The sequence below is a fragment of the Oncorhynchus mykiss genome, chromosome 4 (genome assembly GCF_057628025.1).
Source record: "Oncorhynchus mykiss isolate SJ-2025 chromosome 4, ASM5762802v1, whole genome shotgun sequence".
NCBI classification, from domain to species: domain Eukaryota; kingdom Metazoa; phylum Chordata; class Actinopteri; order Salmoniformes; family Salmonidae; genus Oncorhynchus; species Oncorhynchus mykiss.
Window position 1 is genome coordinate 14,824,346 of NC_143025.1, and position 63,933 is coordinate 14,888,278.

The window sequence follows — 63,933 nt, forward strand, 5'->3', positions numbered from 1 at the left end:
AGATTTGTAAACTGTAGCTAAGAAAGTAACAAAATGTGTAACAGTCGTGGCCAAAAGTTTTGAGAATGACACAAATATTAATTTTCACAGTCTGCTGCCTAAGTTTGTATGATGGCAATTTGCATATACTCCAGAATGTTATGAAGAGTGATCAGATGAATTGCAATGAATTGCAAAGTCCCTCTTTTCCATGCAAATGAACTGAATCCCCCCCCCAAAAAATTCCACTGCATTTCAGCCCTGCCACAAAAGGACCAGCTGACATCATGTCAGTGATTCTCTCGTTAACACAGGTGTGAGTGTTGACGAGGACAAGGCTGGAGATCACTCTGTCATGCTGATTGAGTTCGAATAACAGACTGGAAGCTTCAAAATCAGGGTGGTGCTTGGAATCATTGTTCTTCCTCTGTCAACCATGGTTACCTGCAAGGAAACACGTGCCGTCATCATTGCTTTAAACAAAAAGGGCTTCACAGGGAAGGATATTGCTGCCAGTAAGATTGCATCTAAATCAACCATTTATCAGATCATCAAGAACTTCAAGGAGAGAGGTTCAATTGTTGTGAAGAAGGTTTCAGGGCGCCCAAGAAAATCCAGCAAGCACCAGGACCGTCTCCTAAAGTTGATTGATCGGGGCACCAAGAGTACAGAGCTTGCTCAGGAATGGCAGCAGGCAGGTGTGAGTGCATCTGCACGCACAGTGAGGCAAAGACTTTTGGAGGATGGCCTGGTGTCAAGAGGGGCAGCAAAGAAGTCACTTCTCTCCAGGAAAAACATCAGGGACAGACTGATATTCTGCTAAAGGTACAGGGATTGGACTGCTGAGGACTGGGGTATCATTTTCTCTGATGAATCCCCTTTCCGATTGTTTGGGGCATACAGAAAAAAGCTTGTCCGGAGAAGACAAGGTGAGTGCTACCACCAGTCCTGTGTCATGCCAACAGTAAAGCATTCTGAGACCATTCATGTGTAGGGCTGCTTCTCAGCCAAGTTAGTGGGCTCACTCACAATTTTGCCTAAGAACACAGTCATGAATAAAGAATGGTATCAACACATCCTCGGAGAGCAACTTCTCCCAACCATCCAGGAACAGTTTGGTGATGAACAATGCCTTTTCCAGCATGATGGAGCACCTTGCCTTAAGGCAAAAGTGAGAACTAAGTGGCTCGGGGAACAAAACATCAATATTTTGGGTCCATGGCCAGGAAACTCCCCAGACCTTAATCCCATTGAGAACTTGTGGGCAATCCTCAAAAACCCACAAATTCTGACAAACTCCAAGCATTGATTATGCAAGAATGGGCTGCCATCAGTCAGGATGTGGCCCAGAAGTTAATTGACAGCATACCAGGGCGGATTGCAGAGGTTTTGAAAAAGAAGGGTCAACACTGCAAATATTGACTCTTTGCATAGGCTTCATGAAATTGTCAATAAAAGCCTTTGACATGTATGAAATGCTTGTAATTATACTTCAGTATTCCATAGTAACATCTGACAAAAATATATAAAGACACTGAAGCAGCAAACTTTGTGTAAATAAATATTTGTGTCATTCTCAAAACTTTTGGCCACGACTGTATGTTGTGTAGTAAGCTGTTAGTAGACCATGTGCCTCACCCTAATAACTTGGTCCCTTTCCCCCTCATAACTTAGCCTACTGTTCTGATTTAGTGGTGCACATGTAGCCTATAGCCTGTTTTTAGAGAAATGTCATCATCAAATATTGTAAGAGCTTTAGCTGTCTGCTTATATGCCCCCTTTATTTATCGTACAGTTCTGACTTGGTGGACAGAGAGAATTCTGTAAGAACGGCGCATGTTCTGAATTCTGTCGCTGTACATTTCAAAAGTGCTGAACAAATAGTTATATTGACTACGTCCATCTTAGCTCGCTCATTTATGTCTTCATTTCAATTAGGGATTTTTTTTTAATTACATTTTTTATTTAACCATTATTTAACCTTTATTGCCTCTTATCCGCTCATCATTCCCTTATGCCATAGTTTGTGCATTTCAATTGTCAGTAGAAACCACATCTGTTTAAGCAAGTCACCCATATCAGCTATGTTTTTTAAAAAGGCAATAAATGAGGTTGAATGAACTGTTTTGCTGCCAGACAAGGCTCCACTGATAACCAGGTGTAGCAGTGGTAAGGATTCACTCCATGTTGCTGAAAAGAAAGCTCTGTAGTTGGAACAGCTTTATGTAAGACCTAACAGTTTGTCGGAACCGTTTGTCGCTGTTATAGTGCAATTCATATATTGTTTAGTGTTGTTTTGTGTACTAGCTTGGCTGGCATGCATCAAAAACATGCTAAAATTGCCACTGCATCCATCACTGGACAAAAGTTACTTTCTCGGTGCCAATGTATTACCACGTGAGAAGCTTGTGTTATGTGCAAACATTTTCAACAGTCGTCATTGGGGCGGCAGGGTAGCCTAGTGGTTAGAGCGTTGGACTAGTAACCGGAAGGTTGAAAGTTCAAACCCCCGAGCTGACAAGGTACAAATCTGTCATTCTGCCCCTGAACAGGCAGTTAACCCACTGTTCCTAGGCCGTCATTGAAAATAAGAATTTGTTCTTAACTGACTTGCCTGGTTAAATAAAATAAAATTGACTTTATAAAATGTTCTATAACTTCTCCTCCAATGTCATCTTAGAACATTGTCAAACCAGAAGATAATGCATTCCTTAAAAAAATCATACTATCCAGAAAAGTAAGAAAACTATTTCCCCAGATGTTGCCCTTTAGAATTGGAATTGTAGCAGTGAAAACCGCCATGTCCATTTGTGATATTAGAACAACAAAGATGTTACTTCAAAACAACAAACACAGTTTATTTTTTTTCCTTCCTTTTTTCCTTCATTGCACATTATTCCACGCTCGATAGAACAGCAGAGTATGTGCTACTTTTTGTTTAGCTTGATGCTGGAGCTCCTCTTCGCTGTTTAATAAACAATACATAAACAATAGCAAATGCGCCTTGGGCAGCCAGTGGTACTGTTTTGCCTAATCTCAAATTCAAAAGAACTGGGCCTGGCAGGTCAGTGGAGAGAAACCACCAATGAGTAACCATCTCTACTGATCAATACAGGAAGTGGAGTGGATGACGCAAACTCATTAGGACTTATGGAAATATACATGTGTACAGCAGTATTGGAGAGGATGGTTCATAGATGAATGGTAGGCCTATTGTTAGGACAGCACTAAGCAAACCATAACATGTAGAAATAGAGAAATTATTTAAAAAATATGCAGTACCAGTCAAAAGTTTGGACACATCTACTCATTCAAGGGTTTTTCTTTATTTTTACTATTTTCTACATTGTAGAATAATAGTGAAGACAACAAAATTATGAAATAACACCTATGGAATCATGTAGTACCCCAAAAAGAGAGATTATTCAAAGAAGCCACTGTTTGCCTTGATGACAGCTTTGCACACTCTTGGCATTCTCTCAACCAGCTTCATGCGGTAGTCATCTGGAATGCATTTCAATTAACAGGTATGCTTTGTTAAAAGTTAATTTGTGGAATTTCTTACCTTCCTAATGCATTTGAGTTAATCAGTTGTGTTGTGACAAGGTAGGGGTAGTATACAGAAGATGGTATTTTACCAAATAGGGCTAAGTCCATATCATGGCAAGAACAGCTCAAATAAGAAAATAGAAACAACAGTCCATCATTACTTTAAGACATGAAGGTCAGTCAATCCCGAAAATGTCAAGAACTTTGAAAGTTTCTTCAAGTGCAGTCGCTAAAACCATCAAGCACTATGATGAAACTGGCTCTCAGGAGTACCGCCACAGGAAAGGAAGACCCAGAGTTACATCTGCTGCAGTGGATAAGTTCATTAGAGTTAACTGCACTTCAGATTGCATCCCAAATAAATGCGTCAGTGTTCAAGTAACAGACACATCTCAACGTCAACTGTTTAGAGGAGACTGCGTGAATCAGGCCTTCATGGTCGAATTGCTGCAAAGAAACCACTACTAAAGGACAAAAATAATAAGAAGAGACTTGTTTGGGCCAAGAAACATGAACAATGGACATTAGACCTGTGGAAATCTGCCCTTTGGTCTGATGAGTCCAAATTTGAGATTTTTGGTTCTAACCACCTTGTCTTTGTGAGACGCAGAGTAGATGAACGGATGAACTCTGCATGTGTAGTTCCCACCATGAAGCATGGAGGGGGAGGTGTGATGGTGCTTTGCTGGTGACACTGTCTGTGATTTATTTAGAATTCAAGGCACACTTAACCAGCATGGCTACACCTCCAGGCTGTGTAAGGGATTTTTGACCAATAAGGAGAGTGATGGAGTGCTGCATCAGATGACTTGGCCTCCACAATCACCGGACCTCAACCCAATTGAGATGTTTTGGGATGAGTTGGAACACAGAGCAAAGGAAAGTCAGCCAACAAGTGCTCAGCATATGTGGGAATTCCTTCAAGACTCTTGGAAAAGCATTCCTCATGAATCTGGTTGAGAGAATGCCAAGAGTGTGCAAAGCTGTCATCAAGGCAAAGGGTAGCTACTTTGAAGAATCTAAAATCTAAAATATATTTAGATTTGTTTAAAACTTTTTTTTGTTTTTGGTTACTACATGATTCCATATGTGTTATTTCATTGTTTGATGTCTTCACTATTATTCTACAGTGTAGAAAATGAAAATAAAGAAAACCCATTGAATGAGTAGTTGTGTCCAAACTTTGGACTGGTACTGTATATATTGTTCAGTTTACAGGTCAATACTGCTACCAAACATCCTGTTCAGATGCCTAAGTTCCACCCATGGATAATGTTACATGGGAAAAAGCAACAGGCATAGAAACATATCAACAGCAACAATTCCCCAAGGTGTTTGACTGAGAGTTTTTCAGGACATCAGATAAGCCTCCATTATTGGAAAAATATAATTGTCTAATGCTCATGCTGTATCATTGAATTTCCATGCGATGGAGAGCTGGCCGTCCATATAACATTGCTAAAAAACACTGACAGAAATCGATGATTATTTTACTCCAATGAGTACTTTGAGTTTCTGTTTGTAAAAATGTTGTTCAGTCCAGCTAAAGTAGTAATCCTTAGGATGAGGAAATAAATGTCTACCTTCAAAGGGAGGATGAGAAGAGAGGGGTGGACGAGGGTTGATATTGGGGATGGACCAGTTCCAGAGTCCTCCTGTCCCAGATTCAACTGTCCCACAAACTAAGGGAAATTGGACAAGATCTGAGGCTGCCAGGAAAGGCCTGTCCACAGAAGATGAACTATCTGTGTCCAATCCACTCGCAGGGAGCTTCAACAGCAGCCAATCAACTGACTTCAGGCCAAAAGGGAATTTGAAGCCCCGGATTGACTACTTTGAGATGACTCTTCAAAAGAGGTCAAACCAGAGGTGGAAAATTGATTATCTCTAGTCATTCTTCCATTCTTTTCCCTTAGCACTGAACATAATTATAAGAAATATAGAGGTAGTGCCTCATTTCAAATCCCATTTGACAGCAAGAGAACCAAGGACATGGAATAGAAGGTTGTGGCATATCTACCAAGTAACCCTATTAGTGCCGTTATTTTGTTGTATTCTCGTGTTTTGACAAGACCTACCTTTGTGTGTGTGGCATATTGGAAGTCATAGTTGTTATTGCTACTCTATAAATACTTTGAACTGTAGATGAGTTTGAAAAATAGCATAAATTCCTATTCCTTTTTCTCACTACATGACAGTTCTACACGTTTTTCAATTATCCTCTGGTGTTGCTTTAACGCCACACCCCCCTTAGGGATTAAAGTAATGAGGTCACATTACAAATCACAGAAAGGGTTTAAAGATATCATCCTCCCTCATTTATTTGGTTCACTGCCTTGGCACATGGTTTCCATGACACTAGGGGTTTGTTGAATGACACCAGCAATGTTATCGTCAACCAACTGCCAATAATGTGGGCAGGCAAACCGCACTGATAGTCATCGATCCTCAGTCTGTCACTGTTGATCATGGTAGGAGATGTCAGTGCAGCAGTCTTGGTCCTACCCCATTACCATTCTTCATCACCATTCAGTTCTATGGTTAGGGTTCCAGTGATGTAACCTTGAAGCATTTATTATCAAGTTGTGATTTTAGTTGTTCACTATTTTCCCTCATACATCATGGCCTCAGAAATTACTTTTAAAATATTTTAGCGTGCCTCACAAATGGCGCAGAGGTCTAAGGCACTGCATCGCAGTGCTTGAGGTGTCTGTTTACATTCAAGATGGCGTAGCAGTCAGACATCTTCGTCTTGTCACATGTATATATCTTTTTTCTTTGCATATTTTAAAAATATTTTTCTTAACCTCAACATACAATATGCCTCACCCAATATGGTATGGATCTGCTATTTTTTTTACTTCAGAACCGGAACCCCCAACAGAAGCTAGTCAGCTAACTAGCTACTAGCTACTAGCTAGTAGTCAGCTAGCCACTGCTAGCAGCCATCAGCTAACCTTTAGCCCGGACAACTCTTGCCAGTCTGCTCAGTGCGATTCAAACCAGAGCATATCGGACTTATTTTTCTCCATATCTCCAGATTCCTATCACAAGCTCTGAACTTTTTCACCTAGATCGTCGCAGCTAGCTAGCTGCTATCCGAGTGGCCACTCCTGGCTAACGTCTATGTCCCGAAGCAAGCACCAATTAGCCTTGAGCTAGCCTATGCTAGGCCCATCTCCCGGCTAGCTGAAGAGGTCCATCAGCCACTCTTTAGGCTACAATACCTATTTTGCCAATTGGCCTGGACCCCTTTTACTGCCGATACGGAGCCCCGTCGATACATCACGACTGGACTACCGACGTAATCTGCCCGAGGGGGGTTTTCAATAGGCTCCTCTGTCACGACGTCCCCTGAATACCCATCTGCAAGCCTGCTAGCTGTCTAGAGCATATCGGACTGTTCGCTGAAGAGGCCCATCGGCCAATTTTTTGGGCCACTATACCTATTTTGCCAATTGGCCTGAACCCTTTTATTACACAGAGCCCTGCTGGATCCACCACAACTGGTCAGCCGACATAACTGCACCTGGGGGCTACAACAGACATCTTCCGTCATGACGTCCCTCTAAGGCCCCTCTGCTAGCTTGCTAGCCCCGGCCCGCTAGATGTCTGAATCGCTATGTCTCCATCCCACCTAGCTACTCACTGGACCCCTATGATCACTCGGCTACGCATGCTTCTCCCTAATGTCAATATGCCTTGTCCATTGCTGTTTTGGTTAGTGATTATTGTTTATTTTTGTTATTATTTCACTGTAGAGCCTCTAGCCCTGCTCAATAAGCCTTAGCTAACCCTTTAGTTCCACCTCCCACACATACGGTGACCTCACCTCGTTTAAATCAAGTTTCTAGAGACAATATCTCTCTCATCGTCACTCACTGCCTAGGTTTACCTCCACTGTATTCACATCCTACCATACCTTTGTCTGTATATTATATTATCTATTCTACCGTGCCCAGAAACCTGCTCCTTTTACTCTCTGTTCCGATCGTACTAGACGACCAGTTCTTATAGCCTTTAGCCGTACCCTTATACTACTCCTCCTCTGTTCCTCTGGTGATGTAGAGGTTAATCTAGGCCCTGCAGTGCCTAGCTCCACTCCCATTCCCCAGGCGCTCTCATTTGTTGACTTCTTTAACTGTACAAGCCTTGGTTTCACGCATGTTAACATTAGAAGCCTCCTCCCTAAGTTTGTTTTATTCACTGCTTTAGCACACTCTGTCAACCCGGAGGTCCTAGCCGTGTCTGAATCCTGGCTTAGGAAGACCACCAAAAACCCTGACATTTCCATCCCTAACTATAACATTTTCTGACAAGATAGAACTGCCAAAGGGGGCGGAGTTGCAATCAACTGCAGAGATAGCCTATAGAGTTCTGTCTTACTATCAAGGTCTGTGCCCAAACAATTTGAGCTTCTACTAAAAATCCACCTTTCCAGAAACAGGTCTCTCACCGTTGACGCATGCTATAGACCACCCTCTGCCCCCAGCTGTGCCCTGGACACCATATGTGAATTGATTGCCTGATCTTCAGAGCTCGTGCTGTTAGGTGACCTAAACTTGGACATGCTTAACACTCCGGCCATCCTACAATCTAAGCTTGATGCCCTCAGTCTCACACAAATTATCAATGAACCTACCAGGTACAACCCCAAATGCATAAACGAGGGCACTCTCATAGATATCATCCTCACCAACCTGCCCTCCAAATGCACCTCTGCTGTCTTCAACTAGGATCTCAGCGATCACTGCCTCATTGCCTGTGTCTGTAATGGGTCTGCAGTCAAATGACCACCCCTCATCACTGTGAAACGCTCCCTAAAACATTTCAGCGAGCAGGCCTTTCTAATCGACCTGGGCCGGGTATCCTGGAAGGAAATTGAACACATCACATGAGTAGAGGATGCCTGGTTATTCTTTAAAAGTGCTTTCCTCACCATCTTAAATAAGCATACCCCATTCAAATAAATGTAGAACCAGGAACAAATATAGCCCTTGGTTCACTCCGGACCTGACTGCCCTTGACCAGCAGTAAAACATCCTGTAGCGTACTGCATTAGCATTGAATAGCCCCCGCGATATGCAACTTTTCAGGGAATTTAGGAACCAATATAGACAGGCAGTTAGGAAAGCAAAGGCTAGCTTTTTCAAACAGAAATTTGCATCCTGTAGCACAAATTCAAAAAAGTTCTGGGACATTGAAAAGTCCATGGAGAATAAGAGCACCTCCTCCCAGCTGCCCACTGCACTGAGACTAGGAAACAGTGTCACCACTGATACATCCACAATAATTGAGCATTTCTCTACGGCTGGCCATGCTTTCCAACTGGCTACCCCTACCCCGGGAAACCGCCCTGCACCCCCCACAGCAACTTGCCCAAGCCTCCCCCATTTCTCCTTCACCCAAATCCAGGTAGCTGATGTTCTGAAAGAGCTGCAAAATCTGGACCCCTACAAATCAGCCGGGCTAGACAATCTGGACCCTCTCTTTTTCTAAAATGATCTTCCCAAATTGTTGCAACCCCTATTACTAGCTTGTTCAACCTCTCTTTTGTATCGTCTGAGATACAAACATTGGAAAGCTGCCGCGGTCATCCCCCTCTTCAAAGGGGGAGACACCCTAGACCCAAACTACTACAGACCTATATCTATCCTACCCTGCCTTTCTAAGGTCTTCGAAAGCCAAGTTGACAAACAGATCACCGACCATTTTGAATCCCACCGTACCTTCTCCGCTATGCAATCTGGTTTCCGAGCTGGTCATGGGTGTACTTCAGCCACGCTCAAGGTCCTAAATGATATCATAACCACCATCGATAAGAGACAATACTGTGCAGCTCTTTTCATCAACCTAGCCAAGGCTTTCGACTCTGTCAATCATCACATTCTTATCGGCAGACTCAACAGCCTTGGTTCCTCAAATGACTGCCTCACCTGATTCACCAACTACTTCTTAGGTGAATTTCAGTGTCAAATCGGAGGGCCTGTTGTCCGGACTTCTGGCAATCTCTATGGGGGTGCCACAGGGTTCAATTCTCAGGCCGACTCTTTTCTCTGTATACATCAATGATGTCGCTCTTGCTGCTTGCGATTCTCTGATCCACCTTTATGCAGACGACACCATTCTGTAAACTTCTGGCCCTTCTTTGGACACTGTGTTAACTAACCTCCAGACGAGCTTCAATGCCGTACAACTCTCCTTCCGCGACCTCCAACTGCTTTTAAATGTAAGTAAAACTAAATGCATGCTCTTCAACCGATCGCTGCCCACACCTACCCACCCATCCAGCATCACTACTCGGTTCTGGACGGTTCTGACTTAGAATATGTAGACAACTACAAATACCTAAGTGTTTGGTTAGACCTTAAACTCTCCTTCCAGAATCACATTAACCTGTTTACGATATTGGTTCCCAATTGGGAATCAACCCTCCCACGTGCAGCTGAAACGGTGGCGCATGGAACGCAAAAATATTCTTAAAAATATTTAACCTCCACACATTAACAAGTCCAATAGCTCAAATGAAAGATAAACATCTTGTTCATTTAGCCAGCAAGTCAGATTTCTAAAATGTTTTACGGCGAAAACATAGCACATATATATGTAAAACCACCACCAGACACAGCTCATTTCAATAGCCAAAACATGCAATCAACAAACGCAGGATTAAAAAATAAATCGCTCACTAACCTTTTGAAAATCTTCATCAGATGACAGTAATATGACATATTACACAGTACATATTTTTTTTTTTCAATAATATGCCATTTATATCCATAAATGTCCATTTACAGTGAGTTCACCTTCAGAAATTACTCAAAAATGCCCGCAGGAAATCTATGTAGCGCGGCAAGATAACGTAAATAGACATCATAAACTTTGACTAAATATACATGTTCTACATATAGTTAGAAAGATACACTGCTTCTTTATGCAACCGCTGTGTTAGATTTATTTTTAACGTTACAGAAATCGCACACTATTCCATATTGTGAGACAGCGCTCAGTTCCAAGCTACATTTCCACGTAATGTTGGAGTCAACAGAAACACAGATTTAAGCATAAATATTCCCTTACCTTCGATGGTCTTCGTTCAGAATGTTCTGGAAGGCTTCATACTTACCCAATACATCGTTTGGTTTCAAGTCTTGCGTCTTTGTATTAGCTACTGCTAATAACATCAGCTGAAATGCACCCAAAACGTCCTCTGGTCCGGATAAGTTGCGCATCAAAACTTCAAAATTACACATTATATGTCGACTAAACAGGTCAAACTAAGTGCAGAAGCAAGCTTTATGATGTTTTAGACGTGCAAAACAAACTTCAATTCAATCGGCCATCGTCTGCCCTTCTCTTCAGTGCTGGAAACAAAGGAATGGCTGTGACCAATTCGCGCCCATACGCACAGCCTATTCTCTCGTGGCACGCACTAATTTCACTCCCATAGGGTCAATTCTCGCGCGATTTGAACGGTTTGAAGCTCTAATGAAAGAGGACATCTAGCGGAAGAGATAGAAAGTGTCCGCAGAATCATAGCTGGTTGGGAAGGGTGGGGGCCATGACGTCAAAGTTGCTCCAACTTTCATGGCCACAAAAACTAGTTTGGAAGAATGCCTGCCCTGTGAGTTCTGCTATACTTACAGACATAATTCCAACGGTTTTAGAATCTTTAGAGTGTTTTCTATCCAATAATAATTTTTATTTGCATATATTAACAATTTTTGACAGATTTTTTTTCCAGTTTACTAGGGGTACCCAATCTCTCCAAAGGGGGCGTATGTCTGCCATATCCTCAACAGGTTTTAAGCATCTCCAATCCAAAATTAAATCTAGAATTGGCTTCCTATTTTGATCTGTATGCTCTCATTGGCTGGCCCTCATTTCATATTCAATGCCAAACCCACTGGTTCTAGGTCATCTATAAGTCTTTGATAGGTAAAGCCCCGCCTTATCTCAGCTCACTGGTCACCATAGCAGCACCCACCCGTAGCACATGCTCCAGCAGGTATATTTCACTGGTCACCCCCAAAACCAATTCTTCCTTTGGCCGCCTTTCCTTCCAGTTCTCTGCTGCCAATGGCTGGAACGAACTGCAAAAATCACTGAAGCTGGAGACTCATATCTCCCTCACTAGCTTTAATCACCAGCTGTCAGAGCAGCTCACAGATCACTGTACCTGTGCATAGCCCATCTGTAAATAGCCCATCCAACTACCTCATCTCCATACAGTTATTTATTTTGCTTCTTTGCACCCCAGTATCTCTACTTGCACACTCATCTTTTGCACATCTATAACTCCAGTGTTTAATTGCTATATTGTAATTATTTTGCTACTATGGCCTATTTATTGCCTTACCTCCATTATCTTACCTCATTTGCACACATTGTATATAGACTTTTTCTATTGTATTATTGACTGTATGTTTGTTTATTCCATTTATAACTGTGTTGTTGTTTGTGTCGCACTGCTTTGCTTCATCTTGGCCAGGTCGTAGTTGTAAATGAGAACTTGTTCTCAACTAGCCTACCTGATTAAATAAAGGTGAAATAAAAAATAAAATAAATACAGACCCGGGTTCGATCCCAGGCTGTGTCACAACTAACCATGACCGGGAGTCCCATAGGGAAGCGCACAATTGGCCCAGCGTTGTCTGGTTTAGGGCAGGGTTCATCGCACTCTAGCAACTTCTTGTGGCGGGTCAGATACCTGCAGGCTGACGTCAGTTGAGCGGTTTCCTCTGACACATGGGTGCCGCTGTCTTCCAGGTTAAGTGGGCGGGTGTTAAGGAGAATGCAGAGGGGCAGGTCATGTTTCAGAGGACGCATGACTTGACCTTCACCTCTCCCGAGCCCATTGGGGAGTTGCAGTGATGAGACATTATCATAATTAGATATCACAAAATTATAATACAAAAACAAAAAAAGCTTTTAGCAGTTCAATATGAACAAGCTGAATGTTAACTATGCACATCCCAACATTTTTGCAACTGTTTGTTATGGTAACCTATCCTATCATATTTCCTTTCCAACTTATGTTGGCATATTTTATTTAGTTACACAATTGATCATGTGAATTTGGAATGAATGTTGTGCCTTTCAAGAAACAAACACATTTTAGGCCATGGTAACCATTCAGGTTTTTATGAAGATTAACTGTTATTATGGAGTTCTGTGTGATTGCGAGTGCCTTCTTTCTCCAGGTTAGGTTCAAGGCCTGGGAGCTGTGGCTACAGCAACGAGGAGCTTTCTACATACCACAACAGAACAAAATGCTCCTTCAGTCACTCAAATGGAGAGCTTTAAATCAAAATGGGTTCAGGTCCACCCCCCCCCCCCCCCCCGCCACACACACACACACACAACTGGGTTCCCTGAATATTATCCCAAGAGAAAAGAGTAGGAGGGTACTAAGAGTGCTCTGAACTGAACCTCTCAACCCTGTACAGGGAGAGATGAGGTGTGACACACACACACACACACAATGTGCAAACATACTTTTTTTAGGGCAGACAAGGTCAAGCCACAGATCATATTAATAAAGAGGAATCTGCTGAGGCTCTTCAAATGAGCTGGCATTCAAGTTATTTTTTGCTGTGATGCACGTACACACACACATTTGTGAAAGAGAACAATGTGTGTATATATATATAAACAATGTTTGTGTGTGTGTGTGTGTATGTATATATATTTATACACACATTGTTCTCTTTCACAAAGTCGCAGACCACTCACTTTTTCTACTAATGAGTTGGCATTCAAGTACCCAATTGCAATACACAACATGTTCAATTACACATCTATACAGCATGTCCATGGCCCACAGAACAGTCACATCAACTAAATATATCCTGAAATACAAACAATGTAAATTAGTGGAGAAGAGTATACAGGACTCTGTTTCACATTAAAAAAAATAGGGGACATAAGTGTGTGAAAGATAATGGCGTTCCATTTTCCTGGTTATGAAACAGATTGAAGCTCTAATGATCTTTATGGATCCACCGTAGGCAGTAGGCAAAGCCTGTACACTCCAGCTAATTAGGGAATATTGATTGTTGATCTTTTTCTAGACAGCTACACAGAGGCCAAGTTAATTACAATGGCATGTGGGCCCTATTCAAATATAAGTGTAACCTTAATTTCTGGATTGTCGATATTATATCAAATTTCCTCCGGAGGACTATTGGGTCTTATAACTCACAGTTACAATTGGTAAAGTACTTTATCTTGTATTAGTTCTCTGATAACAAGAACACAGCCAAGTAAAGTAGCAATTCTATCAACATCCGAAACTTTTCTCTTTCCCTCTCAACATGCGCATGTGATTCTGTGAATAATTAAGTGCTTCACAATAAAAGTCTTAATGGAGTACTGTCAGTAATAATGACAATATAGTTTCAGAATAAAAGTATGATACAAACACCTAGGCTACATAAGATAAATATCTAATTCTTCCTCCTCACGGATTTAAGGTTTATGAGGCAGAGGTTGGTCCATTTATGCGGCGAATGCAGGGCTTACTTATGAGCCCTTTCCCAACAATGCAGAGTTAAGATGTATGAGAAGATTAGGAAATATGAAAATAAGTAACAATAATGACGCTATAAACGAGGAGTACCGAGTCTATGTGCAGTGGTACGAGGTTGTTGAGGTAATTAAGGTAATATGTATGCTACCGTTCAAAAGTTTGGGATCACAGTTTGGGATCACTTAGAAATGTCATTGTTTTTGAAAGAAAAGCTATTTTTGTGTCTATTAAAATAACATCAAATTGAACATAAATACAGTGTAGACATTGTTGTAAACGACTATTGTAGCTGTTGTAGCTGTTGTAGATGGAAACTAATGGAAAATCTACATAGCTGTACACAGGCTCATTATCAGCAACCTTCACTCTTGTGTCCAATGGCACGTTGTGTTAGCTAATCCAAGTTTATCAGTTTAAAAGGCTAATTTATCATTGGAAAAGGATGCTGGTCTTCTAGGCAGAGTTCCTCTGTCTGTGTTCTTTTTGCCCATCTTAATCTTTTCTTTTTATTGGCCAGTCTGAGATATGGCTTTTTCTTTGCAATTCTGCCTAGACTTTTGAACGGTAGTGTACATGTAGGTAGGGATAAAAGTGATTAGGCAATCAGGATAGATAATAAACAGAGTAGCAGCATTGTATGTGGCAAGTGTGTGTGTGTGTGTGTGTGTGTGTGTGTGTGTGTGTGTGTGTGTGTGTGTGTGTGTGTGTGTGTGTGTGTGTGTGTGTGTGTGTGTGTGTGTGTGTGTGTGTGTGTGTGTGTGTGTGCGTGTGTGTGTGTGTGTGTGTGTGTCGTCAATATGCGTGTGTTTTGTAAGTGTGGGTAGGAGTGTCAGTGTAGTATTTGTGAGTGTGTGGGTAGAGTTCAGTGAGTGTGCATAGAGTCAGTGCAATAATGTCAGTGCCCTCTCCAAAAAAGGGGGTCAATGCAAATAGTCTGGGTAGCCATTTGATTAACTGTTGGGGGTAGAAGCTGTTCAAGAGCCCTTTGGTCTCAGACTTGGTGCTCTGGTACCACTTGTCGCCTATGACTTAGGTGGTTGGAGACTTTGACAATTTTTAGGGCCTTCACTTATGGAAAAAACACATGGATTTCATATGTGATCATGTGATTTAATGTGAGGTTAATGTGACAACATGTGAAGCAACATTTGACAACATGTGAGAACATGATTTCATGTGAAATGAATGTGACAACATGGGGATACAAATGTCAACATGTGAGAACATGAAACTGCACGTGACATGTGAACACCTGTGAAAAAACAATCTCATGTGAAATAAATGTGACAAAATTGCCCGATGGTCACTCTGACAGAGCTCCAAAGTTCCTCTGTGGAGATGGGAGAACCTTCCAGAAGGACAACCATCTCCACCAATCAGGCCTTTGTGGTAGAGTGGCCAAATGGAAGCCACTCCTCAGTAAAAGGCACATGACAGCCCGCTTGGAGTTTGCCAAAAGGCACCTAAAGGACTCTCAGATCATGAGAAACAAGATTCTCTGGTCTGATGAAACCAAGATTGAACTCTTTGGCCTGAATACCAAGCGTCACATCTCGATGAAATCTGGCGCCGTCTCTACGGTGCAGCATGGTGGTGGCAGCATCATGCTGTGGGGATGTTTTTCAGCAGCAGGGACTGAGAGACTAGTCAGGGAGGGAGAGAGGAACAGAGCAAAGTAAAGAGTAATCCTGGATGAAAACCTGCGCCTGTAACGGCTCTCGTTGGTAGAAGGAGACCAAGGTGCAGCGTGGTAGGCGTACATCATATTTTATTGATGACACCAAACAAAATAACAAAGACAAAAACGAAAGCGAACAGTTCTGTCAGGCACAGACACTAAACAGAAAACAATATCCCACAAAACAGCAAAAGGATATATCCCCAATCAGAGACAACGATAGACAGCTGCCTCTGATTGGGAACCAGATTCAGCCAAAAACAAAGAAATAGAAAACATAGACTTTCACAGAGAATAATAAGGATCTCTAAGGTCAGGGCGTGAGAGCTCCAGAGTGAAGATTCACCTTCCACCAGGACAATGACCCTAAGCACATAGCCAAGACAACGCACGAGTGGCTTCGGGACAAGTCTCTGAATGTCCTTGAATGGCCCAGCCAGAGACGGGACTTGAACCCAATCTAACATCTCTGGAGAGACCTGAACATAGCTGTGCAGCAACACTCCCCATCCAACCTGACAGAGCTTGAGAGGATCTGAAGAGAAAAATGTGAGAAACTCCAAGCTTGTAGCATCATAACCAAGAAGACTCAAGGCTGTAATCGCTGCCAAAGGTGCTTTAACAAAGTACCTGATAAAGGGTCTGAATACTTATGTAAATGTGATATTTCCAGGGGTTTTGGTACTTTTACCCCTTTTTCTCCCAAATTGGAATTCACAGTCTTGTCCCATCACTGCAACTCCCCTCCGGACTTAGGAGTGGCGAAGGTTGAGAGCCATGTGTCCTCCGAAATACAACCCTGCCAAGCCGCACTATTTCTTGACACACTGCTCGCTTAACCCGGAAGCCAGCCGCACCAATGTGTCGGAGGAAACACCGTCCAGCTGGGAACCATAGGCCGCTTGCACGCGCCCGGCCCGCCACAAGGAGTCCCTAGAGCGCGATGGGACAAGGAAATCCCGATCGGCCAAACCCTCCCCTAACCCCGATGATGCTGGGCCAATTGTGCGCCGCCTCATGGGTCTCCCGGTCATGGCCGGCTGTGACACATGCTGGGATCAAACCCTGGTCTGTAGTGACTCCTCAAGCACTTAGACCGCTGCACCACATGGGAGGCCTCAGTTTTTTATATTTAATACATTTGCAAAAATTTCTAAAAACCTGTTTTTGGTTTCTCATTATGGGGTATTGTGGGTAGATTGATGAGGAGGAAAAAACATATTTGGGGGCGTGGTTAAATGTATGTGTATTTGTGACAACCGTCAGTGGAAGTGTTGGAGCAGTTTAAGTGTTTGATAGTTATGCCAGTACAAGTAATGCATTTGACACTGTACTGCAAAATTAGCAAGAGATTGTGATAGTAATGAGCTGCACTGTAAAGTGCTTATTGTGCATTTTCCAGTAATATAATGGTAACTTGTTGCTGTGAATTTCTGTGCCTTCACTGATATTTGTGTTGACATGTACATCACTTGATGATTGGCAGCATACTGTAGCAGCCTATCAGAATATTGCAGGAGAGGCTTATTCATTCGGGACATTGCTTTCAGCTAGTTCTTCTGGTCTCCCATGAAAGGTAACGTCATCCCAATTAATGTGTTCTGTTGTATTCTGTTCATAAATATTTAGCTTGTATACTGTCACATCTGCAGCTGTGTTATAGGCTGACATAAGTGCATGTGATACCAAACAGCCATATGATATTTCATTCATAGCTAGTCAGTTGTGAAAGAAGAACCCAATTGTCATTCTTGAGGAACAGTGAAGATACCTTAATAGAATATTAATGAAGTAAAAGTAAAAAAGTCACCCAGTAAATACTACTTGAGTAAAAATCAAAGGTAAATGTAATTGCTAAAATATACTTAAGTATCGGAAGTAAAATTATAAATGCTGTAAAATTCCTTATATGAAGAAAATCAGAAGCCACCATTTTCTTTTCTTTTTTATTTATGAGTAGCCAGGGGCACTTTTACAACACTCAGACATAATTTACAAAAAAGTATTTGTGTTTAGTGAGTACGCCAGATCAGAGGCAGTAAGGATGACCAGGGATCTTCTCCTGATGAGAACATGAATTGGACCATTTTCCTGTACTGCTAAGCATTTAAAAATGTACTTTTGGGTGTCAGGGAAAATGTATGGCGCAAAAAGTAAAAAAAAATATTCAGGAATTAAATAAAAGTTGACAACAATATAAATAGTAAAGTACAGATACTGAAAAAATAAACTTAAATAGTACTTTAAAGTATTTTTACTTAAATACTTTACAATACTGTAGCTAGTTCCCATATTATTGTAACACTCACTTACCTACCAGGTACCAACTAGTTGATAGTAAGTTACTGAAAATTAAACATTAACTTCCTGTGAACCAGCTGCCATTAAGCTTTTGGAAGAAAGACGGTAACTTATTAACAGTGCAGTTCTTGATTGTCACAAGGACTTACAAATAGTGCAGAACTGACAGTGTCAAAAGAGATGCTCGACCTTCAACATAATGATAAAACCACTTAAATTGGTACAAAACTTCTACTGAAGGTTGGCACAAATACAACATATTTCAGAACATGCCCCCAAATGATCTAATGAGCCCCCGACAGCACATTGCCCCTACCTACATTTCAAAGTGCAGTAATGATTGTACCTAATCCTGCATTTGTGGGCAGTGGGAATTTACCACATACGACTGGGAAAAATACACTTGAAGGACCCTCCAACTGGTAAATATTAGTCGGAAATGCATCTACCATCCCTGAGCACTGACTTCCCCCACATGCTGATATGAACTACTAAATTACCTTGAGAACAGCATTTGTCAGTTAAGCCAAAAATGCAAACTATTAATATGGTTTTAAAACTCCATAATTTGTTTACAAGCATGATAGCTGTACTTTTAGTTTATGGTTGATGCACATGAATATATCGAACTGGTATTTATTTACGACTTCACTGGTAAATTCCCACCTCCAACATGGTTACGAATGTCAAGAGTCTCTGAACTACTTTTTCGTTGGTATTGTCAGATAATTGCACGATTATTAACTTGATTCCGAGCAACTTTTAGAAAAGTGCAGAAACGTATTATTGCCAATAAATCTGTGGCCAACCTCTGTTTGGAAATTCAGGTTCCTGGCATCCAAGGGGTTGTGAGTTCAAATCCTAGGTGTGGTTGCATCCCAAGTATGCTGACCAATGTTGAGGTCAATTCAATTTAAGTTTCAGTCAAATCAGAAAGTGAACCAAATTCCAAATGCTCCAGTATTGAAAATGATTGGAATTAGAATTCATTTTTCCCTTCTGAATACAGTTTGTCGTTGTACAGTATATGTAATGTAAAAATACAGTTCAGCTGCAGAAATACATTAAAAGTTGTTTCCACTATTTTCACCGTGACTCAGTAGCCGGTAACTTACGATAAAAGTACAGTTTTAAAAAAATACAGTTTGTGCCATAAAGCACAAGTGAACAAGTATTCTATAAGATTAAAGGAAAAATCCACCCAAAACCACTCATTCAAGTTGTAATGTCACATGCACAAGTACAGTGAAATGCATTTATTGCAAGCTCTAACCCCAACAATGCAGTAATCAATAACAATGTAATACTAAAAATAACAAGGTAAATCAAAAACACACAATATATAAAAATGAGAAAAACACTATAAAGTAAGCAAGCATAATATATACAGGATCAGTTCCAGTACCATATTTACAATGTGAAGGGATACTGGATAGATAGAGGTAGATACAGTGCCTTCAGAATGTATTCATACCACTTGACTAATTCCACATTTTGTTGTGTTACTACCTGAATTCAAATTGGATTAAATAAATACAAATTCTCACCCATCTACCCCATAATTTATTTAACCAGGTAAGTTGACTGAGAACACATTCTCATTTACAGCAATAAATGGGGAATAGTTACAGGTGAGAGTAGGGGGATGAATCAGCCAATTGTAAGCAGGGGATGATTAGGGGGCCATGATATTACAAAGGATAGATGGGGAATTTAGCCAGGACACTGGGGTTAACACCCCTACTCTTACAATAAGTGCCATGGGATCTTTAGTGACCACTGAGTGTAAGGACACCCGTTTAACGTCCCATCCAAAAGACAGCACCCTACACAGGGCAATGTCCCCAATTTCTGCCATTTTTAGACCAGAAGAAAGCATGCCTCCTACTGGCCCTCCAACACCACTTCCTGCAGAACCTGGTCTCCCATCCAAAGACTGACAAGGACCAACCCTGCTTAGCTTCAGAAGCAAGCAAGCAGTGGTATGCAGGGTAGTATGATGCTGTCTAATGACAAAGTGAAAACATATTCTTAGAAATGTTTGAAAATATCTAATTTACATTCAGTAAGTATTCACACTTTTGAGTCAATACATGTTAGAATCATCTTTGGCAATGATAACAGCTGGGTAAGTCTCGGAGCTTTGCACACCAGGATTGTACAATATTTGCCCATTATTCTTTAGGAAATTGTCCAAGCTCTGTCAAATTGGTCGTTGATCATCGCTAGACAACCTTTTTCAAGTCTTGCCATAGATTTGCATGTAGATTTAAGTCAAAAGTGTATCTCGGCCACTCAGGAACATTCACTGTCTTCTTGGTAAGAAACTCCAGTGTAGATTTGGCCTTGTGTTTTAGGTTATTGTCCTGCTGAATGGTGAATTCATGTCCCAGTGTCTGGTGGAAAGCAGACTGAACCAGGTTTTCCTCTACGATTTTGAATGTGGGTAGCTTTCATTCCGTTTATTATTTTATCCTTAAAAACTCCCCAGTCCTTAACGATTACAAGCATACCCATAACATGATGCATCCACCACGATGCTTGAAAATATGGAGTGTGGTAATGTGTTGTATTGGATTTGCCCCAAACATAACATTTTGTACTCAGGACAAAATGTTAATTGCAATTGCCATACTTTTTTTTACTCTGTCAATTAATTTAGTATTGTGGAGTAACTACAATGCTGTTGATCCATCCTCAGTTTTCTCCTATCACAGCCATTAAACTCTGTAACTGTTTTAAAGTCACCATTGGCCTCGTGGAAAATCCCTGAGCAGTTTCCTTCCTCTCCGGCAACTGAGTTAGGAAGGATATTCATTGTCTGTTTTTTGTTTTTTGCCATCTACCAGTAAGTGCCCTTCTTTGTGAGTCATTCGACAACGGAGCTGGTCTTTGTGGTTGAATCTGTGTTTGAAATTCACTGCTCGACTGAGGGACCTTACAGATAATTCTATGTGTAGGGTACAGAGATGAGGTAGTCATTAAAAAATTATGTTAAACCCTATTATTGCACACAGAGTGAGTCCATGCAACTTAAGGTGTACTCCTGAACTTGTTTAGGCTTGCCATAGGTTGAATAATTATTGACTCAAGACCTTTCAGCTGCGACCGGGAGACCCATGGAGCGGTGCACAATTGGCCCAGCGCCCTCCGGGTTAGGGGAGGGTTTGGCTGGCAGGGATGTCCTTGTCACATCGTGCACTAATGACTCCTGTGGCGGGCCAGGCGCAGTGCACGCAGACTAATATTTGAGAACAATATTTTTTGTCATTATAATAAGGTTGGTAACAATGTGAAAATCTGTTGCAGCTTAAATCGACTACAAAACCCACAATGTTACGCTCTCTCTATGGGTTGGCTGGCTACCTAGCTAGCAAACAAACATAGCTCCACACATTAATACCAAAGTCATTATCAGCATTTGAAGTAGCTAGTTAGCTGTAAAATCACCTAAACAAATGCATTTAGGAGTCTACAGTCTCACCATGTTCAACCTGCAGATCGATGTGCCTCACAGAGTGGAGTCTGACATTCGCAAAGTCATGATGCAGTGCACCCTGGAATGAAGACAAATAGGAGAAATGTGTTAGACCCTCTCTTAAATTACACATTTCTCGAGCTAGGAATATCGCAAAAATATGATCAATGGTTCATTTGTGAGAAGACCACCTTCCACATCGTCCAGTATTGAAATCTTACATGTATGAAAGACGTTTTACCGATCTAGAAGTCATATTTCTATTAACTTACAGTGTAGTGAGAGCGGCTATATCGCAATGCTATGTCATACCGGCTGAATTTCTGCCTGCTTGAACAGCAATAGCTCAGATACACATGAAAATATTAAATGACCAAGGGAATCGATAGAACGTCGCTCAGATATGCACAAAAACAATAAAACATTTCAAATGTGAATCTTTACTTTAAATGTAATTGCATTTGAGGAGTGCCAGTTAAATTTGCAGGACGGGCCAAAAAGCACCCAAGTGCATTGCTATTCACAGTAAATATAAAGCAAAACACTTTTACTGTAGAAATGTACCGTAAAATGACAAAAATGTACCTAAAAATGTACAGCAATGACTAACAGTGTAGTTTCATGTCATCACATGTTGAACCACATGATTTTACATGTGGAAAAATCACATGATTTCACACCACATATGAAAACTTTTTTTTGTAACACATCACGCAAAATCATGTGAAAACACATGTTTTTGGAACACCTCACAGTGATGAGGCCTACCACCCCTGCGTAGTCAGCAAACTTAATGATGGTGTTGGAGTCGTGCGTGGCCACACAGTTGTGGATGAACAGGAGCTACCGGAGGAGACTAATCACGCACCCCTGAGGGGCCCCCGTGTTGAAGGTTAGCGTGGTGTATGTGTTGTTGTCTGCCCTCACCACCTGGGGCGGCCCATCAGGAAGTCGAGGATACAGTTGCAGAGGGAGATGTTTAATGCCAGGCTCCTTAGTTTAGTGATGAGCTTGGACTATGGTGTTAAACGCTGCGCTATAGTCAATGAGTGGTGCGTGACATCAAGGAGCCAAACAATTTGCACTAAAAGGAATAATAAGTATTTCTTAATGAGATTAAATTCCCAATTCAATAAATGTGGATGTTGGCTCTTCTGAAACATTCACAGTAGATGAAAGAGATGTTTGCTTGGTACTTAAGGCACAACAGAACCACAAAACAGTGCTGCCAACTGCTTACACAGTCTTCAGAAAGCTGGTTGGCTGATCATTTTGCTTTTATACATGCTGTCTCCAATTGAGGAAGCTGTGAACGTTAGCCAGGCTAGTCCAGAAAGAAAGCGCCAGTGCAACTTCAAACAGTGTCCCATGGTTTCCTAGCAACACTAAGTGAGAGAGATTCTGGGCTGAGATGAAAATGAACTAAGAAGTTCTGAGTTCAGTTAACTATATTGATTGCGATTCAGAGAGAAGTTTCTTTAAGTGTAAAGTCCTTATTGAACTTCTTCTGAAAAACATTTTGTTACTCTTTGGGCTCTCTTGATGTGGTTTGGCATCCGTGTGATCAAGTGACACACATTTTTATACTCCATAATGTGTAAAGTAATGTTGTGTTTTTCAGTGCTTGTTGTAACATATGTATCCATTATGTTGTTTTTTACTCTCCCTCTCTGTAACCTGTTGAATCTAAAGATAAAAGAACTCACACATCTCTATTTCACCCTCTCTAAAAATGAAACTAAAGAACATATGCATAAATAACACAGTGTAGCTGCATTTTTAATTGTTGTTAATCTTCAAAGATTCCCAGTAGTATTGTCCCATGATTGGGCTGGCTGCTTCCGATGCCATTCCCTCATTCAGAGGGCTAGACCTGAGGAGAAGCACCGGCAGACAACAGCTCCAATACTCTTTCTCAAGTTGTCTGCACTCACAATGGACTTTCTCAGAATCAAACAAAAGAGCCCGGAGCATAAAAAACGTCCAGTTTCAATGACATTCCTTCCCACAATCCATGGCTAGAATATGGGCTTTTCTCTGTTCTCTATCCCCCCTCAGTAATATATATATTTTTTAAAGTAAGACATTTCATAAAACATTTTATTAAAACAAACCGAAAGGTGAGATTGTATGAGGAAATAACTAGAAATGTATGAAAACAACAACAATGATGCAGTAACGCCAGTATCATTCTCATTTCATGGAAGGAAGATTTTACAGTAGCAAACTAGGATGCTGTGATGAATCGTCAAATAAATACCTACCCTGCTTACAAGCAGGGTTTTTGCATACAAGCAAAAATTTAAGCAGGAAGCACCAGTGAATAGATCAATAAAAAAAGTGGTCAGATGAAGCAGATGCTAAGCGACTGGACTGTTTTGCTAGCACAGACTGGAATGCGTTCTGGGATTCCTCCAATGGCATTGGAGTACACCACATCTGTCATTGGCTTCTTCAATAAGTGCATCGATGACGTTGTCCCCATAGTGACCGTACGTACATACCCCAACCAGAAACAATGGATTACAGGCAGCATCCGCACTTAGCTAAAGGCTAGAGCTGCGCTTTCAAGGAGTGGGACTCTAACCCGGAAGCTTATAAGAAATCCCGCTATGCCCTCCGACGAACCATCAAACAGGCAAAGCATCAATACAGGACCAAGATCGAGTCGTAGTACACCGGCTCTGACGCTCGTCGGATTTGGCAGGGCCTGCAAACCATCACAGACTACAAAGGGAAGCACAGCTGAGAGCTGCCCAGTGACACAAGTCTACCAGATGAGCTAAACTACTTCTATGCTCGCTTCGAGGCAAATGACACTGAAACATGCATGAGAGCACCAGCTGTTCCGGAAGACTGTGTGATCACGCTCTCCATAGCCGATGTGAGTAAGACCTTTAGACAGGTCAACATTCACAAGGACGCAGGGCCAGATGGATTACCAGGACGTGTACTGAGAGCATGCGCTGACCAACTAGCACGTGTCTTCACTGACATTTTCAACCTCTCCCTGTCGGAGTCTGTAATACCAACATGTTTTAAGCAGATCACCATAGAGCCTGTGCCCAAGAACACTAAGGTAACCTGCCTAAATGACTACCGACCCGTAGCACTCACGTCTGTAGCCATGAAGTGCTTTGAAAGGCTGGTCATGGCTCACATCAACACCATCATCCCAGAAACCCTAGACCCACTCCAATTTGCATACCACACCAACAGATCCACAGATGATGCAGCCTCTATTGCACTCCACACTGCCCTTTCCCACCTGGACAAAAGGAAAACCTATGTGAGAATGCTATTCATTGACTACAGCTCAGTGTTCAACACCATCGTGCCCTCAAAGCTTATCAATAAGCTAAGGACCCTGGGACTAAACACCTCCCTCTGCAACTGGATCCTGGACTTCCTGACGGACTGCCCCCAGGTGGTAAGGGTAGGTAACAACACATCCGCCACACTGATCCTCAACGCAGGGGGCCCTCAGGGGTGTATGCTCAGCCCCCTCCTCTACTCCCTGTTCACTCATGACTGCACGGCCAGGCACGACTCCAACACCATCATTACATTTTCCGACAACAGTGGTAGGCCTGATCACCGACAACAACGAGACAGCCTATAGGTAGGAGGTCAGAGGCCGGGCCATGTGGTGTCAGGACAACAGCCTCTCCCTCAACGTGATCAAGACAAAGGAGATGATTGTGGACTATAGGAAAAAGAGGACCGAGCACGCCCCCCTTCTCATAGACGGGGCTGTAGTGGAGCAGGTTGAGGGCTTCAAGTTCCTTGGTGTCCACACCACAAACAAACTAACATGGTCCAAGCACACCATGACAGTCGTGAAGCGGGAACAACAAAACCTATTCCCCCCCTCAGGAGACTGAAAAGATTTGGCATGGGTCCTCAGATCCTCAAAAGGTTCTGCAGCTACACCATCGAGAGCATCCTGACTGGTTGCATTACTGCCTGGTATGGCAACTGCTCGGCCTCCAACCGCAAGGCACTACACAGGGAAGTGTGAACGGCCCAGTACATAACTGGGGCCAAGCTTCCTGCCATCCAGGACCTCTATACCAGGCGGTGTCAGAGGAAGGCCCTAAAAATTGTCAAAGACTCCAGCCACCCTAGTCATAGACTGTTCTCTCTGCTACCACACGGCAAGCGGTGCTGGTGCACCAAGGCTAGGTCCAAAAGGCTTCTGAACAGCTTCTACCCCCAAGCCATGAGACTGCTGAACATCGTCACTTTAACGTCACTTTAATTAACTTTAATTAACTCTACCTACATACTACCTCAACTAACCGGTGCCCCCACACATTGACTCTGTACCGGCACCCCCCTGTATATATTGTTATTTTTTACTGCTCCTCTTTAATTATTTGTTACTTTTATCTCTTATTCTTATCTGTATTTTTTGAAACTGCACTGTCGGGTAGGGGCTCGTAAGTAAGCATTTCACTGCCTGTTGTATTCGGCGCATGTGACTATTAACATTTGATTTGATTACCCCTTCCCCTTCACATACAAACACACACACACTCATCCCTCCTACCCACCCCACCCTGTGCCTCGCATGGGGTGACATTAGCTCCCCTATCACATCCTCAGTCTAGGCTGGGGGGTGAACTATTGTCACACTGTACAACGGGCCCCACTGGCAAGCCAGCAGCTTACCAGCCCAAGGCTGCTCGGCAACAATGGGGGGGTTTGGAATGGGTAAAAAGGGGAGTCACATAGTCCTAGGGCCTAATCCCTTTGCCCCGTACATCTGCACAGGGCTGTTTTGCACCAGGAATTAAAAGACACCCCCTTTGAATCAGACCTCTTTTACTTTTATTATATCTCAGAGAACAATACAGGCTGTAGTAGAATAGGGGCCTTTAGTGTAACCAAGACACCAGCGGCAGCCTTTTGCCAAATGGATGGCTCTAGAAGGCTCGTTTTACTCATGTCGTGTTTGAAGTGGACTTATTTTGGGCTTGGTGGTTGTTTTGGAGAGCACGTGAAAAGACTTGATACAAGACACGAATGCTGGCTCTTGAAATTCACACAATTTACTTTAAAAGCAGCCTTCTCTGTGTGTTTGGGTGTGTCTTTGAGCGTGTTGTTGGTGTTGTTCATCTGCATTTCAGATGATAAAGGCATTATTAACATTCCTTGACAGGGGTAGTTGAAAGCCATCAAAAACACTCACTTAAATAAACACTTTGGCTTTGGGTGTTCTGTGTGTTGGAAAGAGCATGATTCTTGCAACACCAAAGTTGTTGGTTCAAGACCTGTAAGGATCACGAGGTAGAATTAGTTGGCTCTCCTTGAAGTGTAACTTTTCAAGAACTGATAATTATAATCAACACACAAACAGCAGTAGGTAGCACATGGTCTTTAATAATTAATAACTTCTTGGAACCAAACTCTTGCATAATTTATACTTTTGGCAAAGGGAAGTGGAAAATTGATAGTTGAGATGTTTCAGTCAATTTTGACCTAGATATAGTTTTTTAGACAATATTTTGAGAGAGAAAAAACTGCAGCGTATTGGCAAAACACTCCAACATTGAATAGACCCACAGGCCAAAAGGCTCAGCTGCCATAATATTTACAAGGAGATATGAAAAATATTCAAAATGGTTGTACATATTTTTGCAAATCTGTCCCACTTTCCCCCAACTCACTCTCCTTGGGGTCCAAGCGTCGAATGATGAGAAGATGTTTTACAGTACAGTACATCAGTTTTAGGGCTGTATCTCTATGTATACAAGTAGTGCCATCTAGTGGTCACTTTACAAAAATACAATTTGAGGCCAATCAAGGCTAACATACTGCATTACTATGGCAATGTTCAAAACTACATTTAGGCCAAAAATAAATATGTATCTAGATATAACACTGGTACATAATCATACATCACTGTGGCATAAAAATTATAATCAATGAGAACTCAATTAGGCTAAACATTTAGTTTTACAAAGATGATATCTTGTATAGCGAATGCATCTTCACTTAAAAATAATTGCTATGAGGTCTTCTGACAGTGACACAGAGTATAACTGAATCCATGGCAACAGAACTTCAGTCCCATTTACTGTCAACTGCCTACATTCAAACACACACAACCACCACCGCTGGGCCCACGGCAACCTTTAAAACAGGTTCTGCTGAGTTAATCTGAGTTTGGGGAGTACTCCTGCTGCGCCCCATTCAGGCCTAGTCAGCACCCCGCTAGATAGACCCTTTTCTCTGGACAGTCTAGTTGGTGGCGGTAATGCAACATTTATTGGATGCCAACTGCCGTTAAACCTCATCGAAGAAGACACCATTGCATTTGACTTCAGGGTCTTCCTAGAACAGCTCTGCATTCACAACCAGTGTTGGGGATTAGTGAACTACATTTAGTTCAACTAGTAATTCAACTAAATTTTGCAGTAGCTTGGTGGTAGTTGAACTATATTAAAATATTGGTAGTGTTTTCAGTAGTTAATTACTTTCTTGCAATGTAGCGGTGTATCTAACTACTGGAACTACACACTACTGTTTTACCATGTAGCAGTGTAGCTAACTACTGGAACTACACACTACTGTTTCTCCATGTAGCGGTGTAGATAACTACACACTACTGTTTCTCCATGTAGCGGCGTAGCTAACTACTGGAACTACACACTACTGTTTCTCCATGTAGCGGTGTAGCTAACTACTGGAACTACACACTACTGTTTCTCCATGTAGCGGTGTAGCTAACTACTGGAACTACACACTACTGTTTCTCCATGTAGCGGTGTAGCTAACTACTGTAACTACACACTACTGTTTTACCATGTAACTACACACTATTTATTTGGCAAAAGTAAAGTAGGTAAGAATTTATTTTTTCAGCATCAGACCTGCATAATACGCACTTCAAACAGTTGTGAATAGGCTACATTACTAATTCTGTTAACATCTGACTCCATAGTGATCTGTTTTTGCAATTTGTACTGTGTTCTATGATATTTAAGATTGACATAATTGTTCACAAAGTAGTTGAGGTAGTGAACTACTTTTTCAAAGTAACTTTAGCTACTTTAAGTTTAGCTACTTTATGTGTAGCTTAACTTATTTCAGTGTGAAGTAATTGGTAGCTTGATAAACAACATTTTCAGAGTAGCTTCCCACAACACTGTTCACAACACGTTCTACCACCAAAGCCAGGCTTACAGGAACACTGGCCACAGCCGTGGACAAAATACAACCGTATTAGAAATGTGTCAGTAATGGGTTCACACACAGTTACATTAAGAACCTTCATGAGTGACTGCAAAACAATGACATTTCAAGGCCTTTTGTCTAAAATACTATCTAGGGTAGACAATATTCTATGCGAGGTAGCTAATATGCTTATTGCATTAACACTCTGATATGTAAGTTACATTCATGTTTAAGAGCAGTGGTGGAAAAAGTACCCAATTGTCACACTTGAGTAAAAGTATAGATACCTTAAGAGAAAGTTACTCAAGTAAAAGTGAAAGTCACCCAGTAAAATACTACTTGAATAAAAGTATTTGCTTCTAAATATACTTAAGTACCAAAAGTAAAAGTAGAAATAATTTCAAATTCCTTATATCAAGCAAAGCAGATGGCACAATTTTATTGATTTTAAAATGTATGGATAGCCAGGGGTACACTCCAACACTCAGACATAATTTACAAACAATGCATTTGTGTTTAGTGAGTTTGCCATATCAGAGGCAGTAGAGATAACCACGCTTTCTCTTGATAAGTGGGTGAATTGGACCATTTTCATGTTCTGTCCTGCTAAGCAACTCAACATGTAACGAGTACTTTTGGGTGTCAGGGAAAATGTAGAGTAAAAAGTACATTATTTTCTTTTGAAATGTAGTGAAGTAAAAGTTGTCAAAAAATAGAAATAGTAAAGTACAGATACCCCCCAAAACTACTTAAGTAATACTTTACAGCTGTTTAAGACACAAATCGGCAACTGTCCAAACACTTAAAAGGCACACCCTATCCCCTCAGCCCTCAAATTAAGTGGACACTTCTGATGAAATATCATGACGTCTGACGAGTATACACTTGGGCAAGGGAGGGCAAGGGAGGAAGGAATCATTATTAAATGGACCGCACTTTCCTGGAAATTCGTCACTCATTCATCCCGAGATGATTGTGTTTTCAGCTACCGGTAGCTTGTGGGTGCTTTAAATGCACTCCAGTCAATTATGATTTCATGTCTACTTATATTGACTATATAATTATTAATATAGGCCTACTGTATGATAGCTAACAAATAAATTAGCCTGCCTAGCTGGAACATCTGAAGAAGGAAAACATTTTATTTCTACAATTTCCAAAAGCTTAAAAAACAAAAACATTTACTTTTATGAGACGTGTTTGTGCCATCAAGTGCATTAGTAGCACAATTTCTAACCTGTTTACATTAGTTTTTACTTACACTTGTATGTTGACATCTCCATTGATGTTGTTTTTAAGTTTTGGCGGACTTTTCTTAGCCGATATAAAATCGTTGCAAAAAAATTTTATACATTTTTTTCCCCCCTTTATTTAACCAGGTAGGCTAGTTGAGAACAAGTTCTCATTTACAACTGCGACCTGGCCAAAGCAGTGCGACACAAACAACAACACAGAGTTACACATGGAATAAACAAACATAGTCAATAATACAATAGAAAAAAGTATATATACAGTGTGTGCAAATGAGGTAGGATAAGGGAATGAATGAAATAGGTCATAGTTGCGAAATAATTACAATATAGCAATTAAACACTGGAGTGATAGATGTGCAGAAGATGAGTGGAGTGTGCAAGTAGAGATACTGGGGTGCAAAGGAGCAAAATAAATAACAGTATGGAGATGTTGGTAGTTGGGTGGGCTATGTCCAGGTGCAGTGATCTGTTCTGACAGCTGGTGCTTAAAGTTAATGAGGGAGATATGAGTCTCCAGCTTCAGTGATTTTTGCAGTTTGTTCCAGTCATTGGCAGCAGAGAACTGGAAGGAAAGGCGGCCAAAGGAGGAATTGGCTTTGGGGGTGACCAGTGAATTACGGGGAGTTTCAGGCCCTGGAGTGAACATAATTGGAGACTCGCAAAATCGACTAAAAACGAGGGCTGAAAAGCTCACATTGCAAACTTCTCTTGCTTGGCTAGTCATTTGGACCGGCCCCCAAGATGGTGACGGGGATTCCCTCAAGGGCCTAAAGCGCGAGTAAGTGGACGAGGGTGTGTCTTTTAGTTGTTTGAACAGCAGCCTGTCTAATTTATTTGTTTTATTCTGTGATATAATGGCGGCCGCTAACCAACGTTAAAGCTGCATCCCGCCACCTACTGTGCTGGAGTGTGTAGTCAATCACGGTTTACAACATTTCTAAATCCTCCTACCTAACTCGGTACTATTTTATTTTTTATGGGTGAAATATTTCTATAACGCTTGTTTAGACGACCGGCAGTATTTGAGTTTCCTGGATTGTTAGTGCGCAAGCGCAATCCCGTGAGTCCTTGGATGATCCGCCTGCTGTAGGTTACGCAGCCTGCAAAGGGACACCGACAAAATGCAGAGCTGGAATCAAGTATATCGCACTCTGGCAACGGTAAGGAAAAAATAATGACATGCCAATTAGTAGTTCAAGTTGTCCGAAATAAATATAACTGAAAGCGACAACTTGTAGAGTTACCTTGGTAGTTTTTCAACGTGATTTATGGAGTCCAGGCCTTGCTAGTTGAACCCCTCCATTACTTCATTAGCTAGCTAGCCTATCCTTAGGAGTACTAGAACTCTAAATTGGCTAGCAGTGTTAGCTCTTTCTAGCCCGCCCAAGCGAGCCTTGGTGTGTGGAATGTGCTTACATTGCTGCTGGTTAGGTTTAAATTGCTTTCATAAGCTAATGGCATTACGAAATCTTACATTTCCAATCAAGCTAACGTTACTGTAACGTTAGCTAGCTACCTAAGTACCATTAGCCAACAAGCATCCCATCGCGAATGTCGAAGGTGTCATCATGCCCGACTGACTGGCTGTCAAGCTCGCGGGCTTGTTTGTGGATGTAAAGAACACCCTCTGCTTTGACTGCATCCAATGGTACATCAGTGACTCAAACTGCGCATTCAACCTGATTTGTAAAGTTATTTGATTCATTATGTAGCTATTCAAATTAGATTTGAGCACTGTTGTTAGCTAACTAACGCAGTACATTTAGCTAGAGTTGAAGTCGGAAGTTTGCAAGCACCTTAGCCAATTACATTTAACCTCAGTTTCACAATTCCTGACATTTTAAGCCTGGATAAAATTCCCTGTCTTTGTCAGTTAGGATCACCACTTTATTTTAAGAATGTGAAATGTCAGAATAATAGTAGATTTATTTCAGCATGTATTTCTTTCAACACATTCCCAGTGGGTCAGAAGTTTACATACACTCAATTAGTATTTGGTAGCATTGCCTTTCAATTGTTTAACTTGGGTCAAACATTTTGGGTAGCTTTCCACAATAAATTGGGTGAATTTTGGCCAATTCCTCCTGACAGAGCTGGTGTAACTGAGTCAGGTTTGTAGGCCTCCTTGCTCGCACACGCTTCTTCAGTTCTGCCCACAAATGTTCTATAGGATTGAGGTCAGGGTTGTGATGGCCACTCCAATACCTTGACTTTGTTGTCCTTAAGGTTTTTTTGCCATAACTTTGGAAGTATGCTTGGGGACATTGTCCATTTGGAAGATACATTTGTGACCAAGTTTTAACTTCCTGACTGATGTCTTGAGATGTTGCTTCAATATATCCACATCATTTTCCTGCCTCATGATTAGAGGTAGACCGATTATGATTTTTCAACACCGATACCGATTATTGGAGGACCAAAAAAGCCGATACCGATTAATCGGCCGATTTTAAAATAAATAAATATTGAAGAAGAAAAAAATGTGTGTGTGTGTGTAATAATGACAATTACAACAATACTGAATGAACACTTGTTTTAACTTAATATAATACATCAATAAAATCAATTTAGCCTCAAATAAATAATGAAACATGTTCAATTTGGTTTAAATAATGCAAAAATAAAGTGTTGGAGAAGAAAGTAAAAGTGCAATATGTGCTATGTAAGAAAGCTAACGTTTCAGTTCCTTGCTCAGAACATGAGAACATATGAAAGCTGGTGGTTCCTTTTAACATGAGTCTTCAATATTCCCAGGTAAGAAGTTTTAGGTTGTAGTTATTATAGGAATTATAGGACTATTTCCCTCTATACCATTTGTATTTCATTAATCTTTGACTATTGGATGTTCTTATAGGCACTTTAGTATTGCCAGTGTAACAGTATTGCTTCCGTCCCTCTCCTCGCTCCTCGCTGGGCTCGAACCAGCAACACAATGACAACAGCCATCATCGAAGCAGCGTTACCCATACAGAACAAGGGGAACAACTACTAGAAGGCTCAGCGCAAGTGACGTTTGAAACGCTATTAGCGCGCGCTAACTAGCTAGCCATTTAACTTCGGTTACACAAGCCTCATCTCGGGAGTTGATAGGCTTGAAGTCATAAACAGCGCAATGTTGATGCACAATGAAGAGCTGCTGGCAAAACGCACAAAATTGCTGTTTGAATGAATGTTTACGTGCCTGCTTCTGCCTACCACTGCTCAGTCAGATACTTAGATACTTGTAGGCTCAGTCAGATTATATGCAACACAGGACACGCTAGATAATATCTGCTAATATTAACAACCATGTGTAGTTAACTAGTGATTATGATTGTTTTTTATAAGATAAGTTTAATGCTAGCTAGCAACTTACCTTGGCTTACTGCATTCGCGTAACAGGCAGTCTCCCTTGTGGAGTGCAACGAGAGAGAGGCAGGTCGTTATTGCTTTGGACTAGTTAACTGTAAGGTTGCTAGATTGTTCACCTTGTCAGCTCGGGGGATTCAATCTGTCGTTTTGCCCCTGAACAAGGCAGATAACCCACCGTTCCTAGGCCGTCAATGAAAATAAGAATGTGTTCATAACTGACTTGCCTAGTTAAATAAAGGTATTTAAAAAAATTGGCGCCCAAAAATAACAATTTACGATTGTTATGAAAACTTGAAATCGGCCCTAATTAATCAGCCATTCTGACTTGTTTGGACGACCTCTACTCATGATGCCATCTATTTTGTGAAGTGCACCAGTCCCTCCTGCAGCAAAGCACCCCCACAACATGATGCTGCCACCCCCGTGCTTCATGGGTGGGATGGTGTTCTTCGGCTTGCAAGCCGCCCCCTTTTTCCTACAAACATAACGATGGTCATTATGGCCAAACAGTTCTATTTTTGTTTCATTAGACCAGAGGACATTTCTCCAAAAAGTACGATCTTTGTGCAGTTGCAAAAAAAGTCAGACTACTGTTATGGCGGTTTTGAAGCAGTGGCTTCTTCCTTGCTGAGTGGCCTTTCAGGTTATGTCGATATAGGACTCGTTTTACTGTGGAGATAGATACTTTTGTACCTGTTTCCTCCAGCATCTTCAGAAGGTCCTTTGCTGTTCTGGGATTGATTTGCAATTTTCGCACCAAAGTACGTTCATCTCTAGGAGACAGAATGCGTCTCCTTCCTGAGCAGAATGACGGCTGCATGGTCCCATGGTGTTTATACTTGCGTACTATTGTTTGTACAGATGAACATGGTACTTTCAGACGTTTGGAAATTGCTCAAGGATGGAGCAGACTTGTGGAGGTCTACAATTTTTTTCTGAGATCTTGGTTGATTTCTTTTGATTTTCCCATGATGTCAAGCAAAGAGGCACTGAGTTTGAAGGTAGGCCTTGAAAAACAGGTACACCTCCAATTGACTCAAATTATGTCAATTAGCCTATTAGAAGCTTCTAAAGCCATGACATCATTTTCTGGAATTTTCCAAGTTGTTTAAAGGCACAGTCAACTTAGTGCATGTAAACGTCTGACCCACTGGAATTGTGATACAGTGACATAATCTGTCTGTAAACAATTTTTTGAAAAATTATAATGCTGACATTATAGCAAAATCTTTCTGATTGTCCCCATTTATCCTCTCCTAACACATACAGCGTAGCCACCAACTCCCGAATAGGCTCCAGGGTGCAATTGTCTCTGTCAGAACATACTCTGACAAAGCACAAAGTAAGTAAACTTTTATCACTACCATGTCTTTCCTGGAAACCTAATGTTGAATTGCATTGAATTTTACATCTAGCAGAAATTAGCGTTTGAATCAGGAAAGTTTCCGCTCTCGACGTCTACAAGTTAGAATGTTAAATAAAATTATATTTTAATGTACTTCACTGGTTGTTCATGTGGTTAGTCCTTTTTGCGGTAGGAATCTGAGACAATATATCCACAGAAAAGTATAATTACATAAATGTTTGAAAGTGCTGATAGCACTTTCAGATTTCTATCACCTGAAGCACTACCTGCGCTTTCAAACATTGATGTAATTATACTTTCCTGTGGATATATTGTCTCACATTCCTACTGCCAAAAGGACTATCCACATAGACAATCGGTAAAGTACGTTAAAATATCATTTTATTCAACATTCAGGCTTGTAGCGGTCGTGAGAGAACTTCACTGATTCAAACGCTAATTTCTTCCTGATGTAATATTCTATACAATTCAATGTCGGGTTTCCAGGCAATCCAATGTCCAATTAGATAATTTGCTGCACTGCACTTATCAAACTGTATGCAAACATATTCACAATGTGAATGCAATACCAGTATGTGCCTCTTTAACTTGTTGCCACTCTGATAAACATGTTCTTTGCTCTCCTGCAGTTGATGCTGATGTCACAGTGGTGGGCTCTGGTCCTGGTGGATATGTTGCCGCAATCAAAGCAGCCCAGCTTGGTTTCAAGGTAAAGCTAACTCTAAACTATTTCTATCAGCATGTTAAATGTGCAACCAGAGGAAAAATAACTCTGGACCACCTATACTCCAAACATAGAGACGCATACAAAGCTGTTCCTTGTCCTACATTTGGCAAATATGACCATAATTCTATCCTCCTGATTCCTGCTTACAAGCAAAAGTTAAAGCAGGAAGCACCAGTGACGAGATCAATAAAGAAGTGGTCAGAGGAAGCAGATGCTAAGCTACAGGACTGTTTTGCTCACACAGACTGGAATATGTTCCGGGGTTCCTCCGATGGCATTGAGGAAGGAGTACACCACATTAGTCATTGGATTCATCAATAAGTGCATTGACGATGTCGTCCCCACAGTGACCGTACGTACATACCCCAACCAGAAGCCTTGGATTACAGGCAGCATCCACACTGAGCTAAAGGCCAGAGTTGCCGCTTTCAAGGAGCGGGACTCTAACCCAGAAGCTTATAAGAAATCCCACTATTCCCTCCGACGAACCGTTAAACAGGCAAAGCATCAATACAGGACTAAGATCGTATCATACTACACCAGCTCTGACTCTCGTCGGCTGTGGCAGGACTTGCAAACCATCACAGATTAGAAAGGGAAGCACAGCCGAAAGATGCCCAGTAGTACGAACTTACCAGACGAGCTAAACTACTTCTGTGCTCGCTTCGAGGCAAATGACACTGAAACATGCATGAGAACACCAGCTGTTCCGGAAGACCGTGATCACGCTCTCCGCAGCCGACATCCACCATAGTGCCTGTGCACATGAACACTAAGGTAATCTGGCTAAATGACTAGCGACCCGTAGCACTCACATCTGTAGCCATGAAGTGCTTTGAAAGGCTGGTCATGGCTCACATCAACACCATCATCCCAGAAACCCTAGACCCACTCCAATTTGCATACCGCCCCAACAGATCCACAAATGATGCAATCTCTATTGCACTCCACACTGCCCTTTCCTACCTGGACAAAAGGAACACCTATGTGAGAATGCTATTCGTTGACTACAGTTCAGCGTTCAACACCATAGTGCCTTCAAAGCTCATCACTAAGCTAAGGACCTTGGGACTAAACACCTCCCTCTGCAACTGGATCCTGGACTTCCTGGCGGGCCGCTCCCCCAGGTGGTAAGAGTAGGTAACAACACATCCGCCATACTGATCCTCAACACAGGGGCTCCTCGGGGGTGCATGCTCAGTCCCCTCCTGTACTCCCTGTTCACTCATGACTGTACGGCCAGGAACGACTCCAACACCATCAAGTTTGCCAATGACACAACAGTGGTAGGCCTGATCAACAACGAGACCACCTATAGGGAGGACGTCAGAGACCTGGCCGTGTGGTGCCACAACCTCTCCCTAAACATGATCAAGCACACCAAGACAGTTGTGAAGAGGGCACCGCAAAGCCTATTCCCCTTCAGGAGATTGAAAAGATTTGGCATGGGTCCTCAGAAGGTTCTAGAGCTGCACCATCGAGAGCATCCTGATTGGTTGCATCACTGCCTGGTATGGCAACTGCTCAGCTTCCGACCGCAAGGCACTACAGAGGGTAGTGCGAACGGCCCAGTACATAACTGGGGCCAAGCTTTCTGCCATCCAGGACCTCTATACCAGGCGGTGTCAGAGGAAGGCCTTAAAAATTGTCAAAGACTCCATCCACCCTAGTCATAGACTGTTCTCTCTGCTACCGCACGGCAAGTGGTACCGGAACGCCAAGTCTAGTTCCAATAGGCTTCTAAACAGCTTCTACCCCCAAGCATAAGACTTCTGAACATCTAGTCAAATAGCTACCCAGACTATTTGCATTGCCCCCCCCCCCCTTTACACCACTGCTACTCTCTGTTGTCATCTATGCATAGTCACTTTAATAATTCTACTTACATGTACATACTACCTCAAATAACCGGTGCCCCTGTACATTGACTCTGTATTGGCTATCCCCCTATGTATAGTCTTACTATTGTTATTTTACTGCTGCTCTTTAATTACGTGTTACTTTTATCTCTTATTCATATCAAAATTTTTTAGAAACTGCGTTGTTGGCTAGGGGCTCGTTAGTAAGCATTAGTAAGCATTTCACTGTAAGTATCCTGTTGTATTCGGCGCACGTGACTAATACAATTTGGTTTTAACTAGGCTAACCATTCATTCTGATCTCTATCGAGTGAACGAAGCGCAAGGAGTAAATTTAGGTTTATGCCTATTTAATAGTGATGCCCATCTTGTGAGAATTGTTTAACAACTACGTTTTCTACTTTCCAGACGGTGTGTGTGGAAAAGAATCCCACTCTAGGCGGGACCTGTTTGAATGTCGGCTGTATCCCTTCAAAGGTAAACATTGTCAATCAGGAATTTATATAGCTTTTACTGGGTGTTAATGTGCAACACTGCACAACTTCGTCTGTGAGTTGAGGATGAATGTAGAACGTCTGTTTTCTCCTGTCACGTTCTAGGCCCTGCTGAACAACTCCTACCTGTACCACCAGGCCAATGGCAAGGACTTTGAAAGCAGAGGCATTGAAAGTAAGAGCTAACTAACATTGGCTTGACCCAAGCAGTGGTCACCACCAGCCCGGGCCTAGAGAGCTGAAGGGTGTGCAGGCTTTTGACTTTTAGGGATGCCAGTTATGAACTTCACTTGTCTCTCTGTCTGTGCCAGTCTCGGGGATCACATTGAACCTGGAGAAGATGATGTCACAGAAGAGCGGGGCAGTCAAAGCACTGACTGGAGGCATTGCACATTTATTCAAACAGAACAAGGTGAGGCCTTACCTACAGTCAGTCCCTCCCTACTTACATTGTTAATGATAGACCTAGTTCACAAATTTAGCTCACTTTTTGGATAAATGGCAACTAATATAGGGATCCTGCCAGTCAGCATCAGATGAGTTAGTCAGTGTGGTATTAGTATGGGTCCGAGTATGTATGTGTTGTTAGCTTATGCAAAACAATGGGAGTGGTAGAACCTGTCAGCGGGCTCCAAATAGCATGCTGAAATCAACTCCATTTCAAGTTCAACCCATGTTCTATCCTTTTATAACCACCAAAAGCCCTGACAGCAAGAGTGTATGACTAAGCTCCTTCAGCTTTGAGCCAAGAGATTTTGCCTCGGCAGGATAAGCTTGAAACAGCTATAATCTATCTTCTTTGAATGGACGCTACCTTCTATGGGTATTACATTGTCAATGGACGTGTCCTTTGTCTTAAACCCACTTGTAATTTGAATCCATCAATTTGATACCAAAGCAGGCTGTTTTGATGCTTCCCGCTGTATTTTTTTATGTTACTACAGGGTCAGTAGTGATCTTGACCACGTCTTTAATTGATGTAACTGATGATGTAATGTGGCGGTTTCTCCTCAGGTGACACACGTGAACGGCTATGGGAAGATAACAGGCAAGAACCAGGTGACGGCCACGGCCGAGGACGGCAGCATGCAGGTCATCAACAGCAAGAACATCCTCATTGCCACTGGCTCCGAGGTCACGCCCTTTCCGGGGATCGAGGTATGTTACTGTACTCTTTTAGTAGTAGTTTGTAGCAGGCGACCAGATGTTAGTAGTCCTTGGCAAAGCCGTGTCCTAACTCTCCTAACCTCCTGTGCTGTCAGGTTGATGAGGAGACGGTGGTGTCCTCCACGGGAGCCCTGGACCTGAAGAAGGTGCCTGAGCATCTCATTGTCATCGGAGCCGGAGTCATCGGGGTGGAGCTGGTGAGGGACCACACACACACACAGGATTACAGCAAGGATCCATACAATAATTGCTTTATTTGTCCATTTGCACTGATCAAATCAAATCAAATTTATTTATATAGCCCTTCGTACATCAGCTGATATCTCAAAGTGCTGTACAGAAACCCAGCCTAAAACCCCAAACAGCAAGAAATGCAGGTGTAGAAGCACGGTGGCTAGGAAAAACTCCCTAGAAAGGCCAAAACCTAGGAAGAAACCTAGAGAGGAACCAGGCTATGTGGGGTGGCCAGTCCTCTTCTGGCTGTGCCGGGTGGAGATTATAACAGAACATGGCCAAGATGTTCAAATGTTCATAAATGACCAGCATGGTCGAATAATAATAATAAGGCAGAACAGTTGAAACTGGAGCAGCAGCACAGCCAGGTGGACTGGGGACAGCAAGGAGTCATCATGTCAGGTAGTCCTGGGGCATGGTCCTAGGGCTCAGGTCCTCCGAGAGAGAGAAGGAGAGAATTAGAGAACGCACACTTAGATTCACACAGGACACCAAATAGGACAGGAGAAGTACTCCAGATATAACAAACTGACCCTAGCCCCCCGACACATAAACTTCTGCAGCATAAATACTGGAGGCTGAGACAGGAGGGGTCAGGAGACACTGTGGCCCACTCCGAGGACACCCCCGGACAGGGCCAAACAGGAAGGGGTGATGTTCTTAAGTGTTTTGCTGTCTCAGTACCCAACCTGACACACATCACAGGCTGCGGCAGAGCAACGCCCCTGGAGCACTTAGAGGTAGTGTCTTTACTCAAGGGCACAATGGTAGTAGGTAGTATACAGGGATGTTGAAGCCAGTAACCCTCCAGCTGCCAGATCACTCCGTGCAGATTTCCCCACAGGCATCTCTTAGGGAATATCCAGGGTCCAGTCTAACATCCTGTTTGGCCTCCTGTTCACCAGGGGTCAGTGTGGCAGCGTCTGGGCTCCAAAGTGACAGCGGTGGAGTTCCTGGGCCACGTGGGCGGCTTGGGCATCGACATGGAGATCTCCAAGAACTTCCAACGCATCCTTCAGAAGCAAGGCATAAAGTTCAAGCTGGGCACCAAGGTCATGGGCGCCACCAAGAGGCCCGACGGCCAGATCGACGTGGCGTGAGTTCCATCCCCCAGTGGAGTGTGTTTGTGTGTGGATCTGAATGAACTAAGTCACTGAAAGGAATGTGCTTGCAAGTTTCTGGTTAAACATTAGGTTTAAACGGCTGACACCATTTAGTCGACTGTTCCATTGTTTGGTCCATAGGCTGTTTGTCGACCAAGATTATTTTTTTGTTGATTAGTGGCAAATATATTTTAAACAATTATGGCATACGAGACACCTGTCTGAGTGGACTAATCCATTATGGAGGCTGCAGGGATGGCACAACAGTATCACCAGTAGTAGATTTATCATCATTTCTAATCAACAATGCTTGTTTGGTTACAGTAAATTTTATTAATGCAGTAAATATATTATTAATAAAGCCTTACCATTGTCATTGTAGGAGTGAATATGTTTGCAGATCTCAAAACCTAGGCTAAAAGTTTGTTTATTTAATTCCATTTACGAGTTGTCAATTTATTCATTGTCTTTTGTTTGGCGCGCTCCTGTCAATCTTGAGTAAGGACACACAGTGATTACGAATAGTCTACCTGGCCTGCGCACAAATGTAGTCTTATAAATGTGCCCATTTGGGGATCTGATACTATTTCGGACTGTCTCAACTCAACATCACTGTGGCGCTTCTCAAAGAAAGTTTCTTTGCCTCAAACAGTCTGTTTTTACATCCATTGAGAATGACAATAGTTCCTCAACAAATCCTATTTGAAAAATCTTTCTAGCTCGCTCTTCCTTTTCGTCATAACGTCATAAAATAGGCCTATCTGATTAGTTCTTATCCCTTACACAAAATAGCCCACAGCTGTGTCTGTCAATGTGATTTGTAGGATATTTTTATCAGAATATTTTCTGGCTGCAATGTTTTTATTTGGCTATTGTAGGCTATTTTTACATATTGGCAATAGAAGCTACTTATAAATTTGTTTCATGTAGAATTTTGATTAACCACATGACATTGATTTTGAGATATGAAGACTTTATAAATTAAATTGTTCCACAAAAACGTGCATATAAATATCATAACTGGCATGCAGATCATTACAAATGGTAGGATAAATTTGTGCTCCAAATGGAAAAGGTTGCCGACCACTGGTGTAGCCTATTACCGGCAACTTCAGGCTCTTATAACAGCAAGAATCTGCAAAGGCAGGCAGGTCCAGAACAGGGTTTTTTCTTTTGGTTAGGTTGTTGATCTCTGGCTTTAGTCATTTGTCTTCATTTTTAATCACAGTGCTTAAAGCATCAGACAAGCTCAGTAGCCTACATATAGTTGATTGTATTCAAACATTTACATACATACACACAGTTGAAGTCGGAAGTTTACATACACCTTAGCCAAATACATTTAAACTCAGTTTTTCACAATTCCTGACATTTAATCCTAGTAAAAAAATGTTTAGGTCAGTTAGGATCACCACTTTATTTTAAGAATGTAAAATGTCAATAATAGTAGATAATTATTTATTTGAACTTTTATTTCTTTCATCACATTCCCAGTGGGTCAGAAGTTTACATACTCAATTAGGATTTGGTAGCATTGCCTTTAAATTGTTTAATTTGGGTCAAACGTTTCGGGGTAGCCTTCCACAAGCTTCCCACAATAAGTTGGGCAAATTTCTCCTGACAGTGCTGGTGTAACTAAGTCAGGTTTGTAGGTCAGGGCTTTGTGATGGCCGCTTCAATACCTTGACTTTGTTGCCATTTTGCCAGAACTTTGGAAGTATGCTTGGGGTCAAAAAGTACGATCTTTGTGCAGTTGCAAAAAAAGTCAGACTACTGTTATGGCTGTTTTGGAGCAGTGGCTTCTTCCTTGCTGAGCGGTCTTTCAGGTTATGTCGATATAGGACTCATTTTACTGTGGATATAGATACTTTTGTACCCGTTTCCTCCAGCATCTTCACAAGGTCCTTTGCTGCTGTTCTGGGATTGATTTGCACTTTTCACACCAAAGTACGTTCATCTCTAGGAGACAGAACGCGTCTCCTTCCTGAGCGGTATGACGGCTGCGTGGTCCCATGGTGTTTATACTTGCGTACTATTTTTTGTACAGATGAAGGTGGTACCTTCAGGCATTTGAAAATTGCTCCCAAGGATGGAGCAGACTTGTGGAGGTCTAAAAAAATATATATATATTTCCCTATTGAAGGTAGGCCTTGAAATACATCCACAGGTACACCTCCAATTGACTCAAATGGTGTCAATTAGCCTATCAGAAGCTTTTAAAGCAATGACATAATTTCCCAAGCTGTTTAAAGGCACAGTCAACTTAGTATATGTAACCTTCTGACCCACTGGAATTGTGATAGTGAATTAAGTGAAAATCTCTGTAAACAATTGTTGGAAAAATTACTTGGGTCATGCACGAAGTAGATGTCTTAACCGACTTGCCAAAACTATAGTTTTGAAAGTTAAACTAATAGTTTAACTTTGTAGAGTGGTTGAAATACGATTTTTAATGACTCCAACCTAAGTGCATGTAAACTTCCGACCGGCTAAAATATACACTGCTCAAAAAGATAAAGGGAACACTAAAATAACACATCCTAGATCTGAATGAATGAAATATTCTTATTAAATACTTTTTTCTTTACATAGTTGAATGTGCTGACCACAAAATCACACAAATTATCAATGGACATCAAATTTATCAACCCGTGGAGGTCTGGATTTGGAGTCAAAATTCAAAATTAAAGTGGAAAACCAAACTACAGGCTGATCCAACTTTGTTGTAATGTCCTTAAAACAAGTCCAAATGAGGCTCAGTGTGTGTGGCCTCCACGTGTCTGTATGACCTACCTACAATGCCTGGGCATGCTCCTGATGAGGTGGCGGATGGTCTCCTGAGGGATCTCCTCCCAGACCTGGAATAAAGCATCCGCTAACTCCTGGACAGTCTGTGGTGCAACTGATGGAGCGAGACATGATGTCCCAGATGTGCTCAATTGGATTCAGGTCTGGGGAACGGGCGGGCCAGTCCATAGCATCAATGCCTTCCTCTTGCAGGAACTGCTGACACACTCCAGCCACATGAGGTCTAGCATTGTCTTGCATTAGGAGGAACCCAAGGCCAACCGCACCAGCATATGGTCTCACAAGGGGTCTGAGGATCTCATCTCGGTACCTAATGGCAGTCAGGCTACCTCTGGCGAGCACATGGAGGGCTGTGCGGTTCCCCAAAGAAATGCCACCCCACACCATGACTGACCCACCACCAAACCGGTCATGCTGGAGGATGTTGCAGGCAGCAGAACGTTCTCCACGGCGTCTCCAGACCCTGTCACATCTGTCATGTGCTCAGTGTGAACCTGCTTTCATCTGTGAAGAGCACAGGGCGCCAGTGGCGAATTTGCCAATCTCGGTGTTCTCTGGCAAATGCCAAACGTCCTGCACGGTGTTGGGCTGTAAGCACAACCCCCACCTGTGGACGTCGGGCCCTCGTACCACCCTCATGGAGTCTGTTTCTGACCATTTGAGCAGACACATGCACATTTGTGTCCTGCTGGAGGTCATTTTGCAGGGCTCTGGCAGTGCTCCTCCTGCTCCTCCTTGCACAAAGGCGGAGGTAGCGGTCCTGCTGCTGGGTTGTTGCCCTCCTACGGCCTCCTCCACGTCTCCTGATGTACTGGCCTGTCTCCTGGTAGCGCCTCCATGCTCTGGACACTACGCTGACACACAGCGAACCTTCTTGCCACAGCTCGCATTGATGTGCCATCCTGGATGAGCTGCACTACCTGAGCCACTTGTGTGGGTTGTAGACTCCGTCTCATGCTACCACTAGAGTGAAAGCACCGCCAGCATTCAAAAGTGACCAAAACATCAGCCAGGAAGCATAGGAACTGAAGTGGTCTGTGGTTATCACCTGCAGATCCACTCCTTTATTGGGGGTGTCTTGCTAATTGCCTATAATTTCCACCTGTTGTCTATTCCATTTGCACAACAGCATGTGAAATTTATTGTCAATCAGTGTTGCTTCCTAAGTGGACAGTTTGATTTCACAGAAGTGTGATTGACTTGGAGTTACATTGTGTTGTTTAAGTGTTCCCATTATTTTTTTGAGCAGTGTATCGATTGGTTGAAAGAACAAATGACTCCTGTCGACCCAAGATGTACTTTGTTCGGGGACAGCCCTAATGACCAAGACCTAACCGTGTGTGTTGTCTCCAGTGTCGAGGCGGCAGCCGGAGGGAAGAACGAGACTCTGACGTGTGACGTGCTGCTGGTGTGTATCGGCAGACGGCCCTTCACCAGGAACCTGGGCCTGGATACCGTGGGCCTGGAGCTGGACAACAGGGGACGCATACCAGTCAACAACCGCTTCCAGACCAAAGTACCCAGGTAGACCTAAATTAGCGCACCACACGTCTGTAATATACAACATCCCCAAGATGGAGGGGTGTAGTGGGAGTTTCGATCTATGTAATATACAACATCCCCAAGAGAGAGGGAGTTTGTCTATGTAATATATACTGAGTGTATAAAACATTAGGAACACTTTCCTAATATTGAGTTGCACCCCCTTTTGCCCTCAGAATAGCCTCAATTAGTCGGGGCATAGGCTCTACGAGGTGTCAACTGTTCCACATGGATGCTGCCCCATGTTGTGTCATGTTAGGGATCCCGAGTGGCGCAGCGGTCTAAGGCATCTCAGTGCAGTCCCTGGTTTGAATCCAGGCTGCATCACATCTGGCTGTGATTGGGAGTCCTGTAGGGCGGCGCACAATTGGCCCAGCGTCATCCGGGGTAGGCTGTCATTGTAAATAAGAACTGGTTCTTAACTGACTTGCCTAGTTAAACGTTTTTTTAAAAGTTGTCTGGAAACTGTTGCGTGTGGAAAAACCCAGCAGCGTTGCAGTTCTTGACAAACCGGTGTGCCTGTCACCTACTACCATACCATGAATATTTTGGCTTGCCCATTCACCCTCTAAATGGCACACAATCCATGTCTCAAGGCTTAAAAATCCTTCTTGTCTCCTCTTCATCTACACTGATGTGAAGTGGATTTAACAAGTGACATCAATAAGGGATCATAGCTTTCACCTGGTCAGTCTGTCATGGAAAGAGACGTTCCTAATGTTTTGTACACTGTTCAATGCCTGCTTTTTCAATATACACCTACTACTCCAACCGCCTCTCACCAAGATCTCTTTCAAAAAGGACTAAACTTTCTCTTTCCCTTCTAATCTCTTTCTAGTATCTATGCCATTGGTGACGTGATCGCCGGGCCCATGCTGGCACACAAGGCAGAGGACGAGGGCATCATCTGCGTGGAAGGCATGGCCGGGGGCGCCGTGCACATCGACTACAACTGTGTCCCCTCTGTAGTCTACACACACCCCGAGGTGGCATGGGTGGGGAAGACAGAGGAGCAGCTCAAAGAGGAGGTGGACACTAACGCCACCACATAAACACTAATAATTTTTACCAAATTAAGTAGTGGACATGGCTTTTTATATATAATGATAAATGACTTGTTTGGATTTCAGTTGCTAAAATGTTGCTACATTGAAATCCCTTCAGGTTTAAGAGTTAGCTACAGGGTGGCGAGATGCCTTCCCCAAAATGGTTGACCTCCTAAAGGAGACAAAGTATTGCACATGTCGTATCAACACTGAAACGTGACAGTAAAACAGAACTTTAACCTCCAACTCTATTTCCCAGGGCATCCCATACAAGGTGGGAAAGTTCCCGTTTGCCGCCAACAGCCGAGCCAAAACCAACGCAGACACCGATGGCCTGGTGAAGATCCTCGGCCACAAGGAGACCGACAGGATATTGGGCGCTCACATCCTGGGCTCTGTGAGTCATGCCACCTCAGGCTCCTTAGCAGAGAGAATTTGGGCTATAACGTATGGAGTTGTATGCTAACCATGGTGACCCTTGTGTTTAGGGGGCAGGAGAGATAATCAACGAGGCGGCGCTCGCCATGGAGTATGGCGCGTCCTGCGAGGACGTTGCCAGAGTTTGCCACGCCCATCCTGTGAGTTACACACTGCCATATCGTAGAAGTTCAACCACACCACCCAACTGTCAGAAGATGCGAGTCAATCTAACCTCTTCTCCCTACCCCCTCTTTTCCCATCTACCTCTCTTTCAGACTGTGTCCGAGGCCTTCAGAGAAGCTAACCTTGCAGCCTCCTTCGGGAAAGCTATCAACTTTTAACAACTGTCTTTGCCCGCACAGCTATGAACATAACCGTTTTGTCTCCAACAATCAACGCACACATAATGTACCGTGACACCCTCAAGGGGATACTCTAGATACATAAAGACAAACCGTGTACTACACTTAAAGATGGTATGTAAATGTTCTCAATAAAGGGGGTTTGGGTGGTAAAAACAGACTGGAGATTAGTCTTGACTTTCTACTTGGAATGGTTCGCTGCTATATAAATTAGTCGCAGGATATCTAGCATTTTCCCAACACCACTTTCTTAGTGCAGTGCTCAGATGTATATTATTCATGGTTTCAGAGAATGACCGTGGGTTGGCTGGACTACTGCTGTATTTACCAATAAGAGATAAGCCATGACTCACGTTTTATTTATTTTTTAAGACTGAAGCATAACGAAACACCTTTTCAAAGGGTGACGGGAAGGCAGTTGTAAAGGCCCAAGCAGCAACTGGCTTGTATGAATTGCAATACTTGAATGTAAATATGGCTGTGCACTGTGTGTGTGTGTACAATTTTGCTTAATTCTGATCTCTGCAAATAAAATAAATGCAGTAGTGATTCAGAACTCCAGAGATGTGTGACGCATTGGCTTCCTGTGTTCAGTGCAACAAAAGAAGGAGCTTAAAGGGTTTAATCAGTCATGTGAGGATTTTTGAGGTCAATGAGTGTCGAATTTGGTCGCTACGTGAGGCTTATTAGATTGAATATAAGTTTCAGGTTGTTACGAATGCATTGGAATAAGTGGATATGTGGAATTTCTGAGTTTTGCCTGTTCACACGGGTATCTGCCCTGTCATTGGCTAGAATGGTCCAACCTGAGGGGTATCCTAAAAAGCAAGCTGCATTGAACAAAAATATAAATGCAGCAATTTAGTTACCCAGGAAATGAGAAAAAACAGTCAGTATCTGGTGTGACCACCATTTGCAACATGCAGCACAATCATCTCCTTTGCATAGAGTTGATCAGGCTGTTGATTGTAGAATGAATCCCACGCCTCTTCAATGGCTGTGCGAAGTTGGTTGATATAGGCGGGAACTGGAACACTCCCGTCGATCCAGAGCATCCCAAACATGCTCAATGTCGGACACGTCTGTGAATGCAGGCCATGGAAGAAATGGAACATTTTCAGCTTCCAGGAATCGTGTACAGATCCTTGCGATATGGGGCTGTGCATTATCATGCAGCAACATGATGGTGGCGGATGAATGGCACAACAATAGGCCTCTGGATCTAGACACGGTATCTCTGTGCACTCAAATTGCCATCAATAAAGTGTAATTGTGTCCATAGCTTATGCCTGCCCATACCATAACCCCGCCACGGGGCACTCTTGACATCAGCAAACCGAGATTCATCTGTGAAGGGCACACTTTTCCAGTGGCTATCAAAGGTGAGCATTTGCCCACTGCAGACAGGACGACCAACTTCCCTGGAACAGTTTCTGATAGTTTGTGCAAACCCAGTTTCCTCAGCTTGTCCGGGTGGCTGGTCTCAGATGATCCCGCAGGTAAAGAAGCTGGATGTGGAGGTCCTAGGCTGGCTCGGCCTGCAGTTGAGGCCGGTTGGACGCACTGGCAAATTCTCTAAAAGGACGGTTGTGGCTTATGGTAGAGAAAAGAACATTCAATTCTCTAGCAACAGCTCTGGTGGACATTCTGGCATTCAGCATGCCAATTGCATGCTCCTTCAAAACTAGTGTGAGAACTGCACATTTTAGTGGCCCTTTATTGTCCCCAGTGTAATGATCATGCTGTTTAATCAGCTTCTTGATATACCACACCTGTCAGGTGGATGGATTATCTTGGCAAAGGAGAAATGCTCTCAAACAGATAAGCTTTTTGTGCTTTTTGCTACATCTGCGACCAATAACTAGATTTGACATTTTTTGTTCAGTATAGATCTACTCAGGGTTTCTAAAGCGAACCAGCTTCAGTTAGCTTCACATTCCAGCTCATCTGCCTGCTGCTAACTCTAGCAGGCTTTTAACTGTGCGTGCGTGTCGCACATGGTTAGTCGAAAGTAGGAGGTCGACTGATTTTATGATTTTTCAACTCCGATAACGATTAATCAGTCATTAAAAAAATGACTTACGACAATACTGAATTAACTTTCATTTTAACTTAATACAATCCATTTTTAGTCTCATAATGAAACATGTTAAATTTGGAGAAGAGTGCAATGTGCCATGTAAATAGCTAACGTATAAGTTCTTTGCTCAGAACACATGAAAGCTGGTGGTTTAATATTACCAGTTCAGATGTTTTAGGTTGTAGTTATTATGACGAGTCAACTATTTCTCTCTATACCATATGTATTTCATATACCTTTTGACTGTTGGGTGTTCTTATAGGCTTTTCAGGGAAGTTGGGAAAGCTTAGGCTAGCTTTTTTTAAACAAATTTGCATCCTGTAGCACAAAATAAAAAATGTTCTGGGACTCTAAAGTCCATGGAGACTAAGAGCACCTCCACCCAGCTGCCCACTGCACTGAGGCTAGGAAACACTATCACCACTGATAAATCCAATTTCAATAATCATTTTTCTACAGCAGGCAATGCTTTCCATCTGGTTACCCCTGCACCCCCCACAGCAACTTGCCCAAGCATCCCCCATTTCTCCTTCACCCAAATCCAGATAGCTGATGTTCTGAAAGAGCTGCAAGATCTGGACCCCTACAAATCAGCCGGGCTAGACAATCTGGACCTTTTCTTTTTCTAAAATGATCTGCCCAATTTTCCCCTATTACTAGCCTGTTCAACCTCTCTTTCGTATCGTCTGAGATCCCCAAAGATTGGAAAGCTGCCGCAGTCATTCCCCTCTTCAAAGGGGGAGACACTCTAGACCCAAACTGCTACAGATCTATATCTATCCTACCCTGCCTTTAAGGTCTTTGAAAGCCAAGTTAACAAACAAGTCACCGACCAATTTGAATCCCACTGTACCTTCTCCGCTATGCAAGGTGGTTTCCGAGCTAGTCATGGGTGCACTTCAGCCACGCACAAGGTCCTAAACGATATCGTAACTGCCATTGATAAGAGATACTGTGCAGCTTTATTCATTGACCTGGCCAAGGCTTTTGACTCTGTCAATCATCACATTCTTATTGGCAGACTCGACAGCCTTGGTTTCTCAAATGATTGCCTCTCCTGGTTCACCAACTACTTCTGACAGAGTTCAGTGTGTCAATTCGGAGGGCTTGTTGTCCGGACCTCTTGCAGTCTATGGGGCTGCCACAGGGTTCAATTCTCGGGCCGACTCTTCTCTGTATACATCAATGTCGCTCTTGCTGCTGGTGATTCTCTGATCCACCTCTACGCAGACGACACGATTCTGTACACTTCTGGCCCTTTTTTGGACACGGTTTACTAACCTCCAGAGGAGCTTCAATGCCATAACTCTCCTTCCGCGACCTCCAACTGCTCTTAAAATGCAAGTATAACCAAATGCATGCTCTTCGACCGATCGCTGCCCACACCTGCCCGCCCATCCAGCATCACTACTCTGGACGGTTCTGACTTAGAATATGTGGACATCTACAAATACCTAGGTGTCTGGTTGGACTGTAAACCCTCCTTCCAGACTCACATTAACCATCTAGAATCGGCTTCCTATTTCTCGCAAACAAAGCATCCTTCACTCATGCTGCCAAACATACCCTTGTAAAACTGACTGTCCTACCGATCCTCGACTTCGGCGATGTCCTTAACAAAATAGCCTCCATCTGTTTTGTCACCAAAGCCCCATATACTACCCACCACTGCGACTTGTATGCTCACGTTGGCTGGTCCTCGCTTCCTACTCGTTGCCAAACCCACTGGCTCCAGGTCATCTACGAGTCATTGCTAGGTATAGCCCCGCCATATCTCAGTTCACTGGTCACCATAGCAGCACGCATATTTCACTGGTCACCCCCAAAGCCAATTCCTCCTTTGGCCGCCTTTCCTTCCAGTTCTCTGCTGCCAATGACTGGAACGAACTGCAAAAATCACTAAAGCCTCATATCTCCCTCACTAACTTCACATCTACCACTATGGCCTATTTATTGCGGTACCTCCCTTACCTCATTTGCACACACTATACTTTTTTCTACTGTGTTTGTTTATTCCATGTATAACTCTGCTGTGTGTCGAACTGCAATGCTTTATCTTGGCCAGGTCGCAGTTGTAATTGAGAACTTGTTCTCAACTCGCCTACCTGGTGAAATAAAAAGACACTTTAGTATTGCCAACCTTAATCTTGGAAGTTCATAGGCTTCAAGCATTGCTAAGAGCTGCTCGTAAACGCAGTGAAGTGCTGTCTGAATGAATGCTTATGAGCCTGCTGCTGCTTACCACTGCTCAGTTAGACTTAATGATAAACACACAGAAATATGAGCCTTTGGTCATTAACATGGTCAAATTTGGAAACTATCATTTAGAAAACAAAACGTTTATTCTTTCAGTGAAGTACGGAACCATTACGTATTTTGTCGAACCGGTGGCAACCCTAAGTCTAAATATTGCTGTTACATTGCACAACCGTCATAATTATGTACAATTCTGGCAAATTAATTACGGTCTTTGTTAGGGAGAAACACAGTTCAACGAGCCAGGAGGCCCAAACTGTTGCATATATCCTGACTCTGCTTGCACTGAATGCAAGAGAAGTGACACAATTTCCCTAGTTAATATTGCCTGCTAACATGCATTTATTTAAACTAAATATATAATAAAATATACTTCTGTGTATTGATTTTAAGAAAGACATTGATGTTTATGGTTAGGTATATTTGTGCAAAACTTTTTTTTTATCATCACCCGTTTGGCGAAGTTGAATGAGGCTGTGATTCGGTGATAAATTAACATGCAACGCAGGACAAGCTACTAAACCTAATATCAACCATATAGTTCACTAGTGATTGAAGAGAGTTTAAATAAGTTTAATGCTAGCTAGCAACTTACCTTGGCTCATTGCAGACACAAGGTCCTTTTGACACTGCACTTGCGTAACAGATGGTCAGCCTGCCACCCCGTTTCTTCATGGATTGCAAGGTATTCGGCCAAAAATAGTTATTTTGCGAAATAGGTTTTTAGAAGTAATGTTAATGACGACTTGTGTTTATCAATGCACAACCAAACTTTTTCCCCACTCCTATCCATAAAATAAGTATGAAGTATAAAATGCATTCTTATATTAAAAGTGTAATGTAATATTTAATCAGTACTCCTCGTCAAATGAAGGGCATGGTGACGCGATCTTTGCAAGAGGGAAGGAATCTGATTGCATTGAACCACAACTCATGGCGCAGTCATTTCATTCAAGGGTAATTGGAACTAGTCATGAGTTAGCCTGCTCCAGAGCAGGTTAGTTCTGAAGGATTTGTTGCCATATAAGTTTTGCTGGCTAAAAGGTGAGCTACTTTCTTACGACCGGTTATCCCGAGTTGACCAAAGTTACCTCCCCTCTGACCTCCCGCCTGCCTTCCATCTTTGAGGACATGCATTTCCATTAGAGCGGTCACTCGACTATCTTGTCAATATAATATAACATATTTGGCTTATTCAGTAAGAAGATGCGATTAGAGACTTCCTCTCCATATTCACTCATTTGGAAGCCTGCAGAAGGGTTTGCCAGAAAAGGAGACAAGCCACTTAGACTAAAATTCCCCAGACACAGATCAATACACTGTGCTTAATTTTATTTATTTTTATTTTACATACATCAATTTAATCTGAAATGTACTTTAGATCGGATTGAAGCCGGACATAACTTTATGCTTACTAGACAAAGCTCATCAACAACACACTAAGTTAATTACCGATACAATTCTGCAGTTCAAATGTCCTTTGTGTCAAATGAGCAAGGACTCCTCTTGCAAAGCCATCGCGCTTACGCCTGATTTTCATTTAAATGAATAGGCATGTATCACGCTGTGCAAATGTTCCTTGTCCGGTGTAGCAGGCCAGTTAGCCTGGCAACGTTCTCATAGTTCAAGCGTTAATTCAGTCATTTTTGTCCACCCAAGAAAACTGAATGTGCCTCTCAATCTTCTGTCGAATCACCTTCCCCTACACAGGGCACAGTCATGTTTTTGTGCATTCTCTCTCTGTGTTCTCTCAGGCGTTGCTTTGATCTGAAGCATTTAAGACAATCGTAGCAATATGGCTTCTTCTCAGTGTGTATTTTCTGATGACTATTTAATGCCCCTCTGTCGCTGAAGCATTTTGGACATGTAGGACACACATGTGGTTTTTCTCCTGTGTGAATTCTCAAATGCACATTCAACTGATAACCTGTGGAGAAAGATTTGCCACAAACGTGACAGTGGTGTGATTTCTCCCCTCTGTGTCTCTTCATGTGCCGATTCAAGTTGGAACTCTGACTGAAACATAAGTCACACTCCTGGCAGTGAAACGGTTTGTCATTGGTGTGAACTCTCATATGCATTGTTAGAGTATGGCTATAAGTGAAACATTTGTTACAAATTTGACACTGATGTGATTTCTCCCCTGTGTGAATTCTCATGTGCAATTTTAGATTACCATTCTGAGGGAAGCATTTGCCACATTCAGGACAGCTATATGGTTTCTCCCCTGTGTGAATCCTGCTATGATTTTTCAGGTGCTCCATCCTAGCAAATGAACTGCCACAATCCTGGCAGCGATATGGTTTCTCCCTTGTATGAGTCCTTATATGCATTTTAAGGGAATTGCCAAGGCGGAATGTTTTGCCACAATCATTACAGTGATATGGTTTCTCTCCAGTGTGGATTCTCATATGCGCATTCAGATTTCCGCTCTGAGCATAACATTTGCCACATTCATGGCAGCAGTGTGATTTCTCCCCTGTGTGGACCGTCTTCATATGCAAATTCAGATTTGCAATAGTGGAAAAATATTTAGCACAGTCATTACAGGGATATGGTTTTTCCCCTGTGTGGGTCCTCATATGCTTTTCCAGATCCTTAGTAGCATCAAAACTTTTACCACAAACATCACAAAACCTAGTTCTGTGAGTTTGTAATATGTGATCCATCACACATTTTAGGGATTGACAGCTTTTTCCACAAACACCACAAATTTGTTCATTATCTTTTCTGTGACTTTTCAAATGTATCAATAAAGCTCCAAAGGACTGACAAGGCCTTCCACACACCTTGCAACGAGGACCAGCAGGGCTTTGTCCTTTTTCTGTCCGCCTCTTTGATATGTGCGTCTTTAAAGCAGACAATGGTTTTGCGCTCTCCTTCCTATGAACACTTTCATCGTCATCACCCTGAGCTGCAGAACAGCCTGGATTTACTACAGAGAGGGCCTGAGAGTCACTGGCTGGTTCTGAAGAGTTCTCTTCTTGAGACTCTGTTTTTATCTGTTCAGTGGACGAGTCTCCATTTTTGCATTCCTTACTTTGGGTTTTGTTAAGATGTGAGGACCGAGTTGGGTACTGATCATAGTCACTTTTCACACAGGGAGGAGTGAACACAGAGTCTTTAGTATTATACTCCAGCTCTTGACATTCCTCCTGTTCCTCTTTCCCCTGGCTGGTCCAGAGTTTCTCCTGTTCCTCTTTAATCTGTGTGGGCTCTGTGTCCTCCGGTCCCAGACTGGGGCTCCACTCCTGCTCACAGTGCTGCTGCTCAGGGGGAACCTCCTCTTCAGAGACGTTGAGCTGTTGGAAGTCTGAAGGGAAGGAGAAAGGATGAATTAGCTAGAACTCCAACATTGACATGAGAGACGGGGGTCTCAGTAAACCTGGGAATAGTCCTAGTTCCATAAGTGTTGAACAACAATGTTGTCATTAGAATGCACATGTAGAGCTTTATGTGGACATTTTTACATATGACATGTTTTCTTTAATATATGATTCTGTGTGTGCTCATGGAACTGTACTAGCTATTCCAAGAAGATTTACAGAGACCTATGGGGCGTTGACATGCTAGTGGAAGTTTGGAGTTACAATTGGGAAATTTCACGTGTGGGGGGAAAAGGTTCTTAAGAGTCGTGATCTCTGGCCTAACACCTTTTCAACCAAAAGATGACATTGTAATTGTCAAACGTATCAATGTGGATAATGTAGCTAGTTTGACCATATTGCCAATGTTAAGCAACTTAGCTAATTATATTATTAGCAACGTTACCTAGCTAGCTAAAATCTTTTTGGTTAAATTGTTCCCGACTTCAAAAGCACTTGAACACAATCATGGCGGAAAACATTTGGCCACTTGTAACTTCTGCCGGTGACAGGTGACACCAAATAATCAAAGCGTCAATACAGGATTAAGATTGAATCTTGCTCTGACGCTCGTCGGATGTGACAGGGCTTGAAAACTATTACAGACTACAAAAGGGGAACCCAGACGCGAACTGCGCAGTGACACAAGCCTACCAGATGAGCTTAATGCCTTTTATGCTCGCTTCGAGGCAAGCAACACGGTAGCATGCACAAGAGCATCAGCTGTTCTGGATGATTGTGTGATAACGCTCTCGGTAACCGATGTGAACAAAACCTTTTAAACAGGTCAACATTCACAAAGCCGCGGGGCCAGATGGATTATCAGGATGTGTGCTCAAAGCATGCGCGTACCAATTGTCAAGTGTCTTTACTGACATTTTCAACCTCTCGCTGACCCAGTCTGTAATACCTACATGTTTCAAGCAGACTACCATAGTCCCTGTGCCCAAGGAAGCGAAGGTAACCTGCCTAAATGATTACTGCCCTGTGCCACTCACGTCACGTTGGTAGCCATGAAGAGCTGTAAAAGGCTGGTCATGGCTCACAAAGGCATCCTCCTGGACACCCCAGACACACTCCAATTCGCATACCGCCCCAAAAGATCCACAGATGACGCAATCTCAATCCACACCGCCCTTTCTCATCTGGACAAATGGAACACCTATGAGAGAATGCTGTTCATTGACTACAGCTCAGCATTCAACACCATAGTTCCCACGAAGCTCATCACTGAGCTAAGGACTCTGGGACTAAACACCTCCCTCTGCAACTGGATCCTGGACTTCCTGACGGGTCGCCCCCCCCAGGTGGTAAGGGTAGGCAACAACACGTCTGCCACACTGATCCATATCCATATGGGGCCCCTCCTGTAATCCCTGTTCACCCACAACTTTGTGGCCAAACACGACTCCAACATCATCATTTGCTGACGACACAACAGTGGTAGGCCTGATCACCGACAACGATGATGGCATATAGGGAGGTAGTCAGAACTGTCAGTGTGGTGCCAGGACAACAACCTCTCCCTCAATGTGAGCAAGAGTAAGGAGCTGATTGTGGACTACAGAAAAAGGCGGGCCTAACAGGCCCCCATTAACATCGACGGGGCTGTTGTGGAGCGCGTCAGGAGTTTCAAGTTCCTTGGTGTCCATATCACCAACGAACTATCATGGTCCAAACATACCAAGACCGCCGTGAAGAGGGCACGACAAAACCTATTCCCCCTCAAGAGACTGAAAAGATTTGGCATGGGTCCCCAGGCCCTGAAAAGGTTCTATAGCTGCACCATCGAGAGCATCCTGACCGGTTGCATCACCGCCTGGTATGGCACCTGCTAGGCATCTGCCCGTAAGGCACTACAGAGGGTAGTGCGAATGGCCCAGTACATCACTGGGGCCAAGCTTCCTGCCATCTAGGATCTATAGAATAGGCGGTGTCCAGAGGAAAGCCCAGAAAATTGTCAGACTCCAGTCACCCAAGTTATAGACTTTTCTCTGCACAGCAAGCGGGACTGGAGTGCTAAGTCTAGGACAAAGGCTTCTTAACAGCTTCTACCCCCAAGACATAAATAAGACTGCTGAACATTTCATAAAATCACCACCGGGCAATTTACATTGACTGACCCCCCCCCCCCCCCTTTTTTGTACACTGCTGCTACTTGCTGTTTGTTACCTATTCATAGTCACTTAGCCCCCACCTACATGTACAGATTACCTCATCTAGCCTGTACCCCCGTACCGGTGCCCCCTGTATATAGCCACGTTATTCGTATTGTGTTACTTTTAATTAGGACTTTTTTTTGTCTACTTGGTAAATATTTTCTTCTTGAACTGCACTGTTGGTTAAGGGCTTGTAAATAAGCATTTCACGGTTAAGTCTACACTTGTTGTTTTCGGCGCATGTGACAAAGTTTGATTTTATACAGCTGTCCATTGGGAAGCACCGCAGGTCGGCAGCCACTTCGATACAACACAGGTGTGCACTGGTCATTCGCACAGGCTCGTCGCCATTCCCGAAGGCAGTAACGTTAGCAGATTGCCACTGACATCCAGATGGTGACCAATATTACAGGTTATTTCTTGCTCGCACATCAAAACACAACTCTTTAAATAGCGCCCAGCCTTTAATGTGAAGCCGAAGCTAAACTTTCCACATAGCGTGGATAATTGTCACCCACAGTACTTTTACAAGCAGCTTCAAATGGCAAGGGGCGTAGCATGCAATGACGGAATGCTAATGGACGTTTCTTGTCGGGTGTTCATTGTAGTAACTGCAGTCTGCAGATAGATATGGGGTGGATTGGATTATGCTGAGCCGCAGAGCACCGGTCTATGATGTGAACACGCAAAAGCGGAGAGAGAGGAGTGGCCTTCTCAAGTGGAACAGTAACCTGTGCTGCTTGGTTGTTGTCAACAAGGCAGCATGGTGCAACATATATACAAGTCATTTTTATTCAAAGTAATCACTTTCGCACATGAAAACAATCTTACTCATTACTCTGAACTGCTTAACATTTGTTTTGAGCCGACTTCGCCGTGGCCTTAACCTCTAAGGTATAATGAGAACAGGTACTGTATATACTGAGGTATGAGAACAAGATGGCTGACAATCGTTTAAGGGGGAGGGGCTATACTGCACCTAAGATTTCTCATTACATTCGTGGTCTTTCAATTCTCTACAACCCAACCCCTATTTTTCAAGGACTGAACTGAATCCATTTGTCTCCAATCGACTCAACTGCGCAACATAGCTCTTCAATTTGGGCACCTGGCGGGTCTCCCTATTCAAGGTAATCTACTCACGTTTGCATAGCCTATTCATGGACTTCTATTGCGTTGGGTTTATACCATAGAGCTAGAGGACTCATCTTTGTACCTGTGCCATTATAGCATCTGTGACAGCAAGGGTAGCGCCATTGAGACTATTTTCTTCATAATTGGCTGATCCCTCCAACAGGGTCACAAGGAGGGATCAGCCAATGAAGTTGGAAGTCCTACCCAGTTGATGACATTAAAATGGTGGAAGCCTACAATGGCGCTGCCCATACTAATATAGCCATTTGGCCAGAAGAGTCTTCTCTCATTCTCTATGGTTTATATGGACCAACATTATATGCAAACTGAGCGTTAGTGTGCACAGGGAGCAGCGACAATATCATATCATCCAAAAACATGGTAGACTGAGATGAATATAAAATGTTCATATCGGAGTTTAAAAAAAACCCAGCTTGAGCGACGATGATTAGTGTACAATGATGATGACTGTCTTATTAGTAACTTTCAAATTTGACTTCTCTATATGGCAGTCTATGGAAATTGTCTTTCTAGGACGGGGTCAGTTAAGCTGCAGTACCGAAGTATATCTGTATGAGCAGTTGAAACCGTGATTCTTTTATTTACCTTTATTTAACTAGGCAAGTCAGTTAAGAACAAATTCTTATTTTCAAAGACGGCCTAGGAACAGTGACGGCCTAGAAAAGAACTGCCTGTTCAGGGACAGAAGGACATTTGTACCTTGTCAGCTCAGGGGTTTGAACTTGCAACCTTCTGGTTACTAGTCCAATGCTCTAACCACTAGGCTACCATGCCGCCCCTTGACCAAGACCCTGGCCCTTTGCTTTGAACAGGGCACCTGGCTCACGCCCTGACATATGTGAAGCTAGCCACAATAAGGATAAGCCAAAATAGTGGAATTTGCAGTACGCCTTCAAAATAAAAAGTTACTAATTGAAAGTGATACATTTATAGAAATATTGGAATCATGTCATATTGACTAAATAATACTGAACATGTTTGGAATATTGTGAATCAATTAATCTATACAGTGCAATGTGAATGTCTAATACTCATAGTAGATTGACAGGTAAGCTTAAATGTTGCTAATTTCAGTGGTTTCAAAGTCCTGCAATATGAGCTATGATGCTGATAAAAAAGGAACCGTCCCATTTTCAGGACCCTGTCTCAAAGATAATTCGTAAAAATCCAAATAACTTCACAGATGTTCATTGTAAAGGGTTTAAACACTGTTTCCCATGCTTGTTCAATGAACCATAAACAATTAATGAACATGCACCTGTGGAACGGTCGGTCGGTAAGACACTAACAGCTTACAGACAGTAGGCAATTAAGGTCACAGTTATGAAAACTTAAGAGAACACTAAAGAGGCCTTTCTACTGACTCTGAAAAACACCAAGAAAGATGCCCAGGGTCCCTGCTCATCTGCGTGAATGTGCCTTAGGCATGCTGCAAGATGGCATGAGGACTGCAGATGTGCCCAGGGCAATAAATTGCAACGTTTATATTGTGAGACGCCTAAGACAGCGCTACAGGGAGACAGGACGGACAGCTGATCGTCCTCGCAGGGGCAGACCACGTAACACCTGCACAGGATCGGTACATCCGAACAACACACCTGTGGGACAGGTACGGCAACTGCCCGAGTTACACCAGGAATGCACAATCCCTCCATCAGTGCTTAGACTGTCCGCAACAGGCGGAGAGAGGCTGGACTGAGGGCTTGTAGGCCTGTTGTAAGGCAGGTCCTCACCAGACATCACTGGCAACAACTTCGCCTATGGCCACAAACCCACCGTTGCTGGATCAGACAGGACTGGCAAAAAATGCTCTTCACTGATGAGTCGCGGTTTTGTCTCACCAGGTGTGATGGTCAGATTTGCGTTTATCGTCGAAGGAATGAGTGTTACACCGAGGCCTATACTCTGGAGGGGGATCGATTTGGAGGTGGAGGTTCCGTCATAGTCTGAGGCAGTGTGTTACAGCATCATTGGACTGAGCTTGTCATTGCCTGCAATCTCAACGCTGTGCGTTACAGGGAAGACATCCTCCTCCCTCATGTGGTACCCTTCCTGCAGGCTCATCCTGACATGACCCTCCACATGACAATGTCACCAGCCATGCTGCTCGTTCTGTGCGTGATTTCCTGCATGACAGGAATGTCAGTGTTCTGCATTGGCCAGCCCGGATCTCAATCCCATTGAGCACGTCTGGGACCTGTTGGATCAGAGGGTGAGGGCTAGGGCCACCCCCCCAGAAATGTCCGGGAACTTGCAGGTGCCTTGGTGGAAGAGTGGGGTGCAGTCCATGAGGAGGAGATGCACTGCAGTACTTTATGCGGCTGCTGGCCACACCAGATACTGACTGTTACTTTTGATTTTGACCCTCCCCCTCACCCTTTGTTCAGACACATTATTCCATTTCTGTTAGTCACATGTCTGTGGAACTTGTTCAATTTGTCTGTTGTTTAATCTAATGCTCATACAAATATTTACACGTGAAGTTTGCTGAAAATAAACCGCAGATGACAGTGAGGATATTTTTTTGTTTATTTGTTTAAACGCTAAACAGTTATGTTCTGTAGGTGTCGCTGAGTAGTATGGTACCCATTTTATGAATCCACAATCCATAGGTAAGGCTGTATTGTGATATAAGTATGCTCCCAATAAAATGTTAGTCTAATACATCCACAGTGCAATTAACTGATTTATTGATTTATTTTCTATTAACTGATTATTGTATTTAGTTGAATTCGTTACATTCCAACCTTGTTTAGCCTTATAGTCCATGATTTCACTGTTTGATTTGCCTAGTTAAAAAAATAATACTGTCAATGAGGGACGTTTTATTTTGAATGCGGCTAGCTTCATGTAGGTCATGCCCGGGAGCCAGCCCGGTTCCAAAACAAATGCAATCAACTTTCACCAGGTTGACCACACCAACAACATTGCCAAATTAAATGTTTAGAAAAAAACGTTGCGATGCAACGCGTAACAAACCTGTTCTATGTAACTTTATCTCCGGTTTCAGGAGGATATCAAGCAGTTTCTGTAGACGGGCGTTCTCCTCTTTCGATAGGGAATGTTTTCCCTGGTACTTTGTTATAGTTTTCTCAACGGCTCTAAACAACTCAGGAACCGCTCTAAATCCCTTGTTGAAAATCAATCCCAACAACTCTATTTTAGACATTTCTCCGAGAATCCTAGCTAAATTATGGAATGATTGGTAAACTAGCTAGAAGTTTATTTCTTTCAGGCCACGCGGGAGGCGGCAAGAGCACGAGGAATCACTTCAGTGAGGACGTGTACACAACGCGGACCCCGGTTGCGTTCTCTGGACACAAACGATGACCAATCCGAGAGCATGAAATTAAACAGAAACGCCTTCTTGTGCGTATTGTGCACGTCATTGAGCAGCGCCATCTGTCTGTTGGCCTGGTGTAGGAACAGATGAGTACAACGTAGAATGAATGCATTTATACTTCAGTGTGGTTGGTGGCGGTAATGCAACAAATATTGGATATCAATCGCCATCAATGTACCTCGTCGAAGAAGACGCCCACATTCACGTGTTATGTTATGAATGTCTAAAAAGAAAATAATAATATTGATTTTGACTTTAGTGGTGATAGCTTTATTCAATGTAGGTTGGTCATAACAAAATATGTGTAAATGTGGATGTATCATTTTGTAGTAGTACTCTATAGTAAGGCTAGCCTTTAGTAGCCCTTGATCATGACACTCAAAACAGATGCATTAAGTTAATATATTGTTTTATCTTTTTCGTTGATGAGCGATAAAGGCCATGTGTTACGAAAGCCGTATCGCTAGCGATGATTATTGACGTCGGCATTGTATTTCACATGAGAGTTGTGGGTGCCTTGAGGTTTCTAGCGCACGAGCTAGCGAGATCCAATTAGCCCGTTCTAGCATACATCTGCATATTTATGCTTACTCTTTGAAGTTCACGTGTGCAATAACGCAATTCGCCTTTCCATCCCTTCTAAACAACACCAGATTTGTTTTACAACTGTGGCAAAGGTTAAAGTCTACAAAAAAGTAGTTTACTCTGTTCATAACCGATTGTAGTTTTGGGAACAGAAAACTGTACTGAGATCAAATGTTTAATTGCTGAGAAAATTTCCAGAAGTTAAAAACCATCTCCCTCCATGTTTTCCCACTGCCAGCCACTGGGCTTCCTCTCACTACTATATTTGGTAGTGAGGGGAAACACCAAGCGGATTTTCACATTTATACATCTGGTGAAATATCTGTTTCATTGTTCTGTGGTACCTCTGGTTCAAGCCCTAGGCCAGGTGAAAAAAAGGAAGGCAATATCCTAATTGTTAGAAGTTAGCCAGCAGCTGGTGGGTTGCCAGTTCAAATCAAATTGTATTGGTCACACACATGGTTAGCAGATGTTAATGTGAGTGTAGCAAAACGCTTGTGCTTCTAGTTCTGATAGGGCAGTAATATCTTAACAATTCCACAATTCTGGGTCTGGTCGGAAAAATCTGGTGGAGAGCTGGCAAACGGAGGGTTGCTGGTATCAAATCATAGTAGATGCCATTGCCTGCCGTTGTGCCCTTGAGCAAGGAACGACAACTGGTCCACAGGGAGCCCAGTGTGGCAGCCCCGTGCGCCAACCTCTCCAATTTGTATATATACAGTCGTGGCCAAACATTTTGAGAATGACACATATTAATTTCCACAAAGTTTGCTGCTTCAGTGTCTTTATGTATTTTTGGTAAATGTTACTATGGAATACTGAAGTATAATTACAAGCATTTCATAAGTGTCAAAGACTTGACAATTGACAATTACATTGCAGTGTTGACCCTTCTTTTTCAAGACCTCTGCAATCCACCCTGGTATGCTGTCTATTAACTTCTGGGCCACATCCTGACTGATGGCAGCCCATTCTTGTATAATCAATGCTTGGAGTTTGTCAGAATTGATGGGTTTTTGTTTGTCCACCCACCTCTTGAGGATTGACCACAAGTTCTCAATGGGATTAAGGTCTGGGGAGTAACCTGGCCATGGACCTAAAATATTGATGTTTTGTTCCCCGAGCCAACTTATGGCAAGGTGCTTCATCATGCTGGAAAAAGCATTGTTCGTCACCAAACTGTTCCTGGGTGGTTGGGAGAAGTTGCTCTTGGAGGATGTGTTGGTACCATTCTTTATTCATGGCTGTGTTCTTAGGCAAAATTGTGAGTGAGCCCACTCTCTTGGCTGAGAAGCAACCCCACACATGAATGGTCACAGGATGTTTTACTGTTGGCATGACACAGGACTGATGGTAGCGCTCACCTTGTATTCTCCAGACAAGCTTTTGCGGAAGCCCCAAACAATTGGAAAGGGGATTCATCAGAGAAAATGACTTTACCCCGATCCCGCAGCTGAATCAACTTTAGGACACGGTCCTGCTGCTTACTGGACTTTCTTGGGCGCCCTGAAGCCTTCTTCACAACAATTGAACCTCTCTCCTTGAAGTTCTTGATGGTCCAATAAATGGTTGATTTAGGTGCAATCTTACTGGCAGCAATATCCTTGCCTGTGAAGCCCTTTTTGTGTGACGCAATGATGACTGCACGTTTTTCCTTGCAGGTAACCATGGTTGACAGAGGAAGAACAATGATTCCAAGCACCAACCTCCTTTTGAAGCTTCCAGTTTGTTATTCGAACTCAATCAGCATGACTGAGTGATCTCCAGCCTTGTCCTCCAGCCTTGTCCTCGTCAACACTCACACCTGTGTTAATGAGAGAATCACTGACATGATGTCAGCTGGTCCTTTTGTGGCAGGGCTGAAATGCAGTGAATGTTTTTGGGGCGATTCAGTTCATTTGCATGGCAAGAGGGACTTTGCAATTCATCTGATCACTCTTCATAACATTCTGGAGTATATGCAAATTGCCATCATACAAACTGAGGCAGCAGACATTGTGAAAATTAATATTTGTGTCATTCTCAAAACTTTTGGCCACGACTGTATGTGGTTCTTTCGAAAAAGTTGGGATTAAAGTGGAAGTTTTTGGTTAGACCGTGTGTGCATTTGACAAATAAAGTGATCTTAATTATAACATCAGTTTTAAGAGGGGCTGTAAATTCTCCTTCAAATCCGTGGGCGAATATTAACGAGCATTCTTTCCTAGAAATAACTAATACATTATGCTGAGTGCTTATACTTCTCGAATCTGGGTCAGACTGAGGCTGTGTCCGAAATGGCATGCTAGTCCCTAAATAGTGCACTACTTTTGACCAGGGCCGACATATGGCTCTGGTCAAAAGTAGTGCACTATATAGTGAATAGGGACAGACCTGACACACCCCTCTGACATACTACCCACCACTGCGACTTGTATGCTCTCGTTGGCTGGTCCTCGCTTCCTACTCATCGCCAAACCCACTGGCTCCAGGTCATCTACGAGTCTCTGCTAGGTAAAGCCCCGCCTTATCTCAGCTCACTGGTCACCATAGCAGCACCCACTCGTAGCACACGCTCCAG

General features: G+C 42.8%; 3 protein-coding genes across 6 annotated transcripts in view; 1 reads left to right on the plus strand and 2 right to left on the minus strand.

Annotated features, from left to right (window-relative positions):
- The window catches only part of LOC110521343 (receptor-type tyrosine-protein phosphatase zeta), a 99,903-nt gene extending 88,978 nt beyond the window's left edge, over window positions 1-10,925 (minus strand). For all 4 annotated transcript variants that reach the window (XM_090231212.1, XM_090231211.1, XM_090231208.1 and 1 more), the window contains exon 1: window positions 10,655-10,925. In XM_090231212.1, the coding sequence (XP_090087338.1) occupies window positions 10,655-10,781 (127 nt within the window). In that variant the 5' untranslated portion in view covers window positions 10,782-10,925. The remainder of the gene's footprint in view (window positions 1-10,654) is intronic.
- A 20,116-nt stretch (window positions 10,926-31,041) lies between these two features.
- On the plus strand, window positions 31,042-46,996 carry LOC110521345 (dihydrolipoyl dehydrogenase, mitochondrial). Its single transcript, XM_021598844.3, has 14 exons — window positions 31,042-31,111; window positions 34,572-34,644; window positions 35,298-35,377; window positions 37,663-37,731; window positions 37,854-37,923; window positions 38,060-38,160; window positions 38,763-38,906; window positions 39,011-39,112; window positions 40,055-40,245; window positions 44,414-44,584; window positions 45,441-45,630; window positions 45,908-46,045; window positions 46,137-46,226; window positions 46,344-46,996. Exons 1-14 carry the CDS (start codon window positions 31,073-31,075, stop codon window positions 46,407-46,409), a joined length of 1,524 nt encoding a protein of 507 aa, XP_021454519.1. The 5' UTR covers window positions 31,042-31,072; the 3' UTR covers window positions 46,410-46,996.
- Window positions 46,997-52,091: 5,095 nt separating this feature from the next.
- LOC110521346 (uncharacterized) lies at window positions 52,092-60,726 on the minus strand. Its single transcript, XM_021598846.3, has 2 exons — window positions 60,425-60,726; window positions 52,092-54,079 (listed from the first exon to the last, which is right to left on the minus strand). Exons 1-2 carry the CDS (start codon window positions 60,612-60,614, stop codon window positions 52,443-52,445), a joined length of 1,827 nt encoding a protein of 608 aa, XP_021454521.3. The 5' UTR covers window positions 60,615-60,726; the 3' UTR covers window positions 52,092-52,442.
- Window positions 60,727-63,933: the final 3,207 nt, after the last annotated feature.

Bases quoted from the DNA above. Each gene is read 5' to 3' on its own strand.
- LOC110521345 (XM_021598844.3), top strand. From the start codon at position 31,073: ATGCAGAGCTGGAATCAAGTATATCGCACTCTGGCAACG. The intron at 31,112-34,571 runs GTAAGGAAAAAA...TAACACATACAG, and splicing joins TATATCGCACTCTGGCAACG to CGTAGCCACCAACTCCCGAA. The intron at 34,645-35,297 runs GTAAGTAAACTT...GCTCTCCTGCAG, and splicing joins ATACTCTGACAAAGCACAAA to TTGATGCTGATGTCACAGTG.
- LOC110521346 (XM_021598846.3), bottom strand. From the start codon at position 60,614: ATGTCTAAAATAGAGTTGTTGGGATTGATTTTCAACAAGGGATTTAGA. The intron at 54,080-60,424 runs GTTTGTTACGCG...CCTTCCCTTCAG, and splicing joins GATAAAGTTACATAGAACAG to ACTTCCAACAGCTCAACGTC.